Raw genomic sequence first — 54,708 nt, 5'->3', positions numbered from 1 at the left:
CCAGATGAAACCATCTAGAAGCGGCTTCTCCCCACCCCAAACAATCTGTGCCTTCTGTACAGCGATGGAGGTGCCGGTCCTGGCTGCAGGTGGCGCTGCGCTGGGAGCCTCAGGAGGACGGCTGCAACTTTGTAACTTTTCCTTACGTACTGTCATTCATTGGTGAAACATTGTAGCAAGCGACAACAGTACTGCGGAGATGTAAGTATGAGGTTCACTCACACGGACGGATATCGCCGGGGTATAAATTACATGGCTTTGGTTTCTATCGGCCCACCCAGACCTGCATTTTTTTTTTTTCATGTGTAAAATAATACACGTATGACAAAAACCTGCGTATCTTATTTTGGTGCGGATTACACGCCAGTATGGGCGCTGGGAATTTTACATATGTGGCAAATACGTGCATACTGCGTATTTCATCAGCGTGACAAATACGCATGTAATACGTGGGATAAATACGCCTGTGTGAGTGAGCCCATAGTGTTGTTTTTGCAAGTCCATTTTAACCCCTTAAGGACATGACCTATTTTAGCCAGAAGAACATAATGATTTTTTGGAGATTTTCATCTCCACTTTTCAAACGCCATAGCGTTTTTAAAAATTCTTTCCATTGCTACGGCCTCATAAGGGTTTTTGCGTGGAATCTTCATTGGTATCATCTTTGGGGACATATAATGTATTGCAAAACTTTTATCAGTTTTTTTTTTTTTTCTTTTTGAGAGGAGGGAGAGAAAACGCATTAATTCTGCCATTTTTTCCAACGTTAACCATGCAGCATAAATGACATGATACATTTTTTCGGTGTGTTGGTACGATTACCACAATACGAATTTTTTTTTTTTCATTTTTGCACATTAAAAAAACCTATTTTGGCAATTTATTATTTTTTCAACCTCATTGTATTCAAAGTCCCATAACTTTTTTTATTTTTACATGGACCGAGCTCTGCAATGGCTTGTTTTTTTGTGTGACAAGCTATAGTTTATATTGGTTCTATTTTGGGGTACATGTGGCTTTTTTGATCACTTTGATTGCATTTTTGGGAGGCAAAATGAATAAAATAAGCATTTTGCCAATTTTTTTTTTTTTAAATAGTTTTTGTGATGCGGGATAAAAGGTGTGTTTAATTTATTGCACAGGTTGCTACGGATATGATGATGCCAAATATTTTTAATTAGTTCTTCTTATACAAATAGTGTGGAAAAAAGGTTTTTTTTTTTTGTAATTTGTTTTTACGTTTTTTTTTTATAAGTCCCTTCTGGGGACTTGAACCATAACAGCTATGATCACTATGATAATGCATTGCAGGACTTTTGTTCCACAATGCCTTATCACTTACAATAGCCATCATAGACCATGGCAAACCCAGACAGCAGCATCAGCATCAGCACACTCCCTCTGTGAATCTAAATAGACCATGGCATGTAGGGGATTAACAGCAGAGATCGATGTTCACATCGATCTCTGGTGTTGCAATGGGAGGCCAGCTATCTGCCACAACTTCTGTTGCAAGATGGTCGCAGGCTCACTTCTGAACCCGCGTCCTGCTGCATTAAGCACCACTCTGCCAGGATGTAAACTTATATCATATAGCATTAAGGATTTAAACCACATTATTGCATATGCAAAAACTAACAGAGCAACTAGTATGTAACATAGTAAATTTTGTCAATAGTATTGCTTAGGCTTTATTCACACGAGCGTATACCAACTGCGCTTTCACGCCCAGCCAATATACGCTGCCCATCTGATGCATTGGTATACAATGCATCAGTTCAGAAGGGCGTATTCCCGCAGCGTAAAAACGTCCGGCAGGTCAAGATAGCGCATTTCGGCCGGGCGTTTTTAAGTTGGCCAGGAAAGATAGTTCAGGAACTGTATTCTGTCCAGAATACGGCGGCGGCTACCATGGACTCCTATGGGTGCCTATGAGAGCTGCTTGAGAAAGGATGTGGGAGGAAATTTAGCAGTGTGTCTGCTAAACTCCCACCCCCTTCTCTCCCCCCCCCCCTCCCCTGCTGGCAGCTGACAGCTTAGCACACTAGCTTCCGCCCTGTCCTTCTGTTGCTGAGAGTTGGAAAAGGGGAGGCAGTTTAGCAGAGCAATCCGGGCTCGGCATATATGCGCCGGACCTGGGCTGTCTGAACTGTGGCCGTGACGTAGCCCACTGTAAATCTCTATGCTCATGTGAAAGAGCCCTTAGGCTGCCTTCACATCTACCTTGGAGGCTTTGGCAGGAGCTTGCATTGCAAAAGTTGTATTTATTTAAGTATGCTAATACTTAGTGGGGCTTCTTTGGCCCTCATAGCATTGGATACTCTCTGTGACATACTTTCTATTAACATCTGATACACTTCATTTAGTATTTCCCTCCATTCATCCTGCAAATGTCTGACGAGTTCTCTCAAAGTTGGTCGCTGTTCCTCGTTTCTGAGCCGATGCTCCAGTTAGTCCTAAAGTGTTCAGTAGGGTACAGGTTTGGACTTTGTGCAGCCAGTTTAATCGTGGAGCATCCATAGCCTCAAACTAACATAATACAGTTTTGGATTTGTGACGAGGCGCGTTGTCTTATTGGAAGCATTGCTGACCATTCCCAGAGTATTGTCACATTGCCTGCAGCACATTATTGTCTAGAGATTCAAGGTACACCTTGGCTCTTGCCGCTATAACCAACAGACTGAGGCCATGCCACGTAAACCATCCCCAGACCATAATGGAACGTCTGCTGTAATTAACTGTTGTCACAACACACTCATGCAAGAAGTGTTCTCCAGGCTCCGCCACACCAGGTACCTTCATCTCGATTTAAAAATGGAGTAGTGTAGTTTGTGACTGTGTAGAACGTTCCTCCACTGCTTGCGTTGCTTAGCTGTCCAATGACTATGCTCTTTGCACCAATTTAGATGGGCCGATATTTTGCACTTCGTGATAGACCGCAGCTTGTATGCCACGGCATAAGCAGTATATTCAGAAATGTACAGTTTGTGCCAAAAACTATGGCTGACACCTCCAAGGGTCTTCATCCTATGTAGCGCGGTTTACGACATGTGACATGCTAATAAAACATGATCCATTCTACTGATAGGGGTGTCCAAGTACTTTTGGTATAATGGTGTCAGTGAATTGGGTCAGCTAGGTGCCTTTGGTATCTGTTGTATGATGGATTGAACACTGAATCAGGGATCTCAGTTCTAAACGGAAGTCATGGTTCAGGTATGAACGGAGGCTAAAGGGTATGGCCATTGGCCGCACAAGGCGGCTTTGTTGCCTATTTCCACAGCAGCAAAATGAATAAGGTGGATAATAGATGTCATCCCCACGGTGGGGAAAAAATCTGCATGAAATACACATGGAAACTAAGGCTATCTTCACAAGTGCGAGTGCAACATCACGCCCTGAATTACAGCTCGATTTCGTACTTGCATACATGTTTTTTTTTTTTTTTATATATACCGATTAGCCGACCCGAGTATAAGCAGAGACAATAAGTTTCACCACAAAAAACTGGGAAAACTTATTGACTCTAGTATAAGCCGAGCTATACTCGGTATATACTGGGTAAAAAAAAACCCTCCATACTCACCTCCCAGTCTGTGCAACAAGCTGCTTGAATTATCCCCGCTGTCCTCTCTGCTCGGCTCTGTCAGCGCTGTGTAAGTAAGCGCTGTGATTGGATTGAGCGTGATCCAATCACAGCACAGCGCTGGCGGCAAGGGGGTTTGAAGGCTGAGCAGGGAGATGACAGCGGGGAGAATTCTAAAGCAGCTTGATGGGCTGGGAATGATCAAGTGCCGGCTGTGATTGGCTGGCGCTCGATCCAATCACAGCTCTTACTTGCACAGCGCTGACGGCGGGTGATGACAGAGCTGAGCAGAGAGGACGGCGGGAATGACAGCAGAGAGAATTCAAGCAGCCTGCTGCACCACCAGATGCCTGCTGGGAGGTGAGTATGGAGGGTTTTTTTTTTACCGTTCCCTGACTCGAGTATAAGCCGAGGGGGGCTTTTTCAGCACATAAAAATGTGCTGAAAAACTAGGCTTATACTCAAGTGTATACAGTATATCAAAACCGCCTTGAATCCATTGATGCGGGAAAAAAATCTTCATGTGTATGACCGCATTTAAAAGAATAGGGTTCATATTCAAGCAAAGTTTGTGCGTCTCGAAATGAACAAATATTGCACAGTTTTCTCAGCTGCGTGAAAATGACCTAACATGCGGTGCAGATTTAACTCCATAAATTATATAAATTATCAGTGCAAATCTCCTCGCCACATCACTTCTACAGGAAATTCTGTGGATTTTCTGCAGCATTTCTGGCCTGTGCGAACTTTACGGAAAAGTGCTGACGCAGATTGGAAATCATTTCTGGTACTTATGGTTAATCTGTCACCTCCTTTTTTTAATTCATTTCCCAAATGTTTCACCAATACATATGTGTTTTAAAGAGAAAATAAAAACAAAAACCCTAAAACACGATTTATTTCTTAAACTTTTTTTTAAAAAAATTTCTCCAAAACATAAATATTTATAATATAATTTAAATAATATTAACGTGGCAATAGCCTGCAAGATGGCGTCAAAAATTACATATTGGGCCTCATGCACATGGGCACGCATGGATTCCGTGTGGAAAATTCCGCACAGAATCCTGCTGCGCCCGCTGCCGGCGACCCTGCATACCTGTCAGATGAATCTTCTTCTGCACTGCGGATGTGCCACCAGCTCTTTGGCGCAGTACAGATTTCCCTGCGCCATTACCTAGGCGATGACCCAAATCAGCGACTCTGTTGCCGCCGGAAGTGCCGCGCCATGGATGGCTTCCGTTGATTTCAGTAGAAGCCATCCCTGTGTATCCGCTCTGAAAATAGAGCATGCTGCGATTTTATTTCGGCACGTAGCGGTCGCAAATAAAATCCGCTTCTGTGCGTGGAGAAGAATCTCCACACATATCAATGGGCACATTGTGCAGTGGATCGCCCGCACCTGCTGACAAGCGCGGGATCCGCAATTCAATTTGCCCTGTGTGCATGATGCCTTAGGCCGCCTGCAGACGGGCGGGTCGGATCCGGCGGCGAGGATTCTCGCTGCGGGACCCGACCCCAGCGCCTGCAGGGAGGAGCGCGTACTTACCTGCGCCTGGCGGCCCTGGCTCTTTCATGTGCCGGCGGCCAGGTGAGTGACGTTTCTGTGCGGGGCTCGGAAATAGGACGCGCCATGGTTTGTTTGCCGCGCGAGATTTTGCGTGGCCAAACCGCGGCCGTCTGCATAGGAGTGCATATTGTAATGCAATCCTATGCAGGCTTTCAGTGGCGGAAATCCAGCGGGAAATCCCGCCGCGGGATTTCCGCCCGTGTGCAGGCGGCCTTAAAAATATGGTGACGGGTAACCCACAAGTACCTAATTTCTCTCTCTTTTTATACAATAACTATGGATAAAGCAGAGACAATCGCTGGTGTGAACAGACGCTTATAAATTGCTTCTTGTTCTTGATCTGCTTGTTGAGGCACAAACATTATCATTCTCATTCGTGGCGTATTATGCAGTTGGTGCGCTGGTTTCTGATTACATTGGGGCTATGAATAGAAGAAGAACATCAATCGCTGCGCTATTCTGACTATTAAAAAATGGAAACCTAATGTATCCTGTTATGTCATTGCGATCTCTTCCAAGAGAAATCCTTCATGAAGCATTGCCGCCCGCAGAGCCTTGTTGTTTTACATAATAAGGAGGGAATGTGCTGCCATCAGTGCCTGCAGATGCCAATGTAAACAGCAATTTATAAGCTTTAATATCTATAAAATAATTAATTGGCAGATAAAAACATAATCGCTGGGTTTATGTAGTAAACAGCTAAATTACTATCTAGGTCCCTGGTTAATTACTGCTTTCTGTCCAGTTTTGTGTTTTGGATTGAGGGGTATAATGGTTAACCACTTAACTTTATCTTCTCTTTCTCCTCTTGAAAAGATGATCCTTGGTAAATAAGATCTCTCACTTGTATTGTCTTAATAATTCATTGCAAGGCCAGCTGGCTTAAACTCAACTAACCTACCTGACCCTTTGCAGTCTGCTATCTCTCACAACCCTCAGATGTAAAGGCTCTTTGTAAAGTAGTTTGTTGAGCTTTTATTTTGGTTACTTTTCCCACCTTTTAGTATCTTAAGTCTTTTTTTTTTTTTTCATGTACTGCTTCAAGGGTATGACTTATTTACCCATATATTCACCCTCTTCCTCCATAGTAATTTGACAAATACCTGTTGATACCTTGTTGCCTCTCTGAAGGCTTAAGCTAGGCCATGGAGCCCTTCTTGAAGCAAAATTTTCACATTGAGCCCCATGAAGGGTGTGGTCAGTAGAGATGAGCGAGCATGCTCAGATAAGCCAGTTACTCGAGCGAGCCTCGCTCTTCTCGAGTAACTGCATTCTTGTCCGAGCGTGCTCGGGAGGGGTTGGGGGGGTGGGGAGTGAGAGATCTCTCTGTCTGTCTCTCCTCCGCTGCCCCCCCCCCCCAAGTACGTTTGGACAAGAATGCAGTTACTAGAGAAGAGCGAGGCTCGCTCAAGTAAATGGCTTATCCGAGCGTGCTCGCTCATCTATAGTGGTCAGGGAAGTGATTAGGGGCGTGGCTTATCACAACATAATTTTTACCTCCGTCGTTATAAAAAGGACATGGCTGTTGAGAAAAAAAAAAAAGAGAGAGTAACGCTGGAGCACTGGATGAGCTATTGATATACATTATATTTAAAATTAACATGCTCCAGAATTAAATCCTGCACCACATGGCAATATCCAGATTTTTTTCACAGCGTGTGGAGGAAACTTTCAAAATCTCATCTACTTTGCTGCTACAGCTACTGTAAATTCCACAGCAATTCTGTCCCGTGTAGGAATAGTGTCCCCTATATTGGTGGCCTCAGTAGTAATAGTGACCCCTATTGATGCCTCAGTAGTATAAGGGTCCCCCATTGGTGCCCCAGTAGTGACATCGACCCCACCCCCACAGTGGCCCCAGTAGTGATTGCGGTCCCCCCACAGTGGCCCCAGTAGTGATAGCGACTCCCCTCAGTAATATTAACCCCACAGTAAGAATATTCACCCCCACAGTAGCTCCAGCTTCAATGGAATCCGTCCATGCGGAATTCACTAAAAAATAGAGCATGCTGTGATTTTTTTTTTTTCTTGTGAGCGGATATGCCGCTGCTCTATTGGTTTGAATTTGTGTGGAATACCGCGGGTCGTCCGCGTGGGAGACTATCATGGATTCCGCAATTCAAACTTGCTTGTGTGCAGGCGGCCTAACTCCTAGGCTTGTGTTGGGCCGCAAATTCGTGGAGCGTTACATATTTTTTTGCCAATAAACCTGACAAGATTTTAGCAGTGAGATTAAAGGCGAAAGAGAGAATCAACAAAGTACATTCCATCAGATCCGAAAGTGGCTCTTTCACCTCGAACCCAGATAAAATCGCTCAATCATTCCACAATTTCTACAGCGCTTTATAGAAATACAAACCTCAAAAAACTCCATCTAACACGTCAGATATCCTAAAAACTGTCTCTCTCCCGAAAATCACCACACAACAAAACGAACAACTTAACCATCCAATCACTGAAGAGGAGGAGACTATTAAAAATCTCAAATTGGGCAAGATGCCTGGCTCAGATGGACTGACAGCCCTCTACTACAAAAAATGTACCATGTTCCTATCCCATCCATTAACACTCTATATTACAATGATATACTATCCGGAAAAGATTTTCCTGAGGACGTTGTAAGTGTCTACATAAGTCATTCCCAAACCGAATAAAGACCCTACCTCTCCTACACATTATCTCCCAATCTGCTAAATATAGACTATAAAATCCTTACAAGTATACTGACCGCCCGACCTGCTTTCTTCCCTTTCTGATAAGTAGTGATCAATTCGGCTTTATCCCAGCTACAAAAACCCCGCTTGTAGTCCTAGCCTTGGGTATCGGAAAAGGTTTTGAATCTCTTTGCGATTCTAGAGAAAGCTGGTATCCATGGGGCTTATGTCACAGCCTTAGGCCCCCTATCCACAGCCATGACGGAATATCGCTAGCGATATTCTGCCGCGAGGGAGCAGGAGGGAGAGCTGTCATATCTCTGCGCTGAGCCCATGTGACAGATTGGCTCACTGCGGAGAATCGCGGCATGCTGCGCTTTGGATCCCACGAGCGGAGAATCGCTATGATTCTCCGCTCGTGGAGGTTGGGGCTGCGCTTTCCATAGTAACGCTATGGAAAGCGAGCACTGCGTTACCTGCTGCCGGATTATCGCCGTGAGTAACACAATGAACTATCGCTCCTGGACAGGAGCCTTTACATGCTCTGTATTCTACCCCTTCTGCACAGCTGAAACTTTCCTGCTCCGAACCTTAGGCAATACCCATAGGAAGAGGTACACAATGAGGATGCCCCCTGTCCCCAGTCCTGTTTGCCCAGGCAATGGAACCCCTGACCTGTATTATTAAAAGTAACCCAAACATTTCAGGTATTGAAATTGGGAGACAGAACTATAAAGTTAGCTTATTTGCAGATGACATTCTCCTCACCCTTACCAAGCCCCTTACATCACTCCCAAACCTAATGGCTACACTTGTTGCTTTTGCGAATGCGTCTGGCCTAGTAGTAAATATTGATAAAACAGAAGCCCTTTTTCATAACATGCATCCCCCCACACTACATTACCTATTTAGGTATCAAACTCTCCCTCTCCTTAGTCACTATACAAATGGAACTACCCTCCCCTATTTAGCACAATCAAAGCTGACATGAAAAAATGGGACCAACCCACCCTCTCCTGCGTAGGACGTATAAATTCTATCAAAATGACAGTACTACCACACCTCCTCTAGCCTTTTCAGATGTCTCCCCATCACTGTTCCCACTGCCGACCGACAGGAAATGCAACAGGCAATCTTCCACTTTATATGGAAGAGTAAGAGGGTACTGGTGTATCTTGACGCCACCGGAAGCTAGGGGTTTGACAGGGCTTCCATGGAGAAACGCCCCTGTCACACCTCTAGCTCCCGATTGGCGGAAGACAGCTAGGTCCTGGAAGGTGCAGAAGCTGTGTCTGAGGTCTGTGAGGCATGCAAGTGGACTATGCTGCTGCGCTGTGGGATCCCCTGTGCTGCAGTACTCCGCTGCGACTGCTTCTCCCCCCGCCGATGTCTCCTCCCTGCTGCCCATGCTGGCGGACGCTCCCTGAACAGGGGTTGTGGGTAAGTCGCACTGCGGGATGCCCTGAGAACAACGTCGGTGTTGATTTTAGGCTGGCCTGGAGGGTTAGAGTTTGTTTTGCAGTTTGGCTTTGCTTATTAGATCTAAATGCTTCCATGTTACACCTGTAACTGATACAAATATGTATCTACATCCAAACCCACTGGCTTTGAGAGACTATCTATATGGTCCCCCCTTCAGCCCGGTGTGATATCCTCCAATCTATATACCAATATGAATTGGCCCGGCACTGGGAAATAAGATCCTATTTATGCTACGCTGGGAACTAAGTATCTCCTTTTCCTACCTCGATGGCATCACTGCTGCACTTTCATATCAAAAGGAAGCCATCGGGTAACTCCGGTTTTAAAAATTAAAAATCCTTCGTAGAACACATTTAGTTCCCTCGATAATCCACAAATACCAAACTAAATAGTTTCAGAGGCTGTAACTCCCTGGGGACACCCTCTCATATCTAGTGGACATGCCCAGTGGTGAGGTCTCACTGCAAACCATTCCACTTGTCTCCCATGGGGTATATTAACAGCATAAACTCTTGCAGTACATCTGTATGGCTGCCAGAATATACATCGCCTCTTAATGTCTCACCGACCCTTATAATTAACCCGATTGTAGCTAGAGTTTTCAGAATGATGCTATATTAAAAACTGTCAGCCATGAGAGAAGATACAATGGAGCTATTCCTAAAAACCTGGCAACCATGGTGCGATTCCCTGAATATACCCGGACTGCCCAGAGTACTCAATATAGGATAGAACATGGGCAGAAGGAATGTGTAAGGTCTCAAGCCTTACACATTTTCGCAGCGGGATGTGACCCGTGCCGCTGGAGTGACCTCTCGCTTACCCGTCCGGTGTCTTCTCTCTCTGGTGCACAGCCGCACATGTGCAGCGCGTCAGCGGCGACATTTCTGTGCGGGCCTCTGGGAGGCTCGCACAGAAAAAGGACATGCCGTGATTTTGTTACGGTGGCTGTCTGCATAGGTTGCATGCATGCATACAATCCTATGGCAGCGTGCAACAGCAGAAATTCTGCACGGAATCTCGCTGCAGAATTTCTGTCCGTGGGCATTGGGCCAAAGATGGGATCTACAGTATGTCAGAAACTAAAGTCCCGATCCTAGTTCCCCCTGCTGTGTTTCATGATTTGAATAGTTCTAACCTGGGTTTCACGTTCTCCTCAAAAGGAGAGAAAGAAGATCTAAAAGAGAGCAACAGAAATAAGTGTAAGATTTCCTGTAAACAGAACCCTGTGTAGATGTTAATTGGTATGTATTTATTGTGTAATTACATTATTGCACCCCCTGCAAGGGGAATTTTATGAATGATCAGCTTGTAATAATTTGCTTATCTTTTTCCTAATAAAATCAGTTGAAACTTAAAATGTGATGTAAACCGCCCATTATGGCTAGTGGATTTCTAGAGAAGAGGTACGGATCCTGGGATTTATGCTGATTGCTATAATTGAGGCTAGTATGGAGTAATTGGCTCCTGTCTCCTAGGAGTTTGTGCTTTCGTCTAGATCAGTGGGGTCATTGGGATTTGATAAACTTGTCTTTTTTCAACCTTATCAACTATGAAACTAGAACTGAAAACTCCAATAGTGAGCCACACAGCTAGGGTCCCGAACCGCACGTGCCTCCCTAGCAGCTGGTTGGGACCCCTGAAGTAGCACAACATAATGCATTCTTTGTTTTATCCAATAATGACCCTCTGCAGGATTCAGCATAGACATCAGGGTTAAAGCAAGGGATCTGATATAATGTATTGCTGAAGAAGGGGAGGTTGCCAACACCTGTGGCAACACATTATCCCGAGGGCATCCGCCCCCCTCAAACGGGCATATAAAACATTTATACGGGATTGCAGTTTGATATGTAGGCGGTCAGCTGCTAAAGTGAATATTGTGCAATATGCCTTCCTTCCAGGATCGCAGACAACATTGACGTAATCCCTCTGGTCCTTTCAACCAGTCTGCAGCCTTGTCATCGGCCTACTAATTTAAATGGTGGTTGCTGTGCACACCGGACGGTGATGGAGGGGCCTAGGAGAAGAATTAGAGCTTTGTGCAGTACTGGGATACAAATATTTGTTGGTCTGCCCATCCTCTAACAAGTCATTATGCTTTTAACACAGTGGGATGCTCTGATTTTACTGACTCCTTTCCAATTCCAGCGGCCCGCACTGAATACAAGCGTCTCTCTGACTTCTAGTAAAAGTGCTGAGAACGAAGAATTCAGCAACGTAAAAAAACCCGTAACTTGTGAACATTGTGTTCCAGATCTGCACAGCGTCCGCACTGCCCCGGCAGATGTAAACCTCCAGTGTTTGTCTGGCAGGCAGGCGCTGCTTACATTGGTGTGAGCAGGGAGAACAGACTGTGTCTTCACTCCCTTTGGGCGCTGCTGGGTACACCTTCATCCATTAGTAATGTAAAACGGCCATCTCGGAGATAAGACACATCAAAATGTGTATTTGGGCCAAGATCTTCTAGTTGTGCTGCCATATACACTATTCTGATGGTCTGTTCTCAGTCTCTACACATCACGTGTTATTTAAACCCCTTAAGGGGTCATGTCCATAGACGGGTTTGCATTCCGGGATCCGCGTGGGGCACCCGCGCGGATGATCTGGAGTTCCAGTCGCCCATAGAAAATCATGGGTGCCCGCAGCTTAATTAAAGCATGCGGATTTGTTTTGCGGACCTTCTGGTCCGGAAAACAAATCGCAGCATGCTGCATCTCACAGGGACGGCTTTCATTAAAGTCAATGGAAGCCGTCCAATCTGCGGCACACCAGTAACTGTCACTCAGGATGTTCCGCGGATCCTGCGGGAAAGCAGGAGATTTACAAAAGAAAATCATTGTGCATCATTGGCTTCTGAAAGCCCCAGGGCTGCCATTGCCGATTGTCTATCATGTTGTATGTACTCCAAAATGGTTCCAAAAGAAACTACAGAATGTCCCGCAAAAAAATAAATACATTTGGTATCGCAGTGGTTGTACTGACCCATAGGATAGTTATCAGGTCATTTTTGCTGCAGTGTGTACACCGTAGAAACAAGAACCCCCCCCCCCCCCCATCCCCAAAGATGGTGGAATTTCTTTTTTTTTTCATTTCACTCTACTTAGGAAGTTTTAAAAGTTTTTCAGTACATTAAAGGAGATGTCCCGAGGCAGCAAGTGGGTCTATACACTTCTGTATGGCCATAATAATGCACTTTGTAATGTACATTGTGCATTAATTATGAGCCATACAGAAGTTATAAAAAGTTTTATACTTACCTGCTCCGTTGCTAGCGTCCTCGTCTCCATGGAGCCGACTAATTTTTGGCCTCCGATGGCCAAATTAGCCGCGCTTGCGCAGTCCGGGTCTTCAGCTTTCTTCTATGGAGCCGCTCGTGCCAGAGAGGGGCTCCGTGTAGCTCCGCCCCATCACGTGCCGATTCCAGCCAATCAGGAGGCTGGAATCGGCAGTGGACCGCACAGAAGAGCTGCGGTCCACGAAGGTAGAAGATCCCGGCGGCCATCTTCAGCGGTAAGTATTGAAGTCACCGGACCGCCGGGATTCAGGTAAGCGCTGTGCGGGTGGTTTTTTTAACCCCTGCATCGGGGTTGTCTCGCGCCGAACGGGGGGGGGGGGTTAAAAAAAAAAAAACCCGTTTCGGCGCGGGACATCTCCTTTAAATAGTACCATGGAAAAATACAACTTCTCCCGCAAAAAACAAGCCCTCCGACAGCTATGGTAATGGATAAATAAGAGTTCTGATTTTTATTTATTTATTTATTTTTTTAAAGCGGGGAGAAAAAAAAGGAAAATGGGGAGGGGGAGCTGTCTTTAAGGGGTTAACTCTGTTTCTGCTGCTAGTGCGACACAGATGGCTGATAATGGCTCAGTAGTCGGTGCTGGGGTCCTAGTTGCAAATCTAACTAGGACAATATCTGCATGGAGGTTATATGTTCTCCCTATGTTTGCATGGTTTCTACCCATGGCCCAAAAACATGCACATGTGTGAAAATAGATTATGAGCCCCAGTGGGAACAGAACCCGATATCAAGTGATGTGTAATACGTATGTGCTGTGTAATATGCAGTACAAATCTATAATAAAGGTTATTATAATAATGCCATATGACACAAGACCTAACATGCATGCTCAGAAGAACCAAACTTGGTGAGTCAGGGCTGCAGGATTGTCTGTCCACCCAACACACTTAGGCTGGGTTCACACAGGGCGAATTTGCCGTGGAAATTTCGTGCGGAATTTCGCCGTGGCAAATCCGCCTGCGGCCGCTAATCTCGGGGTTAGCCAGCCACATGGATGAGATTTCTCAGAAACCTCGTCCACACGGGACGGCCAATCTGCTGCGGTAAGTCAGGCAGGAACCGCCGCGGCTTTCAAATATGCAGCATGTCTATTTATTTTTTCTTTCCGCTGCGGCCGCGCTCCCCTCTATGGGAGCGCCGGCTGCAGCGGAAGAGCGAGCAGCCGGGCCGCTTCAAAGCCGCCACAGGTTTTTCCGCGGCGGTTCTCCCGGTGGGAATCTCGCGGTTTTTGCTGCGGCCAAACAGCGAGATTTCCGACGGGAATCCGCCCCGTGTGAACCCATCCTTAAGATACTAAACTTTTGGGACCGTAGGTGGGAGTTGAGGCAGCTCTGAAACCAATGCCTTGAGCACTTTACTGCCCCAGTACTTTTAGACACAGTTCTTGCAGACTGTCAGAGCCTTCCCTCCTTCTCTGAAGTGCTGAGACAGCTGTCTAGCGGGGTGGAGCACTTAACACTGCCAGCCATAGGTTATTGAGAAGGCAGAACTTGACCTCACCTCTATCTGCTGTTCTCCTCCAGTGCATGTGCAGCACAGAGTAGCTGGTGCTCATCATCAGTTTTGCACGCCTTTGGCTGAACAGGCTGGGTCTCTTGTAAGCTCTGCTTGAAGGACAGAGAACAATCTTAGCAAGTTCTTCACACACATTGTGGAGTGTATTCTAGAGTAAGTTTTCTGCTTCTTGGTGTACACTTCCAGTTCCTTGCATTGTGTCTACAAATGATTAAATGTGCCTATTGCAACATGCTAGATTCAGTGAAATGCTGTTTTATTTGTTCTAGGTTCAGCCTTCTGGAAGATTGATGTCTGGCAGAAGTCTTGTATACAACTCTAAGCTTCTCACATTGGTATTCAGGCTTCTAGAAATAGATGGCAATGGCATTTTCAATTGTGACTGGCTTTTAACTATTATAATGTATATATCTCCCGGACATATAGCGTGTGCTAAAACTTGTGCTTTTAGTTAGAAGCCCCTGGATATCCCTTTGCCACTCATGCTTCCTTTCCTTGCTCCTAAACCCTGTGTCCTGAAGCTGGAGGCCTTCGATCTGACCCCATCTTTTCACAAGATCTGTTCTATTTTTACGTGATGGTTCCAGAGCGTGATGTTAGGCCCAATAGTTTGTGATGTCATCCCTGACCCCACCCTGCGAGGGCGACAGCTCGACACCCAGATTTTTTGTCGGTGCCCGAGATGATGAGACAGACTTCCTGGAATCAAACATGAATCCAGACGAGGTTGATTTCTACGAAGAAGAGGAAGATGAAGATGAGGAAGAGACGGTAAGGAAAATCTTACTTCTATTGGTTTAATGGTGCATTCCACCCCGAAATGTAACTTTTTCATCAGTGGGTTTTACAGTATTGTTTATTTTTTAGTTTGCATGCAATTTGTTTCAAAATGTAATATTATACATGGGTAATAACTTTGTATTGCAATATCTTGGCTAAGTAGTTTACAGGGGTTTGCAGTACAAATGGTTGCAATTAGCATGACAATTGTTAAAAGCATGAGCAATATCTGAAGTCTACTCAAGGGTGCTTAAAGACCAGACTGTGAGGGATGCAGGGAAAATCGGGCAATACTTTCTCTCAGCAAGGATCAGTTCAGTGCATAGATTGGTGGTTGCAGCAGGACATCAAAGATGGTCCAGCGTACGTCATGTCCACTTCTGAGACTTTAGTCCAAATAGTACTTCCAATAGGTGGCGCTGCAGAGGTATTGTTCCATCATCTTTATTTGCATATTTCCCAGAGAAGCTTGCATGGCCTTATAAGTCTCTTCACTCACCTCCTAGTTGTCTACTTGCACACCTTCTAGGTGCTCTCCTTTAAAAGAAATGATACCCTTCCTGACCCACATCATAGGCCTCTTACTAGCCAAGCCAGAAACCTACTGTATACTGATAAGGGCAAACACCCCGAAACAGCTGTCTGTGTATGGTTTTCTGGCTTTTGGTTTACAATTCTCAGTCATTGTTATAAGGCTTGTCTAAATGGTCTGACGTTGATTTGCAGGAATGCTGCCTTACAGTAGGTGGCGCTGCACAGGTATTCTTCCTTATGTCCAGAGTCATGCTATATTGCATGACCACAGTAACATCTACTGCCCACCACTGTGACGTTATATTCGTCATGAGCACCTTGCCACTTAAAAGGTGTTTTCCCTTTAAATAAATGTATCCCATACTCACAGGATAGAGGACAAGTATCTGATTGGTGCCTGTTGAAAATTTTTAATAGCCTATTAAATTACAGTATACTATAGTATTGTATTACACTGTGTAAGTGATCAAATGATCACAAGTTCAAGTCCCCTATGTGGACTAATAAGTAAAAATGTGTAACATTTTTTAAATTACTGTTAAAAAAAATTTCACAGTTGGCGCATCACAAAGATAAGAGAAAAAATGTAAAAATCTAAAAATTGGTATCGCTACATCCATAAAGATCCAGTTTATTAAACTATTACATTATTAATCCTGCATGAATAACTCCATTAGAAAAAAAATGCAATGGCAGTACTGCCATTTTTTCAAGAAAAATTTCAATAAAGAGCGATCACAGTCGCATGTTCTCCAAATATTACCAATATAAACTGTATGTCGCCCTACAAAAAAACAAGCCTTCACAAAGCCTATCAAAGGAAAAATAAAGTTATGGGAGTCAAAATACTACGACAGTTTTTTTCCCCCTAACTTATTTATTTTTTAAAGGTTTGTTTTAAAAAAAAGTATTACTATAATAAATATATATTATATAGGTATCGTTATAATCATATTGACCCAGAGAATGAAGCTAACATGTCATTTTTACTGCACCATGAATGGCGTAAAAATAAAATGGTGCAATTGTGCATTTTTCTCCATTTCGCTCCAGAGTTTTCCAATACGTTATGTATAATGTTAAAGGTTACCCTTGAAAAATACAACCTGACCTGCAAAACACAATCAGTCATGTAGATATGTCATCCGAAAAGTAAAAAAATTATGGCATGCTGAAAGTGGGAATACCAGAACTGCAGAATGTGACCTTGGTCATGAAAGGGTTAAGGTCAGAGAGCTTGCTCTCCAAATGTTAACACACAAACAAACCATTTCCACTTGAAATGTAACCCCTTATTGACCCCCATACGCCTTTTGACAATGGTTGTTAAGGGACTCTATTCTGCAGTGCTGTCTTTTGATGGCGGCTGCTTCTGAAGTCTCCTATGACAGAGAGAGTAAGTGCTCAGCTGTTGGGTGACAGCTGGGCACTTGCTCTAACAGCGGGGACTGAAGAAACCACAGATCGCCAGTGGTTTACATGCAGTGGTCAGTACACATATCAAAGGCTGTAGAGGGAGCAATTGGACACCCACAATGTGATCACGAAGGCTTGAATATAGCCTCCGGGCCTGCCCGCCATGACGGTCTACGAGGCTCAGGCTTTATTCAGACAGGCGTATATCGGCCGAGTTTTCACACTCGGCCGATATACGCTGTCCCTCTCTGCAAGGGCAGGAGGCGGGCCTGACTGAAAGCTAGTGCACTGAGCTCCCGCCCCCTGTCCGAATAAGCCCTCAGCATGTGGCTGAGCTTCATGGGCTTTCTAATGCACTATTGCACTAGGGTATAGTAGTGTACTAGAAAAATGTTAAAAGATGCTGATTAGAGATGAGCGAACGTACTCAGTAAGGCCGATTTCGCAATCGAGCACCGCGATTTTCGAGTACTTCACTACTCGGGTGAAAAGATTCGGGGGGTGCCGTGGGTGAGTGGGGGGTTGCAGAGGGGAGTGGGGGGAGAGAGAGAGAGCTCCCCCCTGTTCCGCGCTGCTACCCCCCGCTCCACTACGCCACGTCCCGCCCCTCGGCGACCCCCGAATCTTTTCACCCGAGTAGTGAAGTACTCGAAAATCGCGGTGCTCGATTGCGAAATCGCCCTTACCGAGTACGTTTGCTCATCTCTAATGCTGATCATCAAGTGGGACAAAAATTAAAAGTTGGAAGTATAAAAAGAAATGTCAAAACTCCATCTTTCCCCCCATTACTATGTGTTTAAAAAAAATCACATGTGGAATCGCTGTGTTCTTTATGAGCCAGTGAAAGAAGTTACTACATTATTTAATCCGCACAGTGCACGCCGTGCAACAGAATACAAATAACGTGGCAAAAATAGCTAATTTTTGCTTATCTTGCCTTACAAAAAACAGAATAGAAAGTTATCACAATGTCACATGGATCAACAAATGGTGCTATTAAAAAGTACAACTCATCCTGCAAGAAAAAAACCCTTATTACAGCACCATCGACAAAAAAAAATATATGTTGGGGTTCTCTGAATGCAGCGATAAACAAAAAATAAAGTGTGGGGTAAAAAAATATAATAAAATTTGGTATTGGTATAATTGTATTGGTCTGCAGAATTAATTTAACATATTATTCACGCTGCATGGTGAACACTATTAAAAATGAAAAACGTGCTAGAATTGCAGATTATTTTTTTTTTTTAATTTTGCCTCTAGAAAAAATGTAATAAAAAAAAGCAAAATATAAAATGTTCCCAAAAATTGGATGAATGAAGACTAGAGTTTATCCCACAAAACACAAGTCCCCATAAAGCCCCGTCTCTTCCAAGCTGGCTCTTGGAATGCGTCAATAAAAAAAACAAAAACTGAAAAATGAGTTGGTCATTAAGGCGTAAACAGGCTTGGGCCCTAAGCGGTTAATAAAGATCTCATTGTATTGGGTTGGACCCTGGGCCTCCCATCACTTTAGAGAATGGGATTCTACCTCGTGGAAGTCCACTGAAAACTATTGCTGTGTTGAACACTAGAGGTATGTCTTAAGTTGTCGGTAAGCCACAGATACGTCAGCCGATAAGATCATTCTTGCTTGTGTCAGTTTCAAGTGTCAACAGAGCTGTCATTTCTGACCTGCGGTAATCGTGTTATCAGCCTGGTGTTGACAAATCACAAACCTGTTCTCCTCCTACAAAGGAGTATAATCCATCTAAATAGAAAAATAATGTCCCTTATCTCTGCGCTTCGATATGTGTTAGTTTCCCTGCCATGCCAGATAAAAATCGATGGATTAAGCACAAGCATTGGACTCTGGCCCCGGGTTTATAACTGCAGAACTGGAAAAGGAAATGCCAAGGATTGGAGCGTTAGCAGCCTGTCTGTCCAGGGAAATAGTGAGGGATAGAACTAAGGGAGTTCCCAGGAATCTGCCTTATCTGTTGGAGTAAAGATGTCATGCACCCTTTCTTCCACACTGGATGGTAGGCAGCTCCTCCGAGATAAAGGCCGTTTCCCGCTTCAGGTAATGTCAGCATGTCATGTAACTAGCCGGAGCTGTACGGAGCTATGGAAGGGATGCTTATGTGTAGAGCGGCAGGATAAGTGCATGGAGGGCTCCGTTGAGTTGCACCATGGGTTCTGTACTCCCGTTACAGTATTATATCATGGATCCATTTCAATCTGTATTACAAACCATTGCAACAGGTCCTATTGGATCCCATTGATCTGTAATTGGCCTATCACAAATCTATTACTTATTTTTATTACTTTGATGAATGGTGCAGCAGACTACAATATTCTGCCCATCAAAACGGAATTCGGTGGAACCTAACGTCAATGCGAACAGAACCTAGGCCTTGCCAACACCTCTGATGTGTCTGTTCAATTATGGATCATATATATATATATATATATATATATATATATATATATATATATATAATATAAATTCTGTCCTGTGTTGTCCCTCCACTATTCTTCCTGAATATTTCTGAGTAAATTGACAACTGCATGTTACTATTCCCCTTGTCAAAGAGGTGTGTCTCTACATAGTCGGATACTGTCAGCAGTGACTGGATAGTGTCAGACTGTCCAGGGACATCCCCATCTAGTAACATGTACTGTACAGGCTTTCATTAATGTTTAGGAGTAACAGAGGAAGAGCACCACAGACTTATAAGAAAGATGCTTTGTGATGGTGCTGTTAGGGAGGTGACAGGGAGTCGGCTGAGGGGTTTTTATTATACTTTCCCACTCCCGCAGTCCAGCGGTGTTCCCTCTTAGGCCGGTGCATGGCATGAAAATCTAACTCTTTTTAGAGTCTTGTGCACGCGCTCTCCTGTACAAGTCTATGGGAGGGCACATGCACGGGACTCTGAAAAAAGTCAGATTTTCGTGCTGCACACCGACTTCAGAAGGGCACAACCACTGGATCACAGGAGCGGATGAGTATAAAAGATATATTACCCTTCTCCCTGTCGCGTCCCCATAACATAGTTTATAGTGCCGCGGGGATGTGACAGGTTCACTTTACGCTCATAGCAGTTGGGTTTTTTTCGGTATCTATGGTCTGGTCAGATAGAACACCCAAAAATATAATTATCAGAATGATCATTAAAAATAATTTTAAGATTAAAAAAAAAAACTTTTCTCAGTCATTGTATCACAAAGATATAAACTAAATCTAAAACTTGGTATTGCTACATCCATAAAGGTCCAGTTTGTTAACATATAACAATACTTCCTTATATCTTTTTGGCCAACTTATTGTTACAAAGTAAACATATGGATTTAGTAATTGTTAACATGACTGGCACATCTTGTTACCTCAATATACTGCATTGTGTTATATTGTATTTAGGTTGGCATAACGTACCGGTATTACATTGTCAGGTTAACATTTGCTAGATCGGTATCGCACATTGATGACAACCGCTTGTATGCAGAAGACATATATCAATCCGGTAATTTTGAGGAACTTGTGAATCAATGGAAATAGAAGACAAAGCTTTATAATATCACTTAATGCTAATATATTAATATAAGGCACAGTACCACAAAATAGGCCGGTGCATAGATTGAGTCAGACCCTCCAGCGTGAACCTAGGACCGGTATGCACTGTGCCCCGATGTAAATGTTGTTATAAAACACTGCGGTACTTCAGAATAGCCGCACTTTAAAGATAGACTCAGACCGGAGCTCTTGAGTCAGAGGCGGGCCATGCCGTCCTCTTTCTACTTGTGCCGGCAAAAGACTGACATGACCCTCCTCGTTGACTCAAGAGCTTTGTTCCAAGTCAAACTTCATAGTGTGTGTTCTGAAACGCCGCAGTGTTTGGGGCATAGTGCATATCTCTCCTGGGTTCACGCTGCCCGTGGTTCAGTCCGCATGAACTTGGTAAAAGGTTCCTTTTAAATAAGCAATGGTCTTTTTCATGCAAGGAATATAAGTCAAAGGGGTGTTCCAGTTGCGAAGCAAATTTTCCAAAATTCCGTCAATGAAAGATGTTCATGCGCCAGCTGGTTATGGATATAAATCACACAGCCATTACCTTCTTATCCTGTCTTCCCTTCCTGATGTTTCCTCACATTACTGTCTTCCAAGATGACACCACATCCCTTCTGACTTGCAGCTTTAAACTACATCTTGCACAATTGCCCACTCTGTACTTCCTTCCTGTGTACATGCCCACCAAGCAGCGGTCCGCAATCTACTCCCGAGACCTGAATAGAAGAGAAGCCGTCCTTTGTTGTTTCTACAGAGCAAGCCCGACCAGTAGAGTTGGGATGCCTACAGGACGTATCCAGGGGCAACCGGTGAATAACCACTTCTGAAGTGCCAGGAGAAAGTGATGGTTTATAGAGCTACAGACACACAATCCAAAGCCCAAACCTTATTAACATCTGATTAGCATTCATTTGACAGCAACTTTGTGTAACTGGAACTCCCCTTGAAGCTTTTTCCTGATCATGTAATGCTGGTATTGCTTCAGTCTACTAGTTGCATACAATGCTACATTAATGACTTTATATGTCCCATAAAACGCAGCCTCCGGAGCGTCAAATTGTGGTGGGAATTTGTGCCATGACCAAAAAGTCCAAGTCAAAGCCCATGACGCAAATTTTGGAGCGCCTGTGCAAGTTTGACTACATCACTGTGGTTATCATGTCCGAAGACATTATCCTAAATGAGTCTGTGGAGAACTGGCCCATTTGTGACTGCCTCATCTCTTTCCACTCCAAAGGTAATGTCTACCCTGGGTGGCCCTGAATGCTGTGGTGTCACCGCCCGCGACAGCTTGTGCTGCTCTATTTAGTTTGGCGTCAAAGCAAAATCCTTTTTTAATAATTAAATGCATCCTGTCTGCTAATCAGTTAAATTGGACGGTTGTACATCTAATAAGGGGTATCTAGTAACGACCTGTGAACTCTGAAAAGCCACTGGTATTCTGTTTGTGTGCCAACCTGCACTAGAGAATGTTACTGGCTGGCCTGGCAAAATTTTTAGGAAGTGGCATAGAATTAGCAGAATAGTGACAAAAGATCTGGATGTAATTTGTTTTACTGAAAGAGTAGTAGATGCCTGGAACAAGCTTCCAGCAGACGTGGTTGGAAAATCAGCAGTAAGTGAATGTAAAGGCCCTTTTAGACACACCGATTTTCGCTCAAGAATCGCCCAAAGCCATCTTTTGAGCGATAATCGTTGTGTCTAACTGCACTGACATCGTGCAGTTTTCGTTAAGCTGTCGCTGATCTTTCAGCATGCTGAAAGATCAACGATCAGTTATCAGGAGTTCACAGCAGGATACAGCTGATACTATTGTTTCAACTGTCAGGCTGAGTATGAAGAACAGAGCAGTCCAGCTGTGTTCTCCATACCCAGCTCGGAGCGTTCAGCTGTATAACAGCCAGGCGCTCCGTGCAGAAAACACCTGGATGCAGAAGACAAATGGGGACACCCCGCTTGTCTTCTGCATCCTCCGCACGGAGCGCTCGGCTGTATAACAGCCGGGCACTCGGAGCGGGGAACAGCTGAATGCAGAAGACAAGCGGGGACACCCCGCTTGTCTTCTGCATTCTCTGCTTGGAGCGCAAGGTGATCGCTCAACGTTTGAACGATCACCTTGCGCTGTTAAAGAACACAACGATTATTGCTCAAATATCGCTCAAAAGATTTTTTTGAGCAATAATCGTTGTCTAAACCAGGCTAGATCTATGTTAGGAGAAATAGAAAAAAAGGAAATATAAGGGCGGACTAGATGGAGCAGGTGGACTCTTTCTGCCGTCAGCCTCCTAAATTAAAGGGGTTCAAAGTCATCAACCCAAGTACTGATATATTGTCCGATCCATCAACAACGGGTTTGTATGGGAGATCATTTAAATTTTAATGTAAGAACAGTCGATTTTAGTTAATGTAATTCAACCATTAATTATATTGTTGATCATTTTAGTCCTTGACATGGGGTCATAATGGTTTGGTTCTAGATGACAATCGCTTTGTGAAAAAGGGCATCTAGGTGGGAAAGAAAGCCTGTAAAAGAGTGGACTGCATTATAGCAACAAACTTGCTCTCACTTTATTGGTGTCTAGAGCGCTGCGGTTTCCTGCTGCTCCCCTCCCCTCTGGCCGCTGTCTGATTTGGGGTAGCATGGTCATGTGACGTCTAAGTGCACGACTGCTGCAACCAATCACTGGCCTCAGTACTGCAATAATTGGCCACAGTAGACATGTGCTTAAACAGTACGTGACTATGCTACTTGGAAGCAGTTAGAGGACCAGAGCTTCCAGGACATCAGTAAGGGGAGTATACGTTAGTTTGGCGTTGTACTGAACTCCACTTTTGCAGGTTATTTCCCCACTGGACAACCTCTTCAATGAAGAATGTGACTCAGTTTGATAACTGAGAAATGACCAGTCAGCTGCATCTGGAGTGGTTGCATCCATAAAGCAGATATATACCTGAAGGTTGTGTACATATGAATATCTGGGCTCATTCTTTGTTCATACATGTATATAAGTTCCGGTAGATGTGGCTGAGCCATAGTTCAAACGAATGTTAAATAAAACGGCCACATTTGACTACTGAGAAATGTAATATTTTGTTTTGTCCTGGCAAATAAGTTGTGCTTTTAGTATGCAGCAATATATAACCAGCAATGTCCCTCTATTTTTCTTAGGATTCCCACTGGATAAAGCTGTCGCTTACTCAAAACTCCGCAATCCATTCTTGATCAATGACTTGGATATGCAGTATTTCATCCAGGACAGGTAGATTGTCACCTGTATATAATCTGTCAATTATATGTCAATCTCATTGTTTTCTGCTATTGCTTTGCAGACACTTTTCAAACATCTTCTTATCAGATATGTGAGAAGATGTTGTTAGTTTGGATTGATGAAACAGCACATAAAAAGGAGCTTGGCCGTCTCAACCCAACAAGACTAGGGGCCGTTAACATTTAATATTTACTACATCCTGAGGTTACATTTGGGGTTACGCCTGAATCCCTGAAAATGGGATTCAGATGGAACGCTAGGAAGGAGCCATAGGCTTCTATTGCTCAAACGGAAACCAACAAGCTCTCGGTTTTGAGCTTTCCATTCATTCTAGCATTTGTGCCAGAAAGAATAACCTGGTCATTGTCAACCACATTATTTGCTGATACACAAATGCCAGAAATAAACAGAAAGCTGCTCAAATTCAGAGCCTAACCCCTTATTGACAGCCAATATACATTTTTACGGTGGGATTTAAACTTGTGCACTTGTGCATACATCTTTTTTAGGTGGTGGCTTAGCTGGTAACTGACAGAAACGGAGAAACCTCAGATCCAGGCAGTTTAACCCTTTCCAATCCACTGTCTGATGTCTGAAGACATTATGATTTAAGGCTGTACAGCTCCAATGTTGGAAGACATCCGTCGGGGTTCTCTTACTGTATATTGCCAGCCTCTCTGCTGTCGGAACCTATCAAATGTGTCCCCTCATGTAGTATTGGCTTTAGCCAGCATATAGCGCCGTTGTATAATGGCAGAAAGAGTAAGCTCCCTAAGAAAACCAGGATACAAATTGGATTGGAAAGGGTTAACACCCTATGGGCCACAATCAATAGCAAGTAAAGCATGTGCGCAGATGATGGGGGAGGGGGGGAGGAGCTCCTTCTGCCTCCCGTTGGCACACCGCAATGCTATTGCAAGGTACCAATGGGTTCCCATGGAAGCCAGAAGCTTGACAAAGGCCTCCATGTCTGCCATGTAACTCAGCCTATTAGACCTTGCTTCTGGCAGAGCCTAATAGGCTGATGTCATAGGCATTGTAAAATGAAGTATAACAAATGGAATCCAGCACCAATCCAAACATTTAAAAATGAGTACTTTTATTAAAAGCTACATTAAAATTCCAATGTGCGCATGTATGAAAAAAATTTGGCTTACACGTTTTCGCTACCACAGAGCTGTAGTTCTAGCCTACAGTGTTGTAACCAATACAAACATTGAAGAGCCAAACAAGGATATGGCATGAATATGCACTTATAGGTACCTCCCCAAAATATGTAAACTGTGTGTGTAATATATATAATGAATTAAAAAAAACAAAAGATCAGCATGGACTTCAAGAAAATGTCGGGCAGTTGCAGATTTCTCTCCCTCAAAGTTATTGGTATGTAGAAAGCCCTTCGTCCTGTTCAGGGAAGAAATTGGTTTCATAAGCTTTTTGTATTGTGAAGTTGCATACAAGGTTTCCTAAAAGTTTGAATTATAAAGGCCCATTTAGACACAACGATTATCGCTCAAAAGGTGTTTTTTGAGCGACCTTTGAGCGATAATCGTTGTGTCATTTACATCGCAAGATGATCGTTCAAACGTTGAGCTATCACCTTGCGCTTCAAAGGATGCAGAAGACAAGCGGGGGGCGCTTGTTCTATGCACCCAGTTGTTCCCCGCTGGAAGCGCCCGGCTGCCATACCGGGGTGTCCCCGCTTGTCTTCTGCATCCAGCTGTTCTCTGCACGGAGCGCCCAGCTGTTATACAGCTGAGTGCTCCTAGCGGAGTATGGAGAACACAGCTGGACCGCTCTGTTCTTTATACCCAGCCTGTCATCAGGGAGCGGAATACAGCTGAAATTATAGTATCAGCTGTATCCTGCTGTAAATCCCTGATAAGGCTTATTGTTGTCTTTCAGCATGCTAAAAGACAACGATGAGCGACGGCTTAACGAAAGCTGCACGATGTCAGTGCAGTTACACGCAACGATTATTACTAAAAGGATGGCTTTTGAGCGAATTTTGAGTGATAATCGTTGTCTAAATGGGCCTTAAATCTGATCTTTTAATTTTTATTAAATCATTGCACCATTGCGCAAATATATATAGGTTGGTTGGCATTTACGTATTTTTGAGAGGCGCCTATGCATGCATACTTTGGTCATATCCTTGGTTGGCTATTTAATGTTTGTATTTGTTACAACAACATTTTCGTGCACCTTTTGGATATACTGCAAAAAGCATTCTGAAAGCCACATGTACCTCAAAATGATACCAATAAAAACTACAACTTTTCTCGCAAAAAAACCCCCCCAAACCCCGCACAGCTCTGGCTGGAAAAATATTACTACTGAAAATCAAGGTTCAGGTGCCAGCTACTAGGGGTCTCCCTTTCAGCATCTGTGCAGTATAGTGCCTGTTGTTGGGCATGTGGCTTCTCTAGTAACAGGGACATGGGGACACTGTTAGTTACTACATGGAACAGAGGGACAGGCATTCAGATGCTGCCTCGCAACTGATCAGAGCAGGGCTATGCAAGGCAATATGCGAAGTGTGGGGAAGGAAGTTCCAAATAGTACAATACTGGCAGAATGGCTGGTTTAGGAGCCACCATCAGACTCATCAGTAAGTGGATTGCAAACAGGGCAGCATTAAAAAAGGAAAATCTCCATAGGAAACTGAATTGATAGAGTTCAAAAATTGTTGCAAACTTCCAATAAAGCAGTGGCCAGTGAAGATCTGGGCTGCTCTTGAGAAGTTTTTGAAAACTCAGGTCCTACTTTAAGATCCCAATCTCTATTTTTGTTTAGAAGAGTAGCTGCCCTTTCAGCTAACTTTTTAAAATGTCATAGAGACTTGTCAAAAGTATGGATCATTGGGGTCCTGCTGCTGAGAGCCCCCTCATTCTAGGAATCAGCGAGGGTCCCACTGGACATGTTAAAAATGTATCTGAAGTAAAGGGGTTGTCCAGTTCTAAACTAGTTATGGCTTATCATCAGGATGGGTCTTCAGTAGTAGATGAGTAGAGGTCTGTAGCCTGGAAGCCCTGCCAATCAGCAGTTCTCAGCCATCTTTATTTATCCAGGCCTGGAGGGTCACTTTAATTTCTGTGTGGTATGTTGTTATACTAATTTTGTCTTTTTTTTTTTCTGTAGGAGGGAAGTATATCGCATCTTGCAACAAGAGGGAATAGATCTTCCTCGTTATGCCATACTTAACAGAGATCCTGACAAGCCAGATGGTGAGGGTGTATTTTACATCATATGTATGGTGGCTGCCACATGTACCTGCAGGAAATAATTAGTATAATCTGGAGTAGACTTGTTACTGTAGGCAGTATGATTGCTTCTTGTTTCTCTTATGCAGACTTGGGCATCATTGATAGATGTATCCCTTATCTTTAAGGGTCGTCTTTGCCAATTTTTATTTTATTAATTAACCCCTTACGAACCAGGCTGTTTTGTACCTTAAGTGCTTATTTAGACGACCGTATATCGGCTCGGTTTTCACGCCGAGCCGATATACGGTGTCCTTGTCTGCAGGGGGTAGGGGGGGAGGATGGAAAAGCCAGGAGCAGGAACTGAGCTCCCGCCCCCTCTCCGCCCCTTGCCACTATTTGCAATAGAAGGGGGTGAGATGGGGGTGGAGCTAAGCTCCGCCCCCTCCTATTGCAAATAGTGGCAAGGGGCGGGAGCTCAGTTCCTGCTCCTGGCTCTTCCATCCTCCCATCCCCCACCCCCCCCTGCAGACAAGGACACCGTATATCGGCTTGGCGTGAAAAGCAAATCGATATACGGTCGTGTAAATAAGCCCTTAGGACCAGACACTTTTTAGGGATTTTACCCATGTGGTGGCTTTACTGCCCTATGTTTTTTCCTTCAGCTACCAAAATACTTTTTGCTGTTTTTTTTTTCGTGACATATAGGGCTTTTTTTTTTGTTTTTTTTTATATGTTTTTCACTGACCTTTTTTAAAGTTTTACTTGTGGTAAAGGGCTAAAACGTTTTTTGTTTTTTTAACATTTATAGTTTTTTGTTTTTTTTTAATATATGTGCGCTAAAATAAATTATGGGAACGGGTTCCTCATTTTCTTTCGGATGTTTTGATATATAATATGTATGGTTTTGGATTACAGGGTGCATACGGCGATGGTTTTGCTTAGCTTCTGCTTTGGGTTATTTACTTTTTTATGTATATATTTTTCTTTTATTATGTAATTTTGTTTTACTCTTGTATGTAATTATTTTTTTTTTATCATCTATGTCCCCCATTCACGTCTTTTTGTTTTGTTTTTTATTTGACACTTTTCCACTGTAGCTGGGGCATCCATAGGAGCCCCAGTTACAGGGAAAAACATCCCCCGTAGTGACAATAGTCAGTGGCAGAGCTGATCAGGGTCTGCTGGGACCCTGTAGCTCTGCTGTGCCAGGGGATCCCAGCGGTCACGTGACCGCTGGCTTGCGTAGTGGATGTTATACTTCCACTTTCACTTCTTTGTACATAGCACGTGTTGAGTACTATGTGCTAGGAGAAGGCAGAAGTGGAACAGTTGACAACTGGAGATGAGCGAACGTACTCGGTTCGGGTGTTTTTGGACTCGAGCACCGCTTTTTCCGAGTAACTGACCACTCTGACGAAAAGATTCGGGGTGGACGGGGGGTTGCAGAGGGAAGTGGGGGGGGAGAGCTCCCCCCCCTGTTCCCCACTGCTACCCCCCACTCCACCACACCGCCCCCGAATCTTTTCGTCCGAGTAGTCAGTTACTCGGAAAAAGCGGTGCTCGAGTCCAAAAACACCCGAACCGAGTACGCTCGCTTATCTCTATTGACAACCCATCCTGTTTTTGCTTGGTTGCAGAAGCAGAGGCTTTAATCCTGCACCGCATTTTCACGATCGGCCAGGATTAACCTTTTCCAATCCAATCTGTATCCTGGTTTTCCTAGGGGGGCTTACTCTTTTTCTGCCGTTATACAATGGCGCTATATGCTGGCTAAAGCCAGTACTGCGTGAGGTGACACATTGGATAGGCTCCGACAGCAGAGAGGCTGGCAATATACAGTAAGAGAACCCTGATGGCCGTCTTCCAACATTGGAGCTCTACAGCCTTAAATCATAATGTCTTCAGAGGTCAGACAGTGGATTGGAAAGGGTTAAAGCACAGGACCAAGCGCCATAAATTTACAGCGCTTGGTCCTTAATGGGTTAAAACCAAATAGAGTAATATACTACGTTTTTCAATTTTTTTTTTCTATTGTGTGTACATAAGTATCAGGGCAGCCATCTTTCTTGATCTGCATTTAGAAAATTTAGAAGGTCTACTTTTAAACCAGTCTCGTTCACACAATGGACAGAAGGGGGCCTATTGACTTGTATGGGAGACTGTTTTAGACATGCTTGTGTAGAGGTCGTTTTGCTGGGAGGGGGAATAGATAGTCACACCTGATCACCTATTGTGAATGGTGGATCCTGTGTTATCTACATATAGCTGTTACTTTTCAGTGTAATCCTTCCTGTGATGTAATGTTCCTTTTACAAGGGATGACTGTCGTTTAAATGACTGCACGAGCGCTGACATTGGTGGGAACTTTGCCTGTATTACCATGTCTGGCCACTGTAGTGGGAACGGTGCTGTCTGCTTCCTGCACACATAAGCTCAGTGCATGAATGCATTTATGCAGCAAACCGCTGATCAGCATAGTTCCTTGGTGGTAGACCCTCACAGATCTACTATGATGACCTATTGTAAGGATTGGCCATGAATAGTTTCCAACAGGAGAACCACTTTAATTTTATGTTGATTTCTAAAACCTTTCCATTTGTACTTGTTATTTTCTGTCAGGCTGCATTTTAAAAAAATCTATTTTAATCCTTAGAATTACAGATTTATAGATCTACTGTAGTGCTAATGCATCTAGCAGCACACTAGTCTCTTGATGAGACGAGCTGGGCCTCAGTGCGGCTACGCTAACTGCGTGGCACCGCTGCTATTCCTTATACACTTAGCGTAGCGCGGTCTGCACTATAGATGTAGCGCCTGAACATTTAGTTTGACACTGCTCCATCTGTGTTTCAACAGATTTAAGGCTGAGTGTCCTGTGAACGGCATATTATAAAGCTCCCGCACCTCCTTTTCAGACACTTTAAAAGTATTAGAAATGTCAGCATCTTCAAAGTTGCACTTCTTAGAACGCATTCATCCAAGTTTTTCGAACATTTTTATTCCGCTGGGTGAAACTCCCATTCATCAGCAAAGTGTGCGTTCTGTTTGATTCTAGCGCATGCTGCTCTGGAGAAGTGACTTGTGCACTGATTAAGTTGTATTGATATTTCCCCTCTATTGTGTCTTTGAAGAAATGAATGTTAATTTTAGGCTTTATCCACAGAGTGTAACCTGGTGGAAGGTGAAGACCAGGTAGAAGTTAATGGAGAGATCTTCCCTAAACCCTTCGTAGAGAAGCCAGTTAGCGCTGAAGATCACAATGTATATATCTATTACCCAACATCAGCAGGGGGTGGCAGCCAGAGGCTCTTCAGGAAGGTATGGACTTTAGAAGTGTAAAAGTTGCAGAGACTATGGCCTTAGATGATGATTTATCTCATTGTTATTATATGCTGCTAGATACTTGAACATATTCAGCTTCCACTACTATATATCCTCAATATTCACCTGCACCATCAAGACTTTCCACTCTTTGTTATAGCATCTAACAGTATCATGTTACACTTTTTGTGTGCAAGGCCACATCCATTAGCAGCTGACTCATATAGGCTCAATGAAAAATGTATTAAATAACATATACTATTGTCAATGAACTATAAAACCACACATGTTTCAGATTTTCTGTGGAAGAGTTTGCTTTTGTGTAAATAAGATGTATTCATTGATAATTCAAAACTTAAGGCCTATTTACACGCAAAGATAATCGTTCAAAAGATAGGTTTTAAACATGGGTTTGCATAAATGTCTAAAGGACACTAATGTCCATTAGCAGCTTATCACCTTCATTTGCATGTAAATTAACCTCCAGGACTTGTATGTAGAGAGCAGCAGGTGGTCTGTTCTCTGCATTCAGCTCCTTTGTTTTGCTGCAGGCTTTCTGCTGAATACAATGTAATCAGCACTTCCGTGGAGAATACAGCACTATGGACAGCAAACACAGCATGTTGTCTGTGTTATCTTCTCTCCGGCTGAACGATGGATTTTATGCTCAGCTTAAAATCATCATTCAGCTGAAGAGTGAAAGATGGGAGCATTTACACATGATTAACGGTGAAACAATGGCTTTTAAGCGAATTTTGAGCGATAATCGTTGCATGTAAATGGGCCCTTATGCAGCTTTATAATATACTTTGTGTAGTCATTGCACTGAAACATTCAGAAGCTGAAAACCTGTGCAGGAAATACACGTCTCGCACAGTTACAGCATCAGGGCTCTCTTACTTATTTAGCCATGCATCTATGTAAATTAAATATAACGTTGACAGACTTTTAGCCTCTAGATGTAATCATTGATGTTTCCATTCAAAGCCAGCAAGCAGAGATCTGGAAAATAATGGATTGGAAACATAATGTATCTTAGAACATTGTATAATTCTTTGTTATGCATTAAATAAGGTTTTTTTTTTTACATAACACTTCACACTGGCGAGCACGATATGGGGCAGTGAATCACAGCTCCATAGTGGTGCTCGCCATCCATGTGAAATCCCCATTTTCATGTCAAAACAGCCTTGCATTACTTCGGGGAAGAATGGATCCTCCGCCGCAGCTCTCAGCCGAGGCAGAGGATCGCTGAGTTTCTCCCATTGTTTTTAAGGGGAGATTACGGATCGCATTACGGACACCTAGCACTTGTACGATGCTGCAGCTGCCCCATTGAAAACGATGTGTGCTGCAATTAGAGAGCACGCAACAATATAGAACATGCTGCGATTGTTTGCTGTATCGCATCGCGGTGCCATCCAGGAAAACGTCACACATGTGTATCTCCCCATTTAAAGAATGGGGTTCATATTTGTGCATCTCGCAATGCACAAATCTCGCTCCATTTTAGCGCCTGTGTGAAGGCGGCCTCAATCATGCAGTTTTTGTTAGTGATTTCACCCATTTGAATACAATTGCCATAGGGAATCCATAGCATGCTGTCAGATTTGTGTAGCTCTCTATGAATGGGGTTTTCTCAATACTGCATTGTAGTGTAGAGGTCTTCTGCCACACGCGGAGAAGCCGTAATGCTGAGCACATTTTACTGGGTGCTGTGGTTTTTTCTTCTTTTGGGAGGGGTGAGAGGTTGATGCTTTTGTGCTGAGATGTGCCTCCCCAACTGTAATTTGTATTCTATTGCAAATAGACGCTGGTGAAGCACATCATGTACATAAGGGCCCTTTTACACAGGCCAATAAATCGTTTAGATTCCTGCTGGATGCAGGAATTTGAACTATTATCATTCAGTGTAAATGCCCGCCCCGACTGAACCGCGAATGAGAATTAGTTTGATTTCTGCATTCTTTTACACTGAACGACGGATCAGCCCGTTTAACAGGCAGTTGTTCACTTATGAATGACAGCCTGCTTACCGTAAATGGAGGCTGGTGGACCAGAATGAACTCTACTCTGCTCCACCTCCATTCACTAGCGATGCTGACTCCTCTGTAGAAGCACAAGAATGATTATAATGTATAATTATCGCTGGCATGACTGGTAGGGCGTCTGCGCCTGAGAAGACGTCCCGTGTTTTAAGTGCCCTAAGATAGGAACACTAAATGAACAATGTAGGGAACCTTAAGTGCTGTGGAATTGCTTTTTGTTTTTTTTCATTTCACTGCACTTAATAATAATAATAAAAATAATAATCTTTATTTGTATAGCGCCAACATATTCAGCAGCGCTTACGTAGACCGGGGGGATACAGAAAGACAAAAGTACAAACATTACAGAACCACGGTTACATAGTAATCAATTGACGGAAACACTAGGGGTGCGGGTCCTGCTCCAACGAACTTACATACTACAAGTAATGGGGTGATACAGAAGGTAAAGGGGCTGGAGATGTGCACGGTATGGCGAGATGGAGAGTGAGGGATGCTATACACATAGACAATGGTCAGACATTTAGCCGTGTGACGACAGAATCGGTATGACTGCAGGGGTGGTTTATGACGGCTAGCAGGGATTGCAGTCAGTAGGTCAGGGAGCATGTTATCAGGCTGAGTACAGAGGGCTTTATTTAGGGAATGCGGTATGCCTTCCTGAAGAGGTGCGTTTTTAGAGCGCGCCTGAAGTTCTGCGAGTCCTGGATTGCTCGGGTAGCCTTTGGTAGTGCGTTCCAGAGGACAGGTCTGCTCTGGAGAAGTCTTCAAGGCGGGAATGAGAAGTTCGAATTAAAGGGGCGCTCAGTCTGGTTTCGTTAGCAGAGCGGAGAGCCCGGGCTGGTTGATGTATTGAGATGAGGGAGGCGATATAGGGGGGCGCTGCACTGTGGAGGGCTTTGTGGCTGAAGGTAGCGAGTTTAAATTAAATTCTGTATTTAACGGGCAGCCAGTGCAGTGACTGGCCCAGGGCAGAGGCATCCGAGTAGCGTCTGGACAGGAAGATGAGCCTGGCTGACGCATTCGGGATGGATTGGAGAGGGTAGAGTCTGGTGCAGGGGAGGCCGATCAGCAACGAGTTGCAATAATCGAGCCGGCAGTGGATGAGGGCGACAGTAAGCATTTTTAACGTGTCTACAGTGAGAAAAGAGCGGATTCTTGCGATGTTCTTGAGGTGCACCTGACATGTTCGGGCAAGAGATTGGATGTAGGGGATGAATGATAGATCATAGTCGAATATGACCCCAAGGCAGCGGGCGTGTTGTCTAGGAGTTATGGTGGCACCACACACTGAGATGGAGATGTCAGGATGAGGGCGGTTAGTGGAGGGTGAAAATACCAGTAAGTCAGTTTTAGAGAGGTTTAGTTTTAGGTAGAGAGAGGACATGGTGTTAGAGACAGCAGACAGACAGTTAGTGATGTTTTGGAGTAAAGGTGCAGAGATGTCACGGGAAGAGGTGTATAGCTGGGTGTCATCAGCATACAGGTGGTATTGGAGGCCAAATCTCCTGATGGTTTGTCCAATAGGGGCTGTGTAGATAGAGAAAAGAAGGGGGCCGAGGACAGAGCCCTGGGGGACCCCAACAGCAAGGGGAAGAGGAGGGGAGGTAGAGCCAGCAAAGGAGACACTGAAAGAGCGGTCAGATAGGTAGGAGGAGAACCAGGAGAGGGCAGTGTCCTTTAGGCCAATGGAGCGTAGCATACTGAGGAGTTTGTCGTCAACAGTGTCAAATGCTGTGGAGAGGTCGAGGAGGATCAGTAGGGAGTAATCGCCCCTCGATTTGGCTGTCAGTAGGTCATTGGATACCCTAGTAAGGGCAGTTTCTGTTGAGTGTTGAGGTCGAAAGCCAGACTGTAGGGGATCTAGGAGAGAGTGCTCTGATAGGTAGCTTACAAGGTGGGAGTAAACCAGCCGTTCTAGTAGTTTGGAGATGAAGGGGAGGTTTGAGATGGGTCGGTAGTTGGCAGCATCAGTCGTGTCCAGAGTCGGCTTCTTTAGCAGTGGGGATATGATGGCGTGTTTGAAAGAAAAGGCAAAAGATGCCAGAGGTCAGAGAGAGGTTGAATATAGTGGTGAGATGGGAGATGACCACTGGGGAGAAGGAACGGAGGAGATGTGAGGGGAGGGGGTCGCTAGCGCAGGTGGTGGGGCGAGCAGAGAAGAGCAATTTGGAGACTTCTTCCTCTGTCGCTGGTCTGAGTACAGACAGTGAGCAGGAGCTAGATGCAGTGCTGACAAGACTAGGGTCAGGGCTAGTCTGGGATTGGGAAGTTATTTCCTGACGGATGTCATCAATTTTCTTTTTGAAGTAAGCAGCCAGCTCTTTGGCACTGAGATCCGTCACCGGGGGCTGCGGTTTAGGGCTGAGAAGGGAGTGAAAAGTATAAAAGAGCCGTTTAGGGTTGTGGGTTAGTGAGGACACTAGAGAGGTGAAGTAGACTTGTTTGGCGTGGTAGAGGGCGAGGTTGTAGGTTCCGAGCATGAATTTGTAGTGGAGAAAGTCTGCAGACGTTTGCGATTTCCTCCACAGCCGTTCAGCACTTCTAGAGCACCACCGGATGAAGCGCGTTTGAGGCGTGAGCCAGGGTTGCCGTGGTCTACATCTGATGGCTCGGGTCCTGGGGGGGGCGCCGCTTCATCCAGGACATGTTTGAGAGCGGTGTTGTAGTGAGCGGCAGCCAGGTGGGGACAGGTGAGGAGAGTGATGGGGGAAAGGGAGGACTGTAGGGATTCAGCAAAGTTCTGGGTGTGAATGGCCTTTAGGTTACTGTAGGTAGGTGGGTCTGGAGAGATGTTGGGGAGCGTGACAGAGAAAGAGAGGAGGTTATGATCCGAGAGTGGGAGAGGGGAGTTAGTGAAGTTGGAAGCAGAGCAGAGACGGAGGAAAACAAGATCCAGAGTATTGCCATCCCTGTGAGTGGGAGAGGCTGTGAGTTGAGAGAGACCAAGGGAGGAGGTGAGCGAAAGAAGCTTAGAGGCAGATGGGGAGTTGGGGTCATTAGTGGGGATGTTAAAGTCACCTAAGACGAGGGTTGGAATTTCACAGGATAGGAAGTGGGGGAGCCAGGCGGCAAAGTGGTCCAAAAACAGGCGAGCAGCACCTGGGGGGCGATAGATAACTGCTACTCGCATGGACAGCGGGTGGAAAAGCCGTAGCATATATACTTCAAATGATGGAAAAGTGAGTGAGGGTTCAGGGGGGATGACCTGGTAGGTACATTTCGGGGAGAGAAGAGCACCTACTCCTCCGCCACGCCTGTCATCTGGTCTCTGGGTATGGGAGAACTGCAGGCCATTGTAAGACAGTGCAGCAGGGGAGGCCGTGTCAGACTGCTATATCCACGCTTCTGTAAGAGCGAGCAGATTTAGGGATTTAGCAGTAAAAAAGTCATTGTTGGTGGGGAGTTTGTTACATGCTGACTGGCAGTTCCAGAGTGCACATTTAAACGAGTCAGGGGAGGGTATACATGGGCAGTTGGTTTGGGGATTTTATTAGTGAGTCAGGTAAGGGGTGATAGCTGGGAGCAGTGGAGGGTGGGCCAGAATTGGGAGAGATATCCCCAGCAGCTAGTAACAGCAGAATAGTGAGAGTTAGCAGATGATTAGTAGATTTATGAGGAAGACTGTTATTTTTGTTAGTGACATGAGGGGGTTTGAGGCTAAGCAAGAAGGTAAAGAGTGCATGCGAGCTGTGCATAGGTGAGGACAGGAGAGAAGTTTTTCAGTACATTACAGGGTACATTAAATAGTACCATTGAGAATTACAACTCATCCTGTAAATAACAAGCTCTCAAATAGCAACATTCATACAAAAGTTAAAAGATTTAGGACTTTTTTGTAAGTGAGAGGAAAAAACAAAATGTGTGCATCCTTAAGGGGTTAACAAAGTATTTCTAGCTGGTTAGAGAATATTGTAAAACCCTCAGCTATGTTTAGGACTCCACAGAATTCTCTGCCAACTTCCATCCAAACTAGAGGAGCAGTTTTTTAACCTGTAGCACACTTTTGTTGCCTTAATGATCTGCTAACAATTTAGTTGCTAAAGATGAACTACTGGCTTTCCACAAATTGTTCAACAAGTTCCTTCCAGCAATCAGACGAACGGGCTATTTACATGTAACGAATATTGCTCAAAATTCTTTTAAACAAATGAACTTGAGTGATAATAGTGCAGTGTATAAGGCTGGGTTCACACGGGGTAGGTTTCCAGCGGAATTCCCGCGGTTTGGCTGCACCGAAAAGCCGCTGGAATTCCACTGGAAAAGCGCTGTGGGGCTTGAAGCCGTTTGTCAGCTGACATTCCGCTGTGGCTTTCTCTCCCCATAGAGAGGAGCAAGGCTGCAGGGGGGGGGGGGAATTGACATGCTGCATCTTTTGATTCCGTGCCGCAGCGCCAGTTCCGCCCGTCTTTGCCGAGATGCATTGGCCACCCCGTCTGGACGAGAACTTCGTGGCTGCAGGCAGGTTTGCCGCAGGGAAATTCCGCGGCAAATCTGCCCCGTGTGAAACTAGCCTTCATGCAAAAAAAAAAACGCTTACTATTCAATTTACTAGGCTTTCAGTCAGCATAAAAACTATTGCTGGATTGTGGGCTTCTTGTTCCATGTAAATACTCCCCCGAGAAGCCCGCAATCCAGCGATAAGTCTTACTGTCTAAATGCTCTACACAAGCACTAACCACCTTAGTGCTGACGTCCGCTATCTTGATGCAACATCTCAAAATGTTCTGCTGTTCTCTCCGTCATTGAGTTGTGAACCTGCATGATGAAGAGGTCTCTGCGCTCCGAATGTTTGCCAATATCCTTTTTCTAGTTATCCAATAAAAGTATCCCTCCTATAATACTTTTTGTGTTCTTTACACAAAAGTATTTAAAGGTAACCAGTCATCAGTTTTGGGCCTCATAAACTATGGTATGGGACTCAAAGTTGAGGGAATAGGGAGTCGGGGCAAGCTGTGTTTCATACTCACCAGGTGCCCCTTTTCTGTGCCGTGTCCCCACAAAGTTGGCACACGCACACAATGTGACTCTTTTCAGACAGCTCTGTGCGCGCTCTCATAGAAATGGTTGGGAGAGCGTATGTGCATAGCCGCCTGAAGAGTCACGCAGTGTGAGCAGGCACCAATCTTTGCCTGGACATAGTGCAGGAACACGGCATCTGGTTAGTATGGAACACCGCTACCTGGTCTCCCCATCCCCTCTCCTTTGAGCCTCATAACGTAGTGTACGAGGCTCAAAGCTGATGACGGGCTCTTTTTTTATATTATATGGCATATACTAACATGCTGTGATATATATTATATAGCTTAGACTATGTATTTTTTGCACTACTCTTCATACATTTTTGCAATTCCTTTATACTGTTCAATGATATATGGTGACATGCTTCACCAGTACCTTTTTTCTTTCATGGGTTTAACTTTTTTCTTTCTTGTTCCAGATTGGCAGTCGCAGCAGTGTTTATTCTCCAGAGAGCAGTGTTAGGAAAACTGGATCCTATATTTATGAAGAATTCATGCCAACGGATGGTACTGATGTTAAGGTACAAAGTAATTAATCTACTGTGCTTTCTACTATTCTGATAGCGAGGAGCAATTTAACATTAGCGATTTTTACTCGGCATTTAGGTATATACAGTTGGTCCAGATTATGCCCATGCAGAGGCCCGCAAGTCTCCCGCTTTGGATGGAAAAGTCGAGCGTGACAGCGAGGGAAAGGAAATCCGTTATCCGGTTATGTTGACTGCCATGGAAAAGCTGGTTGCTCGTAAAGTCTGCTTGGCCTTTAAGGTTAGTCCAATTCTTCCAGTTATATTTTTCAGTTGTGATGATTTAAAAGAGGGGAACTACGAGATGAAAACTCTAAATTATCTACTCTTTGAAGTGGAGGAACTGTATTAAGTATATGTGATATGCGGGTGCTGTGTATGTAGTTGCACATGACCCTGATGTCTGATGGAGCCCAAATGAATATCTGCAAAATGATAAGGGAAGCAGTAATTGAAGTGATAGGAGTTTGATTTGGGAGTCCTCATACAAATTTTGAATCATGGATTGGTATGCATATGACTGCTGGTTAAATTTGTCATGTTTGACGTAGGGCGTCAGAATAAGTATTCTAGGCTGAAAAAAGACAAATGTCCATCCAGGTAACCCCCCCCCCCCTTTTGTTTGTCCAGGGGAGGCAAAAAACTCCAATGAGGCAGAAGCCAATTTACCCCATTTTGGGGGAAAATTCCTTGGAAAAATCCCTGGATCAGCATTTGAAAAGTTTTTACCTTCTCCAAGTCCGGTAGTTGGAAGATCCTTGGATCAACAACCCCACTGGTCACCTAATTGCTATATCCTGTAATATCATAGTGCTCTTTAACTCTTCTATCAATTTTGCCATCACCACGTCTTCAGGCAGAGACTTTCACAGTCTCGCTGCTCTTACAGTAAAGAACCCCTTTCTGTGTTGGTGATGAAGCCTTCTTTCCGCTGAACATAGAGGATGCCCTCTTGTTAGGCTATATTCACATCACATTTGGAGTCTGTGTCTGGCATATACACTGAGAAAAGTTGCTGTCATATCACCATAAGTTACTATAGGGCTCCACTCACCTGACAATGGTCAAGAGACTGTCTTTTTAGCCTCCTTTAAGCCAGTTGTGTTTTTTTTTTTTTTTTACATTATGCTATAATGTAGTGGATCTAGATTATAGATTATGAGCCCCAGTGGGAGACAGAACCCATTCACTGATATAAAGCACTGTGTAATATATGTGTTATTTATTTATGTTTTCAGCAAACGGTCTGCGGCTTTGACTTGCTGAGAGCCAACGGGCACTCTTTTGTTTGTGATGTCAATGGCTTCAGTTTTGTGAAGAACTCCATGAAATACTATGATGACTGTGCCAAAATACTTGGGTATGTTTCTACCTATCTTCCTATATAGGCTGATATTGAGTTTAACCTCTTATAAAACAATTGCTGTATTTTAGAACACAGAAGGCTAAGGGCCTGTTCACATCAGCGCTAGGGTTTTACATTTTCCTGCTCTGTTCAGGGAGCAGGAAATCCGCAACCCCAAGGTGAACGGAACCGTCATGACTGAACCAAATGGCACTGAATGGAGCACATTGATTATAATGGGGATCGTTTGCCTTCCAGACGTCCTTCCTGCATTTTGCCGGATTTGGTGGGACAAAATACCGCTGCATGCATCACTATTTCCATCCTGTTTTAGTGGAAATTTGCATTGGATTGGCCCCTCCGATGCTGATGTGAACAAACCCTAAGAGTAATGGAAGTGAAGGAGAAAAAACATTACTGGCTACTTCTGTATAGTCTCCAGTGTTTACACTGCTAAGCAGAACACTCTTGCACCTCTACTGCAAAACTTGGCTCTTGTCTTTATCCTGTTTACGAAATGTACATTTTACAATGTGAATGCCAGTTTGCCTAATTTAACGCAGATGTATGTGAGTCTGAGTATGTATTTTACAATGGTGATTGCTGTGTACTATAATTTTTAATTTACTATCACATGATATAGTTTAAGTAAATGTATATCAAGATATATAATTATGTTTAAGATACAGACATTCCAACAAATCTGTCTTTTGGCATGCATTCTACAGCTGCACTATAATATGCAGTTGGCGTCTATTTAGGAAAGAAATTGGACTTGTGCTAGCCATGCTCTTACATGTTTTGTTTTAGGAATATTATAATGAGGGAACTTGCTCCACAGTTCCAAATTCCCTGGTCCATCCCAACCGAGGCAGAGGATATACCTATAGTACCAACTACATCTGGCACAATGTGAGTGGCATGATACCAGTCTTCTGATTTGCCTTGGTTACCGTTCAATAAGCCAGGATTCTATTGCACTAATTTCACAAAGAACATACCGGACCTATCACTTGTATGAGTTAGTCTTCTATATGTAACATCCTATTTAATTTTAAATCTCCATTGAATTCTAAAATAGGGGAAGCAATGGTGGTTTACCATTATCTAGGTTTTAGTTGTCTGGTAGCTTCCAGATATTGGTAGACAACAGAGATCTCATGTTGCTAAGATAGGCCATCACTTTTTAATGTCAGAGATACATACAAGATAGTGATTGGCCACAATGTTGCCGATCTTTCATTTAGTACAAACGATCTCACCAGCAACTTTAATAATTAAACCAGATGACCAGGGAGTCCTTTCCAAAAAAAAAACCTGACTCCCTGGGGCTTGCACAAAATGGCAAATGATCATCCGGATCCAGCCAGTCTTGCCATACGCTATACAACTAATTTAGAAATCTATAAGTTTTTTTTTTTTTTTGTTGTTTTTTTTTAAAGACTGAAGATTGCAAAAGTATTTTAACTAGTTTATAGTGTAATAAGCTCTTGTCAAACAGTGTAGCAAGAAGCCACGAGCTCTGTATAAACACAAATGCAAACTGTATTCGTTACATTAGGATGTCTGTTTAGATTAGTCGCTGGGCAGCCATTAAGCCTCTCACGGATATGATATGCTACTTACCCCTGTAAACTGTGCTTGAAGTTCATTTTTACTTTATGCAACATTTTAGGATGGAGTTGCGATGTGTAATTGCAGTAATTCGGCATGGGGATCGAACGCCGAAACAGAAGATGAAGATGGAAGTTCGGCATGCTAGGTAACGGCATAATGACTTCTACTAGTTGCATATTATAGGTTTTCTTAATGACTTTCACCTTTCTTGCAGGAATGTTTTTTTATGTTATGTAGCTTGTATCTTTCTTTGCTTTCAGGTTCTTTGAGTTGTTTGAACATCATGATGGTTACAAAACAGGAAAGCTAAAACTTAAGAAACCGGAGCAATTACAGGTATGTTAGTTACCAGAGTTAGAAAAAAAACACAACTAATTTACAGAACAATATTACCGCTGCTTTGACTGTGTATATAGTCCTTAGAGGCCTTGCTGATGACCGTAATTCAATATTAAGGAGGAACTGTCAGCATACTTTACTGCCCCGTTTACACAACAAGAAGCTGTACTTTCTGTCCTCTGCTACAGAAATCCAGCACTGTAGCCCCTGCTGTCCTCCTGGTATTTGTTGGACAATGATTTATCACCTGACTACTGCAGCCAATCAGACTCCATGGCATCACCACCCATTCTCCTGGCATCCGCGCTGACATCCTGGGCACTATGATGCTAATAGTTCAGAACAGTGATGCTGCAGTGTACACAGATATAGGTGCAGGACCACAGGATGATTGGTGCTAGTGTTGAGGGAGTTAAAAGGCGAATAGGTACCTATTCGTTACTTTGGACCCTGAGCACTTTTTTACATATGCTGAAAAAACTTTTCAAAATGCATCTTGAAAGACAGTGCACAAGCAGCCACTAGAAACATGGTGTGTACCCTCTTGGTCCCTTGTGCCATAGTTTAGAATCAACCCTTCAAATCACTGTTACTGCATGCCTTGTTAGTGATATTTATTAAGGGCAACCTAGAATTAAATGCAAAAACACTAATACAGGTAAGTAAAAGACCTATTGTATGAATGTCAAGTATGATGACATTTATAATAGTAATTTTGGAGTCAAAGCAAGAATACTTTACATAAAGTATTGTCTAAATAATGACTACTTCATTAATTATATAAGGTCTGAACTCCCATGTTATTTACAACAGGAAGTGCTTGACATAGCAAGACTACTGCTTGCAGAACTTGGAACCCATAATGATTGTGAGATCGAGGAGAGGAAATCTAAGCTGGAACAGCTGAAAACTGTGCTGGAAATGTAAGTGAAATATTTATACCTAAACTCGATTAGAAGCCAGCCGGCTATGGAATGTCCAAGACCTCTAGATGGCTGCACAGTCTTATATTCACGCTGCTTGTAGACTATGAGTAGAATCTTCCTTCTCTTGTGAACATCACCGCTATAAAAATTCTTATGTTGGATCGAATATGTTTATGTTGAATTTCCAATTCAAGTGCACTGAATAAAAATGCACAGATGGGAAAAGCATGGCTGAACATTCAGACCCCCATGAGGTTGGCATCTTTTGGTTGGTTAACACTGCATGGCACATTTCATTTTTGGTATCCCATCATACAAATTCCTGGTACTTATGGACTTAATTTCCATATCGCAAGTGCTATTTTTTGCAGAAGAACATTACAAAAAGTTTTCTTTATTTTATACATAGCACGGAGTTGATATGTAAGCCGTATGCAACACAAAATGGATCATGAAGACATGGACAAACATTGAATTTAGCAGTAATCTTGCAAAGAGGATTTGCACCCAAAAGTTGCCATGTATTGGTAAATCACAATTTACGGCTGTAGCCAGAGCTTGGTAGCTATGTTTTCACACTTGGGTATTTTTAGGTTTTGAGGTGGCGACTATTTTTGCAAAACGGAGAACAGGAAATGTAGCCATACTTATTGTTACTCTTGGATCCACTTTTAGAAAATTGACCACCAACTTTTAATTTGCCAGCCTCTTAATAACAAACCTAACCATTATTCAGTTCCTCCCTAAGAAATTAGTGGCATTCCCCTCTTTACCTAGATTAGTATTCCCCTCATTACCTATATTAGCTGCAGCTTGAATGATCTCGATCTATGGGGTACATCCATGAGGCGACAGGATTGGTATCTGAAATCTCAGAAAAAGCTCTTCCTTGCTGGTATAATCCTTCTCAAGGACTGGAATGGATAGAAAAGGTCAAAACAACTTGGTCAACCAGCTGCACCAACAAAATCTCCTCCCACACTTTGCAGATCTGAAGCTAGGGATGTATCAATGCCAAACAAAAGCAATCCCTCGGAGTAATTCCAGCTGGTCCGGCCCTGTTACTTGTGTGTGAACAGTACATTTCTAGCTCTGATGTATTTATTAGGTAAAGTTTTAGTCAGTAATACTACTTTTTGGTAGTGGAATGTTACCATGTCTCGCTGTGATGTAAATGAACAACCTAAACAGCTGAAGGAAAGATAAGTCAATGTATAAGGCAGGGTTCACATGGGATGGATTTGCTGCAGAAATTCTGTGCGGAATTTCTGTGCGGCAAATCCGCACGCGGCTCCTAACCCCGGGATTAGCCAGCCATGTGGACGAGATTTTGCAAAAATCTCTTGTCCACACGGGGCGGCCAATCTGTTGAGGCAAAGCTGTGCTGAGCCAGCGCTGTGGTGCAGAATTGACAGCTGCAGCATGTCAATTCTTTTTTTTTTTTTTTTTTCCCCCATTGTGGCCTCTTTTTTTCTTTATCAGGGCAGAAAGCTGCAAAGGAATGCCAGCGGTCAAACTGCTCCAAAGCCCGCGGCAAACTTCTGCGGGTTTTGAAGCATCGCTTATCCCGCGGAAATCTCATGGTTTTTCAATGCGGTCAAACCGTGAGATTTCTGCTGGATTTCCATCCCGTGGGAACCCGGCCTAAGAATAATTTGTTTTGAACAATTACTTAATTAGTAATTTTTCAAACCACTTGTGCTTGTATGATAGCTAGTGTGATAACTAGCAAAACTGAACATTATTTTAGGTAAATAAATTGCAAGGTGATTTTCAGCACAAAAAGGTGCTGTCCACAATGGGCCTCCCTTCCTCCTAACTTGCTGTCCACTGCTTGTTGTCATTTGTGTTACTGGAGATGGTAGAACAGAAAGTGGATAAGGGGGATAAGTCAAAGTGTTCATTGCAGTCTATGAGAGCAGGGGGGGGGGAGACACTTACACATAGATGTTCTTCTGAAGTTAAGGGTGAGTTATTTGCTGCTATTTATTTACTTCACTGATTAGTACTGATATACTGTGTTCTACATGATGATGTTAGTCCCTGTGTATATTACAGGTAGAGAGAAAAATGTGCAGTTCTCTGTGCCCAAGTATATAGAAAACAGCCCAGTAGCAGCTTCCTTCCACCAGTCCGGAGAATCAGATATTCAGACTGCAGAGAGGGACAATTGGGAGAAATGCAGGATACAACTTATCTAATGGCCAGACTTGGTAGTGTTCCTCATGTACAGGGACCTGGCAGCTCATTTTTAAGTTATCTGAATCTAATTTAATTTTAAAGCATACCTAATTGCAGTGTTCAGTAGTTTATAAATATTGTGCTTTAATTATGTAGCACCACTGCTTGTATCCACTGCGCGTTTCAGAATGACACAGTACTTGGGGGCACTATATCGGTCCCGGTTAATGCTGTCCCGTGGCTTGGGCAGCATGAACCCAGTGACAGATTCCCTTTAAATGTACAGAATAGTGTAGTTAATCATGGTATTCTATGCAAACGCATCCGAAGAAGAGAAAAAACAAAAACCCATACTGCAACAAGTATCTGTGGATGTATGTACGGTGTTGGGGTGTGCTCTATGCTCAGTTTGAAACCTGAATGAAAGGTGAGTGCAAGATTGAGTAAGTGAAATAGGTTAACCCCTTGCCGTCACACCCACGTCACGTGCCAGGAGAATTGGAAGCTTGGGGCATACTGGAGATCTAAGTATCTGATGATCTATATCATCTTCTGATATAGACTATTATGGTACTGGGGCATCCTGTCTCCACTGGAACTAGGGGTTGAGACATGGGTTGGCCTGGCTCAGTGACAGGGAAGGTGCAGGTGACGCACCTAGCACTGGATTGGCTGCTTCCCGCAGCATCTCATGTCCCGGGCTGTGTTGCCCATTACGGCCCAATTCCGCCCAACCCCCCACCCCACCCCCAGCTGTTAGCTGCTGTCCGCAGCATCTCATGTACTGGCTGTTTTAGCCGTTACGGAAAAATATAACCCCCACCCCCCTCTCAGCTGTCAGCATGTCATTCATGTCCCACACTTTTCCACTGTAGCTGCATCCATAGGAACCCCAGTTACAGAGGAAAATATCTTCTTGTAATGACAATACTCACTGGCAGATCTGATCAGGATCTGCTATGACCCTGTAGCTCTGCCATGCCAAGGGGATCCCAGCAGTCACGTGACCACCGGCTCATGTAGTGGAAGAAACCCTTCCACTTTCTAGTACATAGCGCTCATTGAGCACTATGTACCTCGGAAAGGAGAAGGTAGAAATGGTTAAAAACCGCTTCTCCCTTCTCTCCCGGGTTCTCCTCTGTGACTAACAGCTGACAAACCAACCTGTTCCTGCTTTATTGCAGAAGCAGGGGCTTTAATCCCGTGCCGTATTTCTGCAATCGGCCAGGATTACAGCCCAGGACCAAGCTCCTTAAAGTCTGTTTACACTGGTGACGGCATGGTAACAGTGCTACTTCATCTTACCTGGTTACTTGGTTGTCAGTTGTTTGAATCCCAATCTCTGCACATACAGTAGCACCCTTTACTGGTAAATACTGTTCCCTGCATGTTTAGTAACCTATTCATAGAACATTTGCATGCAAAAAGTTTACATTAAGTGCATACGTCTTGTATTTTCCTGTCCATTATCAGTTTTTTTGTTTTGAGGCACATTCTTTTGAGGGCCTTTACAAATAGATTTCTAAATTTGCATCTAATTGCCATCTACTGACTATTTAGAAGTAACTGTATGAGTCTCAAGATAATTGATGCTTGATCAGTGTAGAAGAGCTGCAGATGAGCCTATATCTCACTGCTCAAGCTATCAGATTTCTCTATTCCTGATCTGGATGTGCTGCTTGACCTATTTCTGCTGGTTTTAAGAAGTACTTAAAGACAAATATTTTAGCTGAATTGATACTGGTTTTCAATTACAAGGAGGACTACCCCCTGCTTTTCAGTGGTCCTGGTTATATTGGGCCGGGGTATTTATAATGACTAATCCCTGGACACTTTAAAGGGAATGTGTAAGAAGAAAATTACCTATTGCATAAATCAAGTTTTTATGCTAAATCTTTTTTGAACTGATTTTTGGTGATTTTTTTTTTTTTTTTTTAATTTTCCATGTCACAACCTATATCTTAAAGTCCTAATATCCTGCAGTTTTATCACTGACCACTAAATCTAATAATAGTCTGACATTTTCTGCTTTGTAGAGAAAACTTTTCGGTAGTCATCTTGTTATCCTCCTAGGAAGGATTACAATGAAAAGTGACCCCTATATACGGTATAGACAACACAGGATCCAAAATAGCTGATGGTCACAGCTCACCTCCTCCCTGTACGACGACCTGTGTATGTGTCACAGCGCATCTCTATAACACCTTCCATGGAAGTCAAGAGGGTCAGCTTCTGTCATTTGTGTGTATAGCCCATGCAGCTTCTGGAAAGCATCTCCCTAAATGCTATAGTCTGAAGCTCAGGCAAGATGGCCGCCCCAATAGTCATGTACAGAAAATAGGATTAAAAAAATCTACAATAAAAAAAGAACGTTAGAAAAAACTGTTAACTGTCTGGTTTTAATTAATTTGCAAAACAATAAGGTGATGCCTTCCATTGCCTTTAAAAGGCACAGATAACGCTGCATCATTTAGCAGTTCTTCACACTGATGCTGAGAAGCTTGTGAAAGTGTACACTGGGTATGAGAGCAGATAGCAGTGTAATCCAGCCATGTTAATGGAAAGGAGTAACTTTAATACGGCTCACAGAACTCTATATTGTTTCTAAGGCCGGTTTACGCAAATAGATTTGAATTGCCGTCTCCATGATCGCTGTTTGCATGTACAATACACGGTAATACATGGGCATTGAAATGCATTGACTTTCACCGGTTGGTTCTCACTTGCGGGTAGGAATTGCGGAGAAAAGTTGCAGCTTGCTCTATTTTACCTCTGACTGCGCGTATCAGCTCCATTGAACTCTATGGATGCGTTTGATTCGCAGTGCATACACAATTACATTGCGTATGGACGCAGATTCGTACGCACGTTGCTAGGGGACCAGATAATAAATGGCATAAAAATAAGCAGGAATCTGTGAGCGGACAATGCAGGACAGTCTGGGGAGCAACAAACCATTCAGACTGCTGGCTGCAAACTCCGCTTGTTCTTCTGGGTTCTTCCTCCAGAAGTAAGTGTAAATCAGTATAAAACGAGCCAAGCCTGGAGAGAAGTATCCCATTCTGATGGCTCTCAGAGCCGCTCTCGCCACGACAGCACAAGAGAATGTTGCCTGGGCGATAGTACGGTGTTTCCAGGGGGTTGGGCAACTTTTTGACGTCCTTCCCTGCTTGCATTCGTTTGTTCTGCGCGGACAATATGCTTTCCTTAACTATACATCCACGTGGAAAACCACACACATATTCGACCATACTGAATTCACTTATGCGATCATTCGCAGGTCTTCCGCTGCGGATATCCGCTCGCGCTTCTGACCCGTTCGTGTGTTGTTTTTTGTTTTTGTTTTTTTAATTTAATTTTCAGCAAGGTATTTATTACTAATTTGTTCTGTTTTATTGCATTGTGCTAGGAAACTATGTCCCTGTACATTGCAGATAGAGACCAAAGGGCAATGAGCAGAATTTATTCAGTATGAGCATTTCCATGTGGGCAACATGTTTGTGATTTGAAAACTGCATTCTATGAGTTCTTTTAGCACCATGTGGTTCTCATTAGTTTTCATTGTGAATTTCCATCAAATATCTTTTATTTTCTGCACTAGTTTGCTCAGGGTAGCCATAAGTGCAGTACACCTAGTACACCTACTACTGCTGTCTGGACCCTAATCTCAGCGTTAATAATTGGGTCTGCTGCCACTGGTCAAATTTCACTTTACAGTAATTGCGGCTCATGTAGTTTTATTAATGTCAAATACAGAGCCCCCATAATGCTGCTCTTTCCAAAATTGGGACCCATTCAGTTCACTTTAAATAGTCACTGTGCTTTGAGACAACTTGTGTTACTAATGATGGCGCAGAGTGTTAATTGGGCAGAAATGCAGTCCTGAGCTCTCGCTCATGACCTGAAGGTTTTCCATGTGGTTCAGGTAATCAGCTCAAGGTTGACTCAGCCTGCCATCCTTCTGAGGTCGGTAAAATGAGTACCCCGCAGCTTTGTGGGGGTTAATAAATAAATAACTTAAAAACGCTGTGGAATAAGTTGGCGCTAAACAAATAAGATTTATTTATTTTATTTTTATTTATGATAGCAAAGGTGCAACTCACTTTCCCTAAAACAATGTTTTTTGTGCTCAAAAATCACTTGTGTTGGCCACTATGGGATTGCCATCCCTTTTTAACTTGTGCACTGAGTGCTGTCAAGTGAAGTCCAGTCTCCACTAGGACTAAGGGGAAGTAGAGGAAAGTGATGACCCATTATGACCTTTAAATTCATGGAGAGGAAAATGGGAAGGAGGACGTTGCTGCAGGAGACAGACTGAAGCAGAGACTCACACAAACCTTCTGCTGCAACTATAGTGTAAGTCCAATGGCTACTGAAATTGCATCTTCACTGCTCAGTACTGCTGTATATTGTCCTCCATTATGCAGTTTTGTCTCTGTGTGTATTACAGAGAGTTAGAGCGCTTTTACACTGAAAATTATTCTTCAGATTCTCGTTCATATCGGGCAGGCATAAAAATAAAAGGACTATACACAGGCTGTCTTTCATCTATGAATGATAGCCTGTTTACTGTGACTCAAGTTGGGTGGCTGGAGTGATCTCTGGTGCACTCCGCATCCATTCACTGAGCGATGATCGCTAGTCCGATGAATCTGCCATTTTTTCTCTGCAGTGTACAGAGCACAGCTTAACATGAGTCTCATCCCACCAACTCAAAGAGAACAGACAGAGATACAGCCTGTAGGGGGGAAAACTGGTAATAAATGCAGAATACAAGCCATACAAGGGCCAAAAATACTCAGTGTTATTTCTCATATACACACGACAGCTTATTCTGAAAAGTCATTTGAATGTAAGGGTATGCTTTAACTAAAACTGCATAAACCCCAATTAATTCAATTACTATAGCTGCAATAATAGCTTTGAGATGGACTGAGATCACCTATTGTCTCAGCATCACTGTCTGTGATGTAGTGCCTGGCTTCAACATGGGGAAGAATTCTGATGAATCATAGAATGGTAGAGTTGGAAGGGACCTCCAGGGTCATCGGGTCCAACCCCCTGCTCAGTGCATGATCACTAAATCATCCCAGACAGATATTTGTATAGCCCTTTTTTGAACACTTCCATTGAAGGAGAACTCGTCACCTCCTGTGGTAACCTGTTGCACTCATTGATCACCCTCACTGTCAAAAAGTTTTTTTCTAATATCCAAGCCGTCTCTTCTCCCTTTCAGTTTCATCCAATTGCTTCTAGTCTTTCCTTGTGCAAATAAGAATAGGGCTGATCCCTCTGCACTGTGACAGCACTTCAGATATTTGTAGATAGCTATTAAGTATTCTCTCAGCCTTCTTTTTTGCAAGCTAAATATTCCCAGATCCTTTAACCGTTCCTCATAGGACATGATTTGCAGACTGCTCACCATCTTTGTAACTCCTCTCTGAACTTGCTCCAGTTTGTCTATGTCTTTTTTAATGTGGGGTGCCCAGAACTGGACACAGTATTCGAGATGTGGTCTGACTAAGGAAGAGTAGAGGGGGGGATAATTACCTAACGTGATCTAGACTCTATGCTTCTCTTAATACATTCCAGAATCGTTTTGCCTTTTTGGCTGCTGCAGCACATTGTTGACTCATGTTCAGTCTATGATCTATTAGTATACCCAAGTCTTTTTCACATGTGCTGCTGCTTAGCCTAGTTTCTCCCATTCTGTATGTGCTTTTTTTTTTTCATTTTTCTTGCCCAAATGTAGGACTTTGCATTTCTCCTTGTTAAATACGATTCTGTTAATCGCCGCCCACTGTTCAAGCATTCTAGATCTTTTTTCAATCCCCTCTCTTTTCCCTAGTGTTAGCTATCCCTCCTAACATTGTGCGATCGGCAAATTTGATCAGTTTCCCATCAATTTCCTCCTCCAGATCATTTATAAAAATGTTGAACAACACTGGGCCTAGGACAGAGCCTTGTGGTACCCCACTTGATACATTCTCCACTTGGATGTGCAGCCATTTCCCTGATCAACCCAGCTGGTGATTGTGTCATAGAAGGAAATTACATTCATCTGGCATGAATTGTTTGTTACAAACCCATGCTGGCTCTGGTTAATTACTCCATTTTCATCCAAGTACTTGTATATATGCTGTTTAAAAATTTGTTCAAAGATCTTTCCTGGTATAGAAGTCAGGCTCACAGGCGTGTAGTTTCCTGGATCCACCTTCTTTCCTTTTTTGAAGATAGGGACAACATTTGCCCTTTTCCAATCTTCTGGGACTTCTCCTGTTCTCCAGGAAGTTTCAAAGATTATGGCGAGTGGTTCAGCAATTATCTCTGCTGCTTCCTTTAGTATCCTAAGATGTAATTCATCTGGACTTTGACCTCTTTCTGCCGTGCAGTCGCATGCCTTTTTATTTTCTGCTGCGCGGTCATGTGATTTTCCTACTGTGTGGCACATATATCTTAGCAGCATGGCGATTTTTAATTTTGCCGTCGTTTGGCAATATGTCATACCACCGTGTGATGATATGTTGCGCAAGGCATGGTCATGGCAACCTGTAGGTTTTGCTGCTGGATATGTTTTTGTGCAATTCGCCGCTGAATGGCTTGCATACAGAGCTGGAAGGCTTCCGACCCAGCCATACTGTGTTGCATACCGGCGCTACGGTGGCCCGATTGGCGGCAGATGTTTTTTTTCCCCCGCGCCTAGGATCTAATGTCTCAGGTACGGGGGCTACGAGGCGGTCAGTGTGGCAGTGCGGCCAGTGACTGACATAGTTTTCTTCAGAGGTGAGGTAGTGATAGTTGAGCCCAAGGCTTGGCTATGGTGGCCTTCTGACCACTCTATACACAGCTAGCACCTCCCAACCCGGGCCTGCACAATCCACCTCAGTGAATCTGGGGTTGCTGACACCTATGGTACCTTCTACATGGGAAGAGTACTCGCACAGGCATTCTCTGGACTCCTCTCCTCTCATGTCTACTCCGCATCGGGTTGAGCCTTGCCTATCGGTAGCTCCCTGGTTGGCCCTCCTACAGTACTCTGCAGGCAGCCTACCACAGTGTCAGAGTCCAGAATGACACGCGGGCAGGGGCAGCCAGAGCCACATACCAAGTGTGATTTCGCTACAATGAGATATTTACATCCAGCCAAGAATATCTTGTCTTACGGACAACAGTGTTCAAACTGATTGTCAGCATTACTCTGACCTGTGGTAGCTTCCATACTGGAAAGAGTACTTTGTACAGGAATTCCGTGGCCTCATCTGCTCTGCACCGGGTTGAGCCCTCCCTATCGGTAGCTCCCATGTTGCCCCTCCTGGAGATACCTGCAGCCAGATATACCGCAGTGTCTGAGTCCAGGATGACACGTAGACAGAGGCGGCCAGAGACACATACTATGTGCACTTGCGCTACACTACGAAATTTACATACAGACGAGAATATGTCGTCTTACTAATAACTGTGCTCAAACTGGTTGTCAGCATTACTCCGGCCTTGCTGAGACCTGTGGTACCTTCCATACCGGAAAGGGTACTAGGCACAGAAATTCTCGAAAGTCGTCACTCCTTTTGTCTCCTTCGGTCTGGGTTGAGCCTTCTCTAACGGTTAAGCTCCCCTGTTGCCCCTCCTGCAGTTCCCTGCAGGCAGCCTACCGCAGTGTCCATATCCAGGATGACACACAGACAGGGGCGGCCAGAGGTAGTTCCCAGCTTTTCTCCTGGCTCACTGAACACAGCTGAGACCTCTTTAATGGGGCAAGATTGAATTGATGACGTTGGGGAAAGGGCTTTGGGGGTCCTGAACTTTTACCTTGTATTGGGTCCAGAAATTAGTAATGGCAGCCCTGAATTTACTCAGCAACATCTCAACAGGCTGTCATCTTGCAGTGTAGTAGTGATGAGCATCCATAATTGAACCATGTCATTCCCCCCTGCCTCATGACTAACAATGAAGCTTGCTGAATTCTTGGCCGCATCCTATTCATTGTGTCTAATGATCATGGAGATGTGAGTTGTCAGTGCCCTGACACTGCGTGTGACCATAATTTTTGGGACAAATTATTAAACACATGGGACGCAGCAGTACACTTAATAGTAGTACTTGGATTAAAATCTGAAGGATTTATGCAGAATTTTTATGTAATCTATGTTCATTTTATAAAATGGTTTTTTATTTAATTTTTTTTTCTAGGTATGGACATTTCTCTGGCATTAATAGGAAGGTTCAGCTAACATATTTGCCCCATGGGCATCCAAAGACATCCAGCGAGGATGAAGGTAAGACCTATGATTTTATGCTAGTGCAATTATTTAATCTTTTATGCCCAGTTTCCGGTCCCTGGTTCGCAACCTGTATTGGAAGTTCATAGTACCCAAACACTTAGGCTCATTCTCTTAAGCCCCATTTACTCCGGACGAGTGTCAAGCAAACGATGCCCAACACTCATCCCTGTATGTGTTCTCGCTCCCGGGCTTGCTCACAGAGTGGCCAGCGTTCAAGATTTTATGCAGTTTGAACGATGATCGTTCAGTGTAAACAGCAGCCGTTCAGTACTGAACGGCCGCTGTGTTAAGTGAATGGAGCGGGGGAGAGCGAGCAGTGAAATCTCCTCCAGCCATCCCCGCGCGCCTGCTGAGAGAGCCAGCAATACTTGCTCCTGTGTAGCAACACGGGAGTGAGTACATGTAGGGACGAGTGTCGGGCATCGTTTGCCTAACATTCGTCCCGTGTAAATGGACTTTTACTCTAAGCGTCTATGAACCCTCATTTGAGAAGCGCATTGTAAGCTCCTCCACAAATTCAAACATGCAGCTTAGTGCATCCTCTGTGCAGTGCTGTAACGGACAAGATATACATGAGAAATTGTTTGTATGGCTTTTAGATTCTCTGATTTTGTCTACACAGACGCCCGCAAAGATTCTCCTTCTCTGTTGCTGGTTTTGAAATGGGGTGGTGAACTTACTCCAGCCGGGCGAGTGCAAGCAGAAGAACTTGGGCGGGCATTTCGATGTATGTACCCTGGAGGGCAAGGTATGTTTTTTTTTTTTTTTTTTCCCCGTCACTTTCTGTCTTCTTCCTGATGATACTTTTATCCGTTTCTTGAAGGGACATTGTACTTTTCATAAATACAGGTCAATTGATTTCAAATGAAAACCTTTTCATGTACATTTTTCTCACCTTGGCATGGATCCTTCACTGTAGCAGTGATGTTGTTTACATTACTGCTTGCATTGGATTTGCGATTACTATCAACTTACTAACTTCATGATATTCTCTTATGTCACCGTTCCTAAAAGCAGAGGTCACATGACATTAAAAGTTCATGTTAGGCCGGGCTTACACGGCCGGAATCCATGATCGACGTCCGCGTGGAGGATCTGCATCAAAACACGGACACTGAAAAGCATGTAAAATCGCTTTTCCGCTCAAACTTGTGGATACTAATTGCGTATTCAGTGAGCGGAGGAAAAATCACAGCATGCTCTATTGTGCGCAGACATCCTCCACAGCAGTTAATGGAAGAAGTCCGACCCGCAGCCCATATGCAATTAAAATTGCGTATGGGCCGTAGGTACCTGGGTCATCGCTTGGCGACGGTGCAGTAAAAAAAAAAAACAAACTCAAAAGAAATAAAAACTGTACTGCGCATGACCGACGGTGAGCTGCCACGGTCATCTGCAATGCAACATGCAGGGTCACCGTCCGAACTCGCAGCTGAAATCTGCGGAATCCAGTCCATTCGTGTGAGCCCGGCCTTAGTGTGTAGAAGCCAGGTCCAGAGCAAGCAGTCATGTAAATGATATTTTATATTGTTGAAGCAAGGGCGGGAAATGGAAACATAATGTGTCTATTGGAACGTGTCATTGTTATCAGTCTGTAAGTTAAAGCACTCTTACACGGAACGACTGTCGGGCGCTTAAACGCATGACAGCCATCCCAACGATTATCGCTTTTGTGCTTTTACACAGGAACAATGATCACTCATTGAATGGAGGCGGAGTGCTCAGGAGATTCTTCCGGCTGGCCGTCTCCAATCATAGTAAACAGGCAGTCGTTCATAGAATAACAACTGCCTGTTTACACGGGCCGATAGTCACTTGTTTTTAGGTGAGTTAACATCCAAGTGACTTAGTAAGCTATTCTCAGTCACTTGTGCTGTCAGGGCCCGTCTTTACACAGGATGACAGTCACCTGTAATCACTCTTTTGATCGTACCGTTAATGAGCTACCTTCTGTAAGAGTGTAGTACTTATTTAAACCATTTTCTTTGTTGCTCCATTACCTTTCCCCTTCTCAGTAATGGTCACGCATTATGGTGATCCATACATAAGACCTTTTTTAGGCTGCATATCATGTGCTATGGTCCAGATTTATTAAGACCGTTCTTTCTTACACCTCTCTCAATATTAAGTGCCCTGAAGTAAGATGCCCGTAACTTATAAAGCGGGGAAAGTGAACTCTGCGTATAAATTTGAGTAAATCTGTTTGCCTAGCAGTAAAGTCGTGATCACATCTTGGCTTTTTG

At 43.8% G+C, this 54,708-nt stretch overlaps 1 protein-coding gene across 1 annotated transcript; it reads left to right on the top strand.

The window, feature by feature from the left end:
* Positions 1-14,112: 14,112 nt before the first annotated feature.
* LOC136594012 (inositol hexakisphosphate and diphosphoinositol-pentakisphosphate kinase 2-like) lies at positions 14,113-53,213 on the top strand (the record flags this gene model as incomplete). The annotated part of the gene is made up of 15 exons (XM_066588670.1): positions 14,113-14,262; positions 14,379-14,880; positions 21,428-21,623; positions 23,556-23,646; positions 26,797-26,882; positions 30,025-30,179; positions 37,671-37,772; positions 37,858-38,019; positions 39,017-39,138; positions 39,934-40,035; positions 40,799-40,885; positions 41,001-41,076; positions 41,893-42,002; positions 52,374-52,459; positions 53,088-53,213. Coding segments are annotated over exons 2-15 (1,657 nt in total), but the record flags the coding sequence as incomplete, so codon positions are not given.
* Between the last annotated feature and the right edge of the window lie 1,495 nt (positions 53,214-54,708).

This window comes from Eleutherodactylus coqui, unplaced genomic scaffold, assembly GCF_035609145.1.
Source record: "Eleutherodactylus coqui strain aEleCoq1 unplaced genomic scaffold, aEleCoq1.hap1 HAP1_SCAFFOLD_570, whole genome shotgun sequence".
Classification (NCBI taxonomy): Eukaryota; Metazoa; Chordata; class Amphibia; order Anura; family Eleutherodactylidae; genus Eleutherodactylus; species Eleutherodactylus coqui.
Note: the sequence above shows the minus strand (reverse complement) of the source record. Positions and strands in the feature narration are given on the sequence as shown.